Source organism: Dryobates pubescens, chromosome 9, assembly GCF_014839835.1.
Source record: "Dryobates pubescens isolate bDryPub1 chromosome 9, bDryPub1.pri, whole genome shotgun sequence".
Taxonomy (NCBI): Eukaryota; Metazoa; Chordata; class Aves; order Piciformes; family Picidae; genus Dryobates; species Dryobates pubescens.
In genome coordinates this window covers 11,186,969-11,259,057 of record NC_071620.1, presented here as the reverse complement: position 1 = coordinate 11,259,057, position 72,089 = coordinate 11,186,969, and the positions used below count along the sequence as shown (strand labels likewise).

The 72,089-nt window shown below is 39.2% G+C and overlaps 1 protein-coding gene across 1 annotated transcript; it reads left to right on the top strand.

The window, feature by feature from the left end:
- Positions 1 to 25,362: 25,362 nt before the first annotated feature.
- On the top strand, positions 25,363 to 36,990 carry GALR1 (galanin receptor 1). Its single transcript, XM_009902701.2, has 5 exons — positions 25,363 to 25,367; positions 25,485 to 25,545; positions 25,706 to 26,866; positions 33,511 to 33,576; positions 36,673 to 36,990. The coding sequence occupies exons 1-5, from the start codon at positions 25,363 to 25,365 to the stop codon at positions 36,988 to 36,990; spliced, it is 1,611 nt and encodes a 536-aa protein (XP_009901003.2).
- Positions 36,991 to 72,089: the final 35,099 nt, after the last annotated feature.

Sequence of the window (72,089 nt, the reverse complement as noted above, 5' to 3'; positions counted from 1 at the left end):
AGTAGCTTTTATAAACTAAATCATAAAAAAGCTGGATTGTAGCATCTCTCTTACCAGGAGAGGCTGAAAGACCTGGGGCTTTTCAGCCTGAAAAAGAGAAGACTGAGAGGGAATCTTATCAGTGCATATAAATACCTAAAGGGCAGGTGTGAAGAGGATGGGGCTGGGCATTTTTCAGTGATGCCTGATGCCAGTGATAAGACAAAGGGCAATGAGTACAAACTAGAATACAGAAGATTTCACATGAACTTGTCTCCATCTCTGCAGACTTTCAACACGTGTTTCTGCACAGCCTGATCTAGGAATACTTGCCTTAGCAGGAGGGTTGGACTGTATGATTTCCAGAGATGCCTTCCAACCCCTACCATTTTGTGATTCTGTGAAAGCCTTTTCTAGCACTATGGAGATGTAAAAGAAATGGATAATTATTGAAGAAGAAATGCATTAGCACTCTTTTGCTCTGGTGGCTGCACACATAATGATCCTATAACTTATACAAAACTCCTCCAAAAGCGCTGCACATCTGTTTTAATATGTTCAAGACTATTCAACTGAGTAAAATAACTAAATATTTTTATCACACCTTTTTCATGTCTCTTTAGCAACTGAAAAAAATGTGCAGAAGAACCTTAAAATTAGGGTAACAGGATATATGAGCTATTTTTGAAAGCCTTAAGTATAGAAAAAAAAATTAGTGTAATGAATCCCTGTATCACTTTGAAAAGCATAAGCAAAAAGGGCCATTTCTGGTATCTTACCTGACTCAGAGCAGAAATGAACTAGCATTTTTTAAACATCCTTATCTTAATTAGTAATTACAGATTTGGTCCTTCTTGAGGTCAGTCACACCAAGTCCTCTCCTCCCTGAGAGGGCTCAGCATGGCCAACTTTAAATGCAGCAGATGGATGCCTATGAGGTAGGTATCTATCCTTCCTTCTTTCTGCTCCATATGAATCCTTTTTATAACAGGCCCAGCAAAACCATTTTCACTATACCTCCCAAGCTCTCCTCCACAGTTCACCAGGGAAATCCAATTAAAAGATTAAGAAATCGAGGACAAAATAATTCCAGCAAACTAAAGTACTTCTAGTTGGAGTGTATTGACAATAGCTCACTGATTGACAAAATAAGTGGGAGCAGAATTCTGGGAGCAGAATTCTGATGATTTCTGTAGTGCAGCACAGTGAGGAGGGGGTAGGATGATGCTTACTTAGATAACTGACCCAAGACCAAATATATTCAGCGGGACCACTTACCTGGAGGTCAGCAGAATGTAAAAGAAACTAAGATTCTAAGGTACACACACATTTATAGATGTAATTAATATTTTCTCAATGGTTATGTCTTTTCCTTAAGCACCCACTTCAAACATTATAAAAGGTCAAGTACTTCTTTACCCTTTCCAATTTCCTGGTCCTCAAATCACTCACTACCACACGAGTGAATCAAGAGCTGTCACACAGAACAGGTATAGAGGCAAAGCAGCCACAAGTGTTTTGATTCATAAAATAGATTCATAAAACTTCAGGCACTATAGAGTGAGTTTTCAACTTTTACCGTTGGAATAAACAAAGATTGTTAGGTCTAGTTGCCAGAACCTAAGATCCTGTGTTATTAAGATCCTGGATTATTTTGTGCAAAGCAACGTGTTCCTGAAAAAACCTGTGAGCCCTCTTAGGAAAGGAGAAGCAGGAGAACAAGTTGCCCTCTCGAGGCAAGGCTGACAACTCCTGCTTACACAGCTTCTCTGTGGAATTAACTCCCTGGTAACAGCTTTCTGAAGTGGACCTGAAACACTGGGTGTGTTAGCATGAACTTTGTATTTGAATTTCAAATAAATTCCTCTTTGTCAGTCTGAGTGGAATATACTGATTTTAAGATGAATCCTGTCTGAGGAGAGAATGTAGCCCACTAAGCAGCACACAGGATCAGCATAAGCATATTAATAATGCAATTATTATAACCCAACAAACAAGACAGAGTGAGCAAAATAATTTTCAATATGATAGCAAGGTGAAATTGGTATCTTGCAGGCACAACTGCTGATGATGTTCTTGAGGACACTGCAGAGGCAATTTAAGTAAGTGCCCTAAGAAACCTTAACTCCTTGCAGGCTGATAAGAGGATGTGGTGAGGAAGAATGCCATCAAATATCACCTTGGGTGCAGTTTAGATCTCAGATGGGTAAGTGAAAGACAACTGGACTCTTTGTGCCAGAAAGCAGCACCGTTGCAAAGAGGAAATAAAGCCAGCAACCTCTGAAAACTGCTGTTAAAACCACCGGACTCTTGATTCATAATCCCACATCTCTCCATAGGGCTTTAGTGGGTGAATTGTTACCCCAGCAAACATGGGTTTTAGACCGGCATGTAGCAGTGCTCACACTTGCACAAGTGTTTTGCTTGAATAAGATAGAAAATATATAGTGCTGCTTAGTGAATGATCTCCATATTACTGCCAACAGTTGTAAACGAGACACAAGGGAAATGAAAACATTTTTTCAGCAACTATCTACTCTCTGCAAGGTGGAGACGGAGACAAATTGAGACAGTGTTCCAGTTATTCTTCCTGCTTGAAGAAATCTCACAGTTGTTCCTCTTTAGACCAGATTACAGATGGAAGTTTGTACTATTGAAAATAAATTGAAGGCTACCCATGGTTTCTTTTGCCAAGGAAACATCACTGAATTATATTGGTTTTGATATCTCTTGTCATGTCTTTATGATATTACAGATTTAATGGCTATAACTGACAGAATATGTATTCTAACCTGATAAAGAGATTTTTAGAGGTTTTAAGCCAAAAAGCTGTCACTGTTTAAGGCAGTAGGATTACAGGATTCTCAGATTATATTGTGATGTTTAAGAAAGTTCCAAGAAACCTCCAGATACTCCACAGAACTTGTTATTGTTTTTCACTTAGTCCCAGTGAGAATAAAAAGAGGAACAATAAGAATTTACAACTAGAGGGTTCTACTGTACATTTCAATATTATTTTAACTCACTTTGAATGGCTGAACTACGTGGTTAGATGAATGCCTGAAGAAAACAAAGCCAACGGTGAAGACCATTTACCAAAAGCAGTGTAGGATATAAAAGAAAATTAATCATTAACAATGCATGGCAACCTGACCTTCAAATGCAAGCAGCCTCCTAAATTATATCTAAAATCATTCAAAGATAGCTCTCTCTCTATATATATATATCTATATGCACATATATACATTATAAATTTTTACATATACAAAAACTTTGCAAAATACCTCATAAAACTGGATAAAGAGCACAGACAATCTGCTGGTTTAGCACAAACTGATTCTATCAGCCAAATAAAAGAGGTTCATATGCTGAAGTCTTTTGAATAAAAGACTAGTCTCAAATTTTCAACACCCCTCAAACAGGACATTTTCAAAACTTTGAAACAAGATTCACTGTCAGTTTTCTGGGTAGTCAGACCTGCAATACAGTCTTCCTTGGGACTGAATGCACAGCAAGGAGAAAAAGGCCTTGCACTGTAGGAAGTATCCCTTGTCACATCCACCTTCTCTTTAATATAAAGAACTTTCTTCCAGATGTTCAAACCCCGATGATTTTCTTTGCTTATGTCTGATGAGAATCAAGCTGCAAGCACAGAAAGCTCCAGCAGTTTTTCAGTGCTAGGAATAAAGATAATCTCTTGTGCATGTAAACAGCAGTTGTGCAAAGACATTTGTTACGTTTTCAGCTCTGCTACATGATCTAGTGCCCTCACTGAGTATTCATGAAGACCGTGGAGATAGGTTAACATCTATGCAAAAAAAATCTATTGGTATGGAATTCAAGAAGCTTGATTTGTCTAATTACATCAAAAGTAATAGGCTACCAATTATTTAAATGTGTTTTGGAACAAAATCAATCTAATGCATCTCTGAAGAAGAAGGTAATATTACTGCTGATTTTCATATGGGTTTACTAAATACTAATTCTTTGGCTCTAAACAGTGAAGTGTTGACTCTTCAGTGGGCTTTTTCCTCTTCTCTCAAATAATTGAACAAGTATAGCCCAGAAGTAAGTTTATAAAGTACGTTACAGTCAAACAACTGCAGTTGGTCGTTTATAGCTGTTCAAGAAATTATTTTAAGCCTTGGTTGTAGAGGTCACCCACTTCATGTGGAAACATTTTGTGGATCTAAAGATTATCATCATAATTGAAAGATGATCAGCTACTCGAATGGTGCCAGGTTTGAACACAGGCTGCCTCTTCCTACCAGGAAGGTTCCCAAGTTATGCACAATTCTGCATTCCCCAGAGTGAGCTTTCTCTCAGTCATTCCTCAGCTGTCTTTGCAAGGCAACGTGCTTGATGAGGAAAGCAACCCCTGGTTACCTATTGCTCTTTTGTGAGATATGGGCCAATGTAGCCAAGTGAAATAAAAAGATCAAAAGTAGAGGTATGTGAAACTTAGGAGTCTGTAGCCGAGTTTAATCTGATATCTATGTTAGGAGTATAAAATTACATGAACACTGTTTCTCAGACAGTGTGAAATGTAAAATGTTGTGGAAAAAACAGAAGTAATTTACAAGCAAAAATATCAATTTCCTTGTGATACCTTTGAAATAAAAAGGCAAATAACTCCCCAAACCATTAATTTCATTGGAGAAAGTCTTCTCTGCTATTTTGTTTTGTATTGATTTTTAAGTGCTCCAAACATTTTACTGGGTGTTTCATGAAACATCTTGCACTGAGAAACTGGAAAGACTTTTTTTTCCCCCTTTTTCTTATATACATCTACAGCACATAACTCAGTTCTTGCAGTTACAAAAACAAGTCATTATTTGGTTTACAGTACTTTGTAGTTACCCTCCAGAAATAAATTTTGCTGGCAAATCAAGCAAAAAGGCTCATCCAAAAGATGGCTCTGTTAATTTTCAGACATCATATTGCAGGAGGCAAGCACATGGAGAAGGGAAGCAGTCTGGAACCCATCCATGCAATACATTCTAATTATAGCTTGTGTGTCATCTTTCCAATAGACTGTGTGTTTACCAGAAACTGTCACTGACTTTTGAAGTATGTGAGAGCAATTGGGTTGAACAGTGTTTTCAACCTGTGGGAACTTGAGAGTGTCTTTTTCTATGTATGTTTTCACTCCTCAGTATGGTGCATACCATCATTTGCTGTAGAGTTCTGCCATGGGTGAGTAGTCCAGTTTTGCTTGGTAGTCAGCAGAGAGAATTGACCTTGGGAGGCCATTTTGCACTACTTAGATTCATCTTTGTCTGTTGTTTACTTATGGAGCCTAGATTCCCTAGTGAAAGCACATAAATTAGGTCATTTCCAAGCATTAAAAAAAAAGATGCTGCATCATTAAATTTTCAGTAGTGGATATTGATCTCACAAGCAAACAAGTCAGTAAAAGATTTTAAAGAGCTTTACCTTCACTGTGTTTTTAATGACTGTTTCATTTAAAATGAATAGGATGAGTGACAGAACATCGCCTTCTGCATGTGTGTGTACTTTAACAGCATACCCTCATTCACATAAATTACTGGGAAGCTCTTTTAAAATATTTTAAACATTTGTTTTTCTAAGTCATTTTACCTGTTAGATTTATTTGCATAACTAATAAGGTGATATATAAGCATGGCAACCTTTGCTGCTGATTTTGTCATTTGTTCAGTTCCACAGGATGCTTATTGGGGGTCAGGATTTAAAATCCTTAAGAAAAATCAACATGATGTAAGAATTCCTAAGAATCCCACGGAACAGCATACATTGCAAATATCAGGCTGGCTACCTGAACTGACCAAACTGGGTTCCCAAGTCTTGAATTTTCAAAACTAAAGTCATAACAATGTAGAATTGCTTTATTAATAGGAAAATTACATCGGTGATGTTTAGCTTGGTGAAGAGCTGTTGAGCAAGGTGACTACTCAGTAAAATTTTCATGATTGAGCTCTGGGTAGGAGTCTTGGCAGAGCATCCAGACTTCCATGGTCATTGATTCCTCAGATGTATTTTTTAAAGTTCTGGGTCTACATGAATTTGAATTTATAGTGTCCAGCACCTTAAACTCACTAGTGTTTCTCTGCTCTTGTGCGTACTGTGATCTGCAACATTTTTGTTTCCTGGACTGAACAATAAAGACAATAACACACACTTACAGAAGCACCTCTCCAGCCCCAAAATGCTAGTAAGGAAAATAACTACGTGAAACCAAAAGCTTCAAAGTTGATGTAGAGACTCCCAAAACTGACCTGACACATCATATTTAGCTTCTTTAAGTGTTGTTGCTTGGTTGGTTTTTTAATCAATATTCCCTGAGAACCATTGACTAAGAGAAAGGCAAACAAAGATGGATTTATCAAAGAACCAATACTTCAGTACTAGTGATTAAATTCCTACTGCTCCATCATGCTGAAATGACCTTACCTTACCTTTCCACAGTGATTTCAAGCAATACACCTTCTCAAGGAAGTCCTTTCTAGAGCTGAATTTCTTTATATAGCCGATAAAGTAATTCATTTGAATTATTGTCAATTCTGTTCATTATTTGCATGCATCTTTACATCATTTGTACAATGTATGTAAAGAGGGAAAATATTTCTCCTTTTAAAAAAACCCCAAACCCACAGTTGCAATGTTTTTTTCAGTGAAATAAGCTTACTGTGAGTCGTTATGACTTCGAAGTAAATACTGTCTGGGTTTATTGCTGTATCTATTTAATAAAGTTCAATATGAAAGGCCTTTACTTCAATAACTCACTAAACAAATGTAGTAATGCAAGAAGCCAAACATTATGTATCTCTTTAGCACAAACTCTTAAGCAAATATCAGGGTGATTAATAGCAGGACTCAGGCAAGCGCTGCTCAGATCTGTTTTTCTGATGAATTTCCTTCTAAACACCACTGGAAATCTCTGAGATTACTGTTATGAAACTGGCTTTGTTATGGAAGTCTAGAATGGGCTATGCTAACTAGTCATTATTATTTTTTACATGTCAAATTATAGCATCATCAACTGAATCAGGATGCAAGTTACAAATTATTTGTGTGCTTGTGTCTTCATTTCTTAAAATTTGATTTCACTATCTCTCATTACTCTTACTAAAGGAAAAAACAGGGCAGATCCACTGCCAAGGGTAACACTCATTACCCTGAGCAAACCCATGCAGGGGGGTTACTTGGGCTAATGAAATATCAGCTGTAAACAGCTGCTGCTTAAGTGACTCAATACTTGTTCACAACAAACACGGCAACAAAACCTGTTGCAATTATTCTGCTTAGTATAACACATACCCACGTTTATCCTAAAGGACCTAGCTTCTGCTCAAACTCAGCATATAATTTAGCCTGTGATTCAGGCTAATTACTGCTCTGAGAAGATGATTTTTCATCCTGCCTTCAGGCAAGAGTTGCATTTTGGCAGTTTCATGAGACCAAGAAGCATGGCACAAGGGAAGCTGGTCAGTTAATGCCAGAGACCCAAACTCCACATCTCACATATTTCCAGCCATCTTCCCTAACTCCACTTCATTCTGACTGGGGTACTGAATATCAATCAGACACCACAGCACACATCATGTGCTCTGGAGCATATCATATCCTCCACTCACCTTCAAATAAGAGGCAACCTCCAGGCTCACCCTGAATGGGGAGAACCAAAGGACAGGAATTGGATCAGCCAGGTCTTTGTTTCAGAAACACATTCTTGATCAGAATGAATATGTGAATGTAGATATAGCCTAAGTGAATCCCTGCTTTTTCTTGCATTCAGCCTTATTGTATGTGTTTTCTATGTCCTTCACTGCTGTCTTTAATAATAATTTAGGCAAGAATTATTGAGAGTAAATCTCCAAAGCCAAATTTACACAGCTGTAAATCCATGGCTGAACTGTACCTGTAACTTTAGGGCAAATAACCTTATCCAAAGGAGTCTGGGTGCATTACATTCCACTATTACAGGGGTTGTTCTTTGCACAGGATTCTTTATCCAGTTTCTTCTTTCACTTAAACTCACTGGTTTGCCCATCCAGGATATTAGCTCATCATTGTCACTCAAGGGAATATTAGGCTTTAAAATAAATACAAAAGACAGTGTGCTGTGTAGGGATTTAAACAATTCTGTGTGGTTCTGTACCACTAATTCTGCTCAAGTTAAATGTCTTTGGCTCAGCTGAAACTAATTTTTTCTTGCAGTCTGTGAGAGAAATTTAACTCAGCAAATTTGAATCCAAATCTCTCAGAGCAAATTACGGTTCTATAATGTGGCTGGTATGGAAAGAAGGCATATCTAGTGCTTCAAGAATACATTCAAATGGAGGAGAAACAATTTAGTTACTGCCTGCCTTTGCAGTTATGGTGTAAAATAACAGACCTTTCCCTATGTTTGTTAATAGTGATTAATTGAGCAATGTCTTTTTATTCTTCAAATATTTTTCTACTGACTTGAACCTGACAGAGTTCAGTATCATTTAGCTTTGTTTTATGAAGAAATTGAATCATGTTCTCAGATGAAAATGCACAAAATCAGGAGATGGCCAAAGGAAGAGACAATAATGGTGGACAGCTTCCCAGACTATTTTATGATAATTCAAATAACCTTTGTGATTAATATTTTTAAAAAACTTTCATCTATTCTTTTTGATAGTTTGTGATGAGAATAAATGTTTCTAACACAAATTTTAGGGCTTGGTTTGGTACTAAATTCAGTAGAATAGCATTGCTGTCAGAGTAAGATTTGACTCATTACCTACAGCTATTGGAGAGTCTGTCGAGTTTTGCATTAACTAGAGTATTGTGATTATTTCCATGGTAACTCATATTGCTGTGCACTCGGTGTCTATAGCCTTGATGAGGTACACAATGCTAAAGGGGAATGCAGGCATAAGGGTGTTACTCTGGAAATACAATAATTGTAATGAACTAGCCAACAGTCCAGAGCTGGTCTGAATCTGCTACATAGGTAGCCCACAGGCAAAGCACAGTTTAGATTGTAATTAACTTCTACTATACATCAGCCAGTCACTGATGTGGAAACAAGTAAGTTCCTCAAATGGAAAGGATCCTGCCCTGAAACCATGTGGATTTGATCCTGATCATGATGGTTTAAATAGTGTGAAGAACTCAGTGTGGATGTCACTGTGACTGCTGTTACGCTGCTTAACTCAGCTTCTCACGCCTCTAGCATTGTACCTTGTGGCCTGATTTCATCTACTGCTGTTGACAGATCTTAGTCCTGCCTGTTCATACATTACACCAAATATTTAATACTAGCAAAGTGTTTAATATTACTATAGGGTCAAATATTTCCAGCAGCTTTCCATGTGTTTTCAGAGTTCTTGTTGGATTTTGCTCAAATTTAATGTTGCTTTTGCAGTCATAATCAATGGTATTTGCTTTCCAACATAAACATTATCTCCATTGCTTTGAGTAAGCAATGATTTAAAAAACTTTATCCCACAGAAGCAGTGTAGCAGTGTCACTTGTATGAGTAAAAGAAATCCCTGCAGAAAGAGATATTTACAGAAATATTACTCTAAAATTAGAATTTGCTCAGGAAATGACATGTCTTTCTTGATCAACACGTCCTGAGTCTGAACATAAATATGGCAGCCCAAGTATTCAAATCAGTCACTACAAATCTATCAGCTTTACCAGTCCTTGAAAATATCATCCCTGTGCAGTATTATTTAGGCTTATTTGCAGAAAATGTGGACACCATGATAGACCAAAACCAGCACTTGATTCTCTTTCCAAGTAACTTGATGGAAAATTTTCTCTTTGACTTCAAGACTACAGAATCAAATTACTTCCCCCCCACAATGGCTTACACAGGCAATATATTTTTTTTCAGACCTTATAGAAAAAGTTCATGATAACTGACAAACTGGAGATCACTCCACTAAATGAAGTTCAGTCCATGTTCCCTGAAAAATTACTTTTGTGGTGATCTTTCTTTCTTTCTGGTCGTACTTTCTATTGTTTCGTGGTTCTTGAATTAAAATGTAACTGAAGTTTATTCTATCCCCATTTCATGTTCATGTTTGAAGATCTTAATGAAATGCCACAAGACTGCTTTCTTAAGGGGATTTGCAGTGGCCTAAATTTGTAAATCAACCCTAGATTTTCCCTGTATTGAAAGATTTTCAGGTAGTGGGTGCACAGCTGTCATCAGTGTCCTGTTTCCTGGGCTCTCCTGCTTCTAGTCACATTTCTAGGATTTTTTTTTTCTCTCTGACAGGTCATAATGTCAGATGCAATTTAGACAACTAATGCTCGCTGCTGTAAGAACTGATCTCAGCCCAATCTTCATCTGTGAAGTGGGTCTTAATGTTCTTGCTCTTCCAGTCATGAAAGGCAACAAGTGCTCTTTCATAAATCTTGCCAAGCAGGCAAGAATGCCAGTTCCAGCATTTTGACAGTTGTTAGTGGTAAAATGTACTGATTGAAAGGAAAAAGGAAAAAGGGTTGTAAAACCTTTTAATGTTAAGAGCTGGTTTTATATCTTTAGATATGGGAATACTTTAACAAAACCTCTTCTGAGGTTTTGGTGGTACTAACACTTAAGCACATGGCTTAGCTATTCTGTTAGTTCTACAGCACTCAGTATAATAGCCAATGATATTCCTATTTATAGGAGCTATAAAGCTAGCTACACGTACAGGTTATTTTCCACATGGCTATCTGAGAAGTGATTGAGTACTTGTATTTCCTTTACATATATAAGGTAATTAGGTATTGTTTGATCACAGACACTTGTACAAAATACAAGTAATATTAACAGTAATCTAAAATCAAAGGATATTTTTCTGATTTAGGACAAATAAAACCCAGGAAAGTGTTTACAATTGCTGGTAAGAGCCAGTTGTTTAGGAAGATCAAATAGCTGCATCTGAGTTGAAGCTCAGGATTTTGATTTTTATGATTAATTGATTCACTTTCACTTTGTGGGAATAGATGAGGAAGCTATTCTTGGTGCTCACTTGGTTTTAGAGAATTGATAATTCACATGCATGAGCAGGGAACTGATACACAATTCACTTCACCTCTTGCCATCAGGTCCAGAAAGGAAAATTGTATTGTGACTGTTTTCTGCATTATGTATTCATGGCTCCCTGGGGAGTAGAGCATCTGAGCAACTGACAGACTCCCTGGGAATTTACTAATCACAAGGGAGGGAGGAAAAAAAAAAGTAATCTGATTACTATAGCATTAAAAACTGCCATGCAAAAAAACTGAGTCTACATCTCTCAGACCTCATTTTCCCCAAGGATAGTGCTTTCTCCATCAAAGCTGGAGAACATAAATCCAGCCTGTTTAAGAAAACAATACAATATATGGTACAACAGTCTTATAGGCGATAGTGCTAATGTGGAGAATGGGCTGCCTTTTTCCCTTCTGTCCTCTAGTTTGAAACTCTAGTCAGGGACAGTGACTGCAAACAAAGACAATTCCTACTGTTTTCTCCTATTTTTAACTGAAAATGCAGAAACTCCAACCACATAAATCTTTGCTCCCTTCTGCTCCTGTGCCAATCTGCTGTTTTCCAAGAGTAGGTCTTGTCACATTGTGAAACAAGCTGTGAATCAGCATGGCTGTAGCATAACAGAGAGTAAGAGCTTCAGCAAACAGATGCTCTGTTTCTTTCCCACATTTTTTTGAGGCTTCTTCCAGTGTGTTCTCTTTATTTAGTGCCTGCTGTCACTCAGACAAATTGCCAAGGAGATGCTATCACACAGGTAACAGCACTTTTCAGGAGATAAGGTATAAACATTCAGTCAGATGTAGAGAACTGAGGATATGGTATCACGTAAAATGCCATTTTTTACCTCTGAGAGGAAACAAGAACAGTTCTCCTGATAAATTATAGTCATAATTCCCATACCATGCAATCATGGTGAGTTTTATGGAGTCCAATTATTAAGTAACAGCCAAAATGCCACCATATCCTCTCACCATTGAGGGTTCTTCTGGAATATTTTCACTGGATTAGCTACAACTACAATTAAAGTAATACTTGACCTGACGTTAAATTGGATAATACTCAAATTTTTAAAGTGATTATCTCAAATACCAATTTTGTGGCATGAGCTGGCATGCAATTAAAAGATTATTTAATGGCACATCCAGATTGCAATCCTAAGTGACTGAAACAAGAAAAAACAAACACATTTTTGTACAAGTTCTACAATTAATGATAACACAGTAAGAAAGTTAAAGAATTTTAACTGTCCTTAGAAGTACTTGTAAGTTGATGAAATAGAAAAATGATACACTTTGTATTGTATAAAAATACAGAAAAAGGCAGCATTAATTTTATGAGGGAATGTTGAAACTCAACTTGCTGGAAAGTGAAGCCATACCTGCACACAGGACAATCAGGACATGCTGCCAGTGACACTGGCAAGTTCTTTACACCATCATCTTAAGCAATCATCTCTTAACAGGAACATTAATTTCAATTATTACCCCATATGTATTCTATTGTTATGAGGAAAAAGCTAAGCAAATTATGGTGGATCACTGACATTTACATTTAGAAATGTAAATTCTCTTTTACACATGCAGATTGTAATTGTTTTCAAAACACAGACGCCCACACACACACACTACTGAACACTTAAGAATCCAGCTGCCAGATTTAGAGTAGGTGTTTGGTTTAAGTGCTTCCAAAAGCTAACTTCTTTTTCTTCTGGCAAACTTTTCAATACTAGCCGTCATTTAAAACTGTTTACCCCCAAGCTTTATACCAAATGTACGTGCCCCCAGTGAAATAAAGCAGCCTCTGCTTCTAGACTCAGGTAAATCAGTTTATCAAGTAGTAGGCTTTCTGTAACTGACTCCTTCTATTAATGTATTTTCAGCAGTTCACAAAGTGTCTGGTAAAATCAAATAATGTTTTGGTTTAGCCAAGAATTTTGGGAGAGAATTTTATTTATCTATTCCAGCATTTCCTTGCCCTTTTCATAATCACCTGTTGGCGGTCATGGTCCAGCCTAAAATCCACTCTGATCTTGAGCTCTTTTTCTACAGCACCACTAACTGCCTTGCCTGCTGTTCCTCACCTGGATGAGTGTAGATGCTATCCAGACAAAAAGGAAGTAGCATTGGTGCTCACTTTTATCTCAGATGCTTTTGAGGTCTAAGCCTGCTCTTGAATGTGTGTTGACACTAGCAATGTCTGCAAATTACTGAACACAGTCCTCATTCTACAATCCAGATAACTGCTGAAATGACTGAAAAGGACATGGCTGAACTAAAACTTTTTGTAGTTATCCCATTTGATACATTAACTGGTTGTGACATGGAAGCATTTTTAAACCAGAAAACTTATTCTGAAAGCTGTTTTCTCCTATGTATGCTGTAATCTCATTTCTTCATCCTTGCTACCTTAGTTTCTGCAGTTACTGTTGTGATATCAAAGTACCAAAAGTCAAAAGCACATTTTTGAGTTTTCAAGCTTAGTGTCTTTGTCATGCATGTTGAATTAAAGACAGCCCTTATGAGAAGCTAGGGCAATTAATCAAATTTTCGAAGGAAGCACTTTGGCCACTGCATACACAAAGCACCACTAACTATTTAATTTAAAAAAGGGGGGAAAAGCTATTGATGTGGTTTAAAGAAACGAGGATGCATCGCTTAATCTTCATTGCCCTTTTGCAGCATTTCAGTCAGGAAACTGTTCAGCCATACAGATTTCATTACCGAAATCAATGGAAACATCAGTTTGTGTAAAAGCTTCTTGCATAGGCAGCACTGTGCTTTGTCACGTCTCGGCATCGTTTTCTTTCGATAGACTCCCCAGGCTCCCTCTTGTGGTTATTGAACATTGCTTTGCTGATGGCTACCAAACCACAAATTAAAGGCTGCTTTCATTAGTATTTCTTGCTCTAATAACAACTAAGAAAATACAGATACCTTAAAATGTAAAGCTTTTCATAGCCTTATGTTGTGTACTCTAGATCATAATAATGTTTCTGGGATGGATTTTTGAAAACTCCATCAGGATTTCTTTTCCTCAAATACTCTTGGGGTTTGAAAAGCAGGAAATAGATGATGCAAGTAGCCAATACCTTAATATCCCACAATATCCATGTTAATGATCCAAATAGAACATCTAAATCCGCAGCATCAATTAAGTACTCAGGCAAGATTCTCAGATACTCCGCATGTGTCACATTCTGAGCTGACAGTCCCTCGTACCTTGGGTCTGACTCTGGATTTCTCTTGATTTCAGAGACACTGCAAACCAGCATGAGAGAATTTCTGGTTAAATCTCAGTATTTACAGTCCTCTTTTATGCTGACAGCCAGCCAATGTTAACATTACTATCATATTTAAAAGTTGTTAAAAAGTATTTCCATAATTTACTTCTAAAGAAACAGATGCTATTTTTAAGATCAGAATGTTAATGTTAGTAATTAGCATATGGTAATTCCATTTATTAAAACAGAATTACTTGGAATACCCAAAATTTTGCACAAGGCACCCCCAGATCACAGCTCATATGCTTGACAAGTCTATTTTACCTGTGTGACATTTGCATATGAACAGAATTAAGACCGAATAATTTCTCAGTGAGGTCAAGTGTCTGACATCTATTCCCTCTTCCAAACTTCTTATGGTTAAAATACCTGCATTTCATTTCCAATAGATAGCTAAGAACAGAGATAATGAAAAACAGAAATTGAGTGATAGGTACATATTTTTTAATGATCATTTTAAGTGATAAATACATTATGAATGTAATAACATTGGCACGTTTTGTTCTTCTTGTGTTTACACTTCCTATATTTTATATGGAATATCAGAAGGACTTAAATCCCTAGCCAGAAATGTGAAAAAAGTAAAAATCTTTTATTCTTGCTGGATCCAATGAACAGTTAGGGTACAGGAAAATATTCAAGATTATTCTCTACTATCTGCTCCTCACCTTTCCCACCTTTCAATAAGTATTTTTGTTTATTGTTAATAGTTTTATCAATTAAAACCCTAGGATATTCTTTCCTCAGATCACTACTTCAGGAGAAAAAACTCTTCGTAACCAGGTGCCTGTCTGCATATATAAAATCTTTTCATTAAAGTATATTTATCATAGATTAGGTAGATAGATAGACAGACAAACAGCATTCTTCTGGAGAAACTGACTGGGTAGAAAAGTGGCTAAGTTAAAAACTGGCTGGTTGCCCAGACCCAAAGAGTGATGGTGAATGGAGTTAAATCCAGCTGGTGGCTGGTCACAAGTGGTGATCCCCAGGGCTCAGTATTTGGGCAAGTTTTCTTTAATATCTTTATCAAGAATCTGGGTGATGGAATCAAGGGCACCCTCAGAGAGTTAGAGAATCCACCTTCAGTTACCTGAAGTAACTGAAAATAAAGAGAAGAGAAGAGAAGAGAAGAGAAGAGAAGAGAAGAGAAGAGAAGAGAAGAGAAGAGAAGAGAAGAGAAGAGAAGAGAAGAGAAGAGAAGAGAAGAGAAGAGAAGAGAAGAGAAGAGAAGAGAAGAGAAGAGAAGAGAAGAGAAGAGAAGAGAAGAGAAGAGAAGGGAAGGGAAGAGAAGAGAAGAGAAGAGAAGAGAAGAGAAGAGAAGAGAAGAGAAGAGAAGAGAAGAGAAGAGAAGAGAAGAGAAGAGAAGAGAAGAGAAGAGAAGAGAAGAGAAGAGAAGAGAAGAGAAGAGAAGAGAAGAGAATTAACCAGGTTGGAAAAGACCTTTGAGATCAAGTCCAACCAATCATCCAACACTATCTAATCAACTAAACCATGGCACCAAGCACCCCATCCAGGCTCTTCCTAAACACCTCCAGTGATGGTGATTCCACCACCTCCCTGGGCAGCACATTCCAACGGCCAATCACTCTTTCTATGAAGAACTTCTTCCTAACCTCCAGTCTAAACTTCCCCTGGCACAGCTTGAATCTGTGTCCTCTTGTTCTGGTGCTGGTTGCCTGGGAGAAGAGACCAACCTGTATGTCTACAACCTCCTTTCAGGTAGTTATAGACAGCAATAAGGTCTCCTCTGAGCCTCCTCTTCTCCAGGCTAAGCAACCCCAGCTCCCTCAGCCTCTCCTCACAGGGCTTGTGCTCATAGGGCTGCTTACTTCTTAGTTTCTGTGTCCATACTTTTTTCCTTCCAGTATTTTAGCTGTGGGTTCATTTTAAATAAATAATCAAACACTGGTTGCCATTAAAAAAAAGCAAAAAACCAAAAACACCAAACAAACAAACAAACAAACACCCAAAACAAGCCCTAACAAATAAACAAACAAACCCCCAAAACACCCCAACAAACAAAACTAACCAGCCAACAAACAAACAAAACAAATGAAATGAAAACAAAACAAAAAATGCTTGCATTTTAACCAATACTATTGCATTAAATTCTTCAATTAATATGTCAGTGTTGACTGGGGTTGTCTTTAATAAATTACTTGTTATAAAAAGCCAAGACTCAGGTACAAAGCTGAAACAAACTGATAAGGCTTCAGCTGAGTCAATATATCTCGATGATCGGTTTCAACCTCAGTTAACATAAGGATCAAATACTGCTAGAAAAATAGAAATAGATTCACAAGGTTGTGCAAATTCTATCATCTACTGACCTGATGCTGTGGTCGACTTTGATGTTCCTGGATATTTAGTGAGGTATTAGTGTGCATATTTAGCACTCAAAAATTGTACTTTTTATTAAAACATATCAGTTTCAAAGGCTGGCTTCCAAAATGGTTTTGAAAGGAGGAGAAAGAAAAGCAACAGCAAAAAGCCAACCAACCTAAAATTAGTTACTTTATCTGCTTTTCTGTGACAAAACCAAACTAAAACTCAAAAGAAATTCATTATTCCAAGAATACTGAAGAAAATACAGGAATAATTTATCTGACAGAAGCAGTTTGTCACTGTGTGTGGTTAATAAACTATGAAACTGCCCAGTTTCACAGGTCATGATACCTTGGGGTGAAACACTTCAAAAATAATGTCAAGGGGGGGGCTTTGGTGACTGAAAGCAGTCACAGTTTCTCTTGCTCCAGGTCAGTGCTGGCAACACAAAGGACTAGCTGTATGCAGGACTGAAAGGAAAAGTGGGACACTAGGAGACACTACTGTCAGTGCTTCTTTAGGACAGCTTGTATAATCCTCTGAATTCACCTTAAATTATCATTTTGCATCAAGTCTCATTGCTATTCCAGAACAAGCACAGACAATCTTTTCATCTTGGAACAACCTTTTTTCCTCAAGTCCCTCCACCTGCTAGTCAGAACTGCTCCCAGGAAGTGCTGTGTCTTCAATTATTAAAAAGTGTCTGCAATAGGTTACAGAATAAACTGTTTTCCTTATCCACAGATCAGAAAAGAGCATTCTTAAACTGCTGCACTAGAAATCTAAGTTAACAATAACAAAAAGCTGTCTGGTTGAGAATGACAGCTGAGCACAAGATGGTGAGGTTTCCATCAGTAGCATGTTGCAAGGACACCAGAACAAGAGGACACAGTCTCAAGCTGTGCCAGGGGAAGTTTAGGCTCGAGGTGAGGAGAACGTTCTTCACAGAGAGAGTTGTTAGCCATTGGAATGTGCTGCCCAGGGAGGTGGTGGAGTCACCGTCCCTGGAGGTGTTCAAAAAGGGACTGCACGTGGCACTTGGTGCCATGGTCTAGTAGTGATGAGGTCTGTGGTGACAGGTTGGACTTGATGATCTTTGAGGTCTCTTCCAACCTTGGTGATTCTGTGATAAGCAGGTATTTAATGAAGATTAGTCATACATAACTGATCCTTCTTCTTCCTGATTTCTGTTTGCCTTCTGAGATGCAGGGCAGTTAGATAAGGAACTCTTCAGCAGAAACCTATGTCATGGTGCTCTGAATGTACTCAGTGAGTCTTGGGAGCTGAGGGAAGACAACCTCACCTGTACTTTCAGTAAACCTCAAATAAAACCCTGAGCAACATTTCCCATAAACCCTCAGAACAACGAACAATACCACCAGTCTAATGATACAGGCTCCGAACAAAACCCTCTCCCAGAGCAAATTAAAGCACTGTACGGCCATGTCTCAATCAATAAACAGCAGCTCAGGTAGTTACCAACGCCAATAAAAAGTCTGGCTTAGAAAAAGTGAAGCTTAAGTTGCCTCCATCCACTGCAATAAAAAAGAAAAATAAAAAAAAATCAGTAGTTACCTGAAAGTAAATCCAAACTCTGTTTTATCAGAAAAAAATATGAGAGCTGGAAAAAGTATTTGTCACAATCTGGAGAGGCGGAAGCAACACTGGAAACTGGTTTCTGCAAGATCTGAAGTTAAGATCTATATCAGTGTGGAATTTTTCTGTGTGGAATTTATCTTTTTAATTTCATATTTTCCCTGAATCCTGACACAACCAAAGTCATAACGGTAGTAAAGTAAGGGGCAGCATCCAAACCTATAAAAGAAAGCTTTCTAATCTATCCCCAGAACTTTGTTAACTGAAATTAACTTTATCAGGATGTGTAACTAGAAGATAGGAAACATACTTTGTAAAGCAGTCAGCATCTGAGGGTGATTTTAGTAGTAATTCCAATGAAAAGTAATGTGTCTAAGGTTTTATGTTCCTGCCTCACAATTTATATGGTGAAAGTCTGACATATATAATTAACAGAAATAGTGAGGCAGCAGTGTTTGCCTACAAAAATCCTGGTTTTTCTCTGCTATATCTGCACAAAGCCTTTGCACAGCTATGGAAGTATAGTTGTATCACTTTCCTAGAAAATGTTAATCTCAGTTTGTATAGGCATCCTTAGAACAACTTTTCAGTATTCCAAGAGCAAACTAAATCACATGATTTGCACAATTTATGGACATGATACCTGCAGTAAAAATGACAGTCTCCTGATATTTTTATTGCATAGTTTGAAGACATATCCAGGCTCCTCAGCAATGTGGACAAATTGGATGTTACTTCACTTGAACAGTGAATACTGGGATCAAGACAAGACCAGGGTGCTATTGACACAGAAGCCCTTTGTTAGCCAACTACAGAGAGCCTGAGCAAGCCAGGGTTGCTGCTCCTGCTGCTGCCAGGATGGAGGAAGGGTAGCAGCTAGCAGCAGCCACCACTGGGAAGGGTGCCCCATCTGCTCTCTACTGGCTGCTGGCTTCCCATCCACTCTTCTCTCTTTTTCCAAAAAAACTGCCCTGGTGACCAAGGTCTCCAGGCCCAGTGAGTGAAGTCCTGGCCTTTTTACTTCCATCACCCTGTTTACTGCTTTCTTGGCCTGTATCTGGAGCTAACCTCAGACAAAGCAACCTGCAGCACACACCTGCTTCAGCAGCAATCAGGCTTTCCAGGTTGCTACATTCCACTGTGCTCTCTTTCAGCATAGACAACTTTAATGTGGCTGAGGTGTCTTCTTTAGCTTGTGTTTCTGTTTTTCCTATATGGAAACAAGAACTTAATTTCACAGAACTTAACCCTTTCTGTTCTTGCCCTACTACCTTAAGCCAGTCAGATTACCATTTTATGAAGCTGCTTGAAGGTACATCAAGTGTCCATTCAGATGACTTCTACAGATGCCATGTCCATGATCTGATGCCTGCTGCACTGCCTTGAATTTTATAAGACTTGCTCTTTTGTGCTGTATCATATTACAAGCACTCACCGAAATACTTTTGATTCTGTTGTCAAGGAAAATCCAGGTATTGTTGCTCTCTTTTTTCAAATACGATAAAGTTGTTGTTTTTACGCACAGGCAAGCTGCTTCTGCAGCCAGCGTTACAAAGCATCCCATGGGGCAATTGCAACAAACCAAGAAAAGTGAAACAAGCAACCCTTTTCAACAGCTGAAAAGTGAGAGCATGTTGCCACACCATGGTGACTAGCTTTTGTTGTTTGTACAGAGAAGGTTGCTGGGCATTGAATGAAGGATGGTATATGGGGGCACTAGTGGTGTCCCCCAGGGATCAGTGCTGGGCCCCATCCTCTTTAATATCTTCACTGATGATCTGGATGAGGGGGTTGAGTCAGTCATCAGTAAATTTGCAGATGACACCAAACTGGGGGCAGGAGTTGATCAGTTAGAGGGTAGAAGGGCTCTCCAGAGGGATCTTGACTGGCTGGACAGATGGACAGAGTCCAACATGGTGGCATTCAACAAGTCCAAGTGCCGGGTGCTGCATTTTGGTCACAACAACCCCATGCAGCGCTACAGGCTGGGGTTGGAGCGGCTGGAGAGCTGCCAAACAGAAAAGGACCAGGGGGTACTGATTGACAGCTGGCTGAACATGAGCCAGCAATGTGCCCAGGTGGCCAAGAAGGCCAATGGCATCCTGGCCTGCATCAAGAATAGTGTGTCCAGCAGGAGCAGGGAAGTCATTCTGCCCCTGTACTCAGCACTGGTTAGGCCACACCTTGAGTACTGTGTCCAGTTCTGGGCCCCTCAGTTCAAGAAGGACATTGAGACTCTTGGACATGTCCAGAGAAGGGCAACAAGGCTGGGGAGAGGCCTTGAGCACAAGCCCTATGAGGAGAGGCTGAGGGAGCTGGGATCGTTTAGCCTGGAGAAGAGGAGGCTCAGGGGAGACCTCATTGCTGTCTACAACTCCCTGAAGGGTGGTTGTGGCCAGGAGGAGGTTGGTCTCTTCTCCCAGTCAACCAGAGCCAGAACGAGAGGACATAGTCTCAAACTGTACCAGGGGAAGTTTAGGCTGGAGGTGAGGAGAAAGTTCTTCACAGAGAGAGTTGTTAGGCATTGGAATGGACTGCCCAGGGAGGTGGTGGAGTCACTGTCCCTGGAGGTGTTCAAAAAAGGATTGGATGTGGCACTTGGTGCCATGGTCTAGTAGTCTTGGGTGACAGGTTGGATTTGATGATCTTTGAGGTATTTTCCAACCTTGTTGATTCTATGATTCTATGTTTTCATACATAACTTTTAAGTTGTAGGCATAGAACACTAACTCAAAGCACTAAATCATAATAAACAATTACGGATGGGATTTTGGAAACTGTAGCTTCAAATTTAGTTCTGTGCTTTGTACTTGTAGACATTTTAAAGACTATTTTAGAAATGATTGATAAGAACTGGCATAGAGAACTAGAAGATAAAAAAAAATCAGTGGCTCTCAAATGTCTAGAGGCAGATGTTTACTTCTTCCTAAATGTCAGCACAGAGCAATAAATGTCAGTTTATTAGTGACACCTCTCCGCTATGGATATCTGAATGTAGTGACAGCTATGACCTAAGGTTTACATTATTCCCAAGAATAATGTAATGTAGATAGAAGAATCCATAGATAGAAGAATATATAGAATATAGATAGAAGGGGAGTTGATGCTCATAGATAATGGACTGATGATAACTTTACAGAAGGTGAATCAAAGATGGGTTATCAATAATAATAACCTTTTAAAAATCAGCTTTTGAATGATATTTCAAGTTCACATCTGCCTTCAAAATGTAAATTTCTACTACAGGAACTTGCCATAAAGGAAAACAACGGGGTGCAGCTGATGGGACTATTGTGCCTTATCTTATTTCATAAATAACTGAAAAGATTCAGTCTTCAAAATAAGCCTAATTTTTGTGGGTTATAAACAAAATAAATCTGGAGAATATTTCTGCAGCAAAGCAAAATGGTCAGTCAGCAAAGGGCTGAATTGTTAAGAGATTTCTAAAATTTTCAGGACTACTCATGTGCTTTAATGTAAGCACACTTTAAATTAGAATAGAATAGAATAGAATAGAATAGAATAGAATAGAATAGAATAGAATAGAATAGAATAGAATAGAATAGAATAGAATAGACCAGGTTGGAAGAGACCTTCAAGATCATCGTGTCCAACCTATCATCCAACACCACCTAATCAACTAAACCATGGCACCAAGCACCCTATCAAGTCTCCTCCTGAACACCTCCAATGATGGCGACTCCACCACCTCCCCAGGCAGCCCATTCCAATGGGCAATCACTCTCTTGCTGTGCTTGTTGCTCTGTACTGACACTGAGGTGCAGTTGACAGGCTTGAACCGCAAGTCCAGCTTTACTTTCACTACAGACCATAAAAAAGCCAAAAATAATTTATACGGCATTTTACTGAAATATTTCCCTGAAGAAGTTAGCATGCCCTATTATACACATTTTATTCCTGTATAAAGACACAGATCAATGTATATACTTCTTAAATATATCCCAAAAATGAAAACTGGGACCGTAGCTAAAAAGTGCAGGAAACCTGTAGTACCATCTGTATTCTTTATTGTTTCAGACATGCTAAGTAAATGTCATTTTTTTCAATATAAATGCATTTTACTAAAATTATTTTGATTTTGTGTTTATTATATACCCATTACATAGTAACAAAGGCTTCTGTTGTAATGAATCTTTTAAATCAATTTGTTGGATTGCTACATGATTTCTCTTACCTGAAACAAAAAAATGTACCAGTGTAAGTCAAATATTTTTATTATTGGAACCATATAAAAAATAAGGTACCCCACCACTGAAGTGAGAGAAAGGAAGGACAACCTTGTGATGCTGTTTCTCAGTAATATTTCCCAGTCTAAGTCACTGAGGAGTAGCCATGTGGTTCTAAACTTAACAGGGTACTTAACTACCCAGCTGCTTTATGGGTTTCTTCCACCATTTTCCCCATTGGTTGCTATGGAAAATTATAGAATAGAATAGAATAAACCAGGTTGGAAGAGACCTTCAAGATCATCGTGTCCAACCTATCATCCAACACTACCTAATCAACTAAACCATGGAACCAAGCATCCTGTCAAGCCTCGCCCTGAACACCCCCAGCAACGGCGACCCCACCACCTCCTCGGGCAGCCCAATCCAATGGGCAATCACTCTCTCTGTGTAAAACTTCCTCCTAACCTCCAGCCTAAACCTCCCCTGACGCAGCCTGAGACTGTGTCCTCTTGTTCTGGTACTGGTCGCCTGGGAGAAGAGACCAACCTCTGCCTCACCACAACCCCCCTTCAGGTAGTTGTAGAGAGCAATAAGGTCACCCCTGAGTCTCCTCCTCTCCAAACAAAAAATACTTTGCTGGAGGTGAAAAATATTATCAAGTAAAGATAACTGTGGATCCTGGCCACAAGCAAAAGAAGTTTAATTTCCCACTTTATGTGATGTTGATAAGCTGGTTTAGTTTTGACAAAAGTATATCTTTTCATGTAAAAAAAAAAAAGGTGTTTGGGACAAGATTTGATAAAACCAGACTCAAGGAAATATGTGAGGCTTGTGCTTGAAATACCTGTTTTCCAAAGATATCAAATGTAATTTCCTAAAGCATGATGTAAATTTTTTACTGAGTTTTTGTCTCCTACATCTCCAAGTAACTCATTACCATTATATAATTACTTGTGCTGAACTCACAACAGCTTTCCCATTGGAACCTTCTATTGCATGGAAATTTAATTCGGTTCAAATAACTAAAACTGTGGATTAAAATGTCAACACCTGTTTGTTTATGGCAGTCTTAACAGGAATCATGAGTGCTGCCAATGTGGACTTTTCCTTTGCTGATGTTAAAGCTGAAGCCTGTAGGGTTGACAGAAAAGCTACAATATAGCTGTGTTTGCTGGCTTCTCTAATACTCATGGGCAGTATTATAAGAACTATACATCTTAAAACATATATGTAAAAGAAAAGCAAATCTTGAACTCCAAAACTGTCAATTGAACATCTAAGGAAACTAGCAGAATCAATGTTCCTTTCTGGATCACAATAGTGACATTCAGGTTGCTTTCCCTTAAAACTGATGTTGTTTCTGTACTCATTTTCCTGCTTACTTGTCTGTAAAAAAAGGCCATACTCTTTGGTCACATTTCAGGCTGTACTGTTCAAAAGATAATATTTCTTAAGAAAATAGAAGCATGAGTGACAAGGACTAATGCCAAGTTTCAGTTGGCGAGTTAGGATGAATGCAATGTTAGCAACTGCACCAGGGGAGGTTTATGCTGGGTGTTAGGAAGAAATTCTTCATAGAAAGAGTGATTGCCCATTGGAATGTGCTGCCCAGGGAGGTGGTGGAGTCACCATCACTGGAGGTGTTTAGGAAGAGACTTGATGGAGTGCTTGGTGCCATGGTTTAGTTGATTAGATGGTGTTGGATGATGGGTTGGACATGATGTTCTCGAAGGTCTATTCCAACCTGGTCTATCCTATCCTATCCTATCCTATCCTATCCTATCCTATCCTATCCTATCCTATCCTACCCTATTAACTTCAGCCAGGCTGGGGTTGTGCTCCTGGCATCCTAGAAAAGAGATGTCTGGCAACAATATATGATTCAAAAGTAGAACACCAGCATTCAAAATTATTTCTTGTATGACACTATATGAAGGAATTCATAGCAACAAACCCAGGCATCAACAACACTAAGGAAATCTATAGACTTCTATCCATTTCCACAATATACTCAGAGCATTTCCAGAAAGTCCACAATATCTGATATATTCTAGAAATGTTGAATCGAAACCACATCCCTTACAGAAGTGGAGACCAGTAGGTCTGCATGGTAATCAAACATGTCAACCAAATGATAAAGTATGTCTATTAGGGGGAAAATCAACCCAACCCACAAGTCTTGCAGTAATTTTTATTTATTTTTGCTTAATATGTTTTTATCTTCTAAATTGAATTATAACAGACATAGATAACAGTTCGATCCAAATAAAAGTTTCTCAGATCTATAGAAACCGAATTGTGCTCTCCCATTATCTGTTCCTTTGGACAGAATGGACCAGACCATACATAAGTTTAATTAAAACTTTGATCTGCAAAAGTCAGTAGCTCTGCAGCCAGATGATGCGCAGCTGTTGAGATGTGTGAGCATAAGTAGCAAAAGGAAAGGTAGAAAACCCGCGCAAAACTGCTGACTGCAAAATAAGCAAAGGCTTCATTGCCATCAAGAACACATGCGAGCAGCGCTACCTGTGGTCCTGCTCCACAGGGAAACGGCTGAGAGCAGCACTGAGCCCCTGCGTTAGCAGGACGGTCTTTGCAAACGCCGTGTCACGCCCAGCCTGCACTCTCACCGCTGTGCTCTGTGTCACAAAGGGGCTTTTAACCACTAGAAGGCAAGGTCCCTAGAGGAGAGAAATAAAACACAACATAAGCAGCTGTCACTCACTGACTGGCAATATGAAAAGCGGTGTTTGAGAGCACTGAGGTAGATCTGTTCCATTCATGAGCTCTGTGTTCTGCACGAGTATTTACTTGAACTCGCATCCATGTGGTGGAGGAAGTTTTATATTTCATACAATCCTGAGAAGACTGACTTGTGGAACGACTGACTTTCCAGGGGCTCTCATATCGTCGCTTTCAGGCACTGCCTGCGGCTGCCCTCACCAGGGAGCTGCTCCTGCAGCCACGACGGACAAGCACTGGCTTGGCCATTTCAGCGTGAGATGCGGTCAGATTGGCTTGTCCTTTAGTTTTGTCTTTTTGTGGCGGGGGAATGATTAACAACGTCTGCCACCTTTCGTCCTGTGACCTACTGCATATTACTGCATGATTAATGAAAACCCAGGAACGAAGGGAAAATACTGAGTATAGTTCGGACTAACTCCCGCTGCCGGCTGCCTGTTGCTGTGGGTGCAGGCAGGAGCTTCATCTTCCGTCTTTCTAAGAGAGTTTCATTTTAATCCAGCTGGATCTCCCAGCACCGTTGGAAGACGCGACTTCTTGAGCCTCCCTGGGAGTGACGGCAAAAACCAGAAAGAAGTTTTCGGAGGTGGGGACTGAGGCCAGGGTCGGCCGGCTCCGTTCCGTACCCTGTCCGAGGATCGTCAGGCCGAGGGCGAAATAGACGAGGAGAATAAAAGAAGGGGGGAAATCTCCCACTACTCGTTTCCCAGAGGGGAGCTCCGTCTAGCGGAGAAGCAGCAGTTGCCAGCGTGGGAAGACGCGGAGGCTCCGCCGTTCCGCGGGTCGGACCCGGGCGCAGAGTGGGGTGCGCGGCCGGAGCACCTCCCCCGGTGGCGAGGGCGCCGGGCCCCGCGGCCAGGCGGGCGGAGCGCGCTGCTTGCTAAGGGCAGCTGGGGCTGCCGCGCAGCCTCCGCGCCCGCCCGCGCAGGCTGCGCCCCCGCTAGCTGCAGGGCACTGTGCGGCGGTACCGTCCCCCACCCCCGCGCCCGTCTCTGCCGCCCTTGCCTCACCGCTGTGCGGGGCAGCAGCAGCTCCGTTTTCTGCCCGCAGAAACTTTGGCAGACAGCAAAACGAAGGATGGAGACGGCGGTTTTCAACCTGTCCCGGGCTGGGACAGAGCTGCCGCGCGGGGACTTCAACCTCTCCAGGCTGCCGGACGCGGAGGGAAAGCCTCTCTTTGGCATCGGCATCGAGAACTTCATCACCTTGGTCATCTTTGGCCTGATCTTCACCCTGGGGGTGCTGGGCAACTCTCTGGTGATCACAGTGCTGGCGAGGAGCAAGCCAGGCAAGCGCCGCAGCACCACTAACATCTTCATCCTCAACCTGAGCATTGCTGACCTGGCCTACCTGCTCTTCTGCATCCCCTTCCAGTCCACGGTCTACGTGCTCCCGACCTGGGTGCTGGGTGCCTTCATCTGCAAGTTTATCCACTACTTCTTCACCGTCTCCATGCTGGTGAGCATCTTCACACTCTCGGCCATGTCTGTGGACCGCTACGTGGCCATCGTGCACTCCCGACGCTCCTCAGCCTTGCGCATTTCCCGCAATGCGCTGCTGGGTGTAGGGCTCATCTGGGCATTGTCCTTCGCCATGGCCTCACCTGTAGCTCACCACCAGCACCTCTTCCACCGCGAGGCCAGCAACCAGACCTTTTGCTGGGAACACTGGCCCAACCCACGCCACAAGAAGGTCTATGTGGTTTGCACGTTTGTCTTCGGATATCTACTCCCACTGCTACTAATCTCCTTCTGCTATGCCAAGGTGGGGCAAAGCAGGTGGTGGTAAAGGATATGTAAAACGGGGGGTGGGGTGGGACGGGACAGTGGTGACAGATGTCCATGAGCTGTGTTGCAATCCCTGGGCACGTGAAGAAACATGACAGGTCAGGAGGCAATGTGGCAGGGGTGAGTTTGTGGTGCAAAGGGAGAGGGCAGGTTTTATAGCTGAGGGAACTCGGGACATGTGTGTGTGTGTTTGTGTGTAACACAGTTTGGGACAAGGATTGCATGGGGCAGAGAGGGTGGATGTTCTGGTAATAATTGGGGTTCCTCTGCCACATCTTGTTTGTGAAGTGCTAAGAAGCATCAGTGCTTTGCTGCTTTCTCTGTCAACATAACTGCCTCATTTTCTTGCAGCGCTGTATGAGGAGTTTATCTCAAAGTCTGACACCACAACAAGTTATTTGGGCTGTGTTATTTGGGCTGCATTCTTTAAAATGCAGCACACTTAGAAATGACTCAAATTCCCCAGTTTGGTCTGGTCCAGTTAGCATGTTAAGAGCAAGAGATTCATTATGCTGCCTGGTCCTTGTGAGCCTTGTCTGCCAGGGTTGAAGTGGATGGGAAATGTGTCTCTGACTTCAGTCAGGGTAGGTGGTGCTAGGGAGCAGTGGATCTCGTCAGGAAATAAGTAGTAAGGATGCCTGAATAACTGTATTTAAAGACTTTTGTGCTCAGGCAAACTGTCATAGTTTCCTGTGAATGTTAATTGCAGCCTTCAGCGCAGGGTCCACTGCTTGCTGCTGGACAGGATCTGGAGCACTGTGTGCTGCCTGCTGAGTTAGGCAGAAATCCTCCCGTTTATGTGCCAGGATTTCTCCTTACACAGTAATTTACATTTGAGGGGATAGGTCTGCTCTTGCAAATAAGGACTTCTTAATTGTACAGAGGTCAGTTCTTTAATTGCCAAGTTCAATAGGTGCAATTTAAGTGTTTAATTTGAACGACTAGTTTTATGTTCTGTTCAGTTATACATGTATTACATCAGCTTAACTGTGATGTGCAAATTAAGGCTAGAACAGCATCCAACTCTGCTAAAGCAAAGTTACATTTTTAAATTATTGTTTGCAATAAAACAAGGCTGACCTGGCAAATGGAGAAGATATGTTCTCATATGTAAACTGAACTCCGCTTTCCCTGGGTGAATACACTGGTATTTCGTCTGCAGTAGTGAATATGACAGAACTGTGAAAAGGGGGAAACTTGCTATAGCCATAGATTATCAGAGTGTAGATTAATTCCCCTCCCCCCCCCCAAAAAAAAGCACCCAAACCCACCAAAAACAACCACCCTCCCAAAATAAGAACAAACGAAAAACCAACACCCCACCCCCCCCCACCCCGAACAACCCCTAAATAAAACTACAAAAGCCCAAACCAATCAAGCAAACCTGTGTGAGATATGTGCCCAGGACCATTTTGTAAACTGAGGGCTGCTCCAAGTTACAACTACAATCTAGTTCTTAAATTATTGCCAGGCTAGGATCTAACCCTTGCGTGATGATATGTTTTGAGCTTGTATGTACAACTTTTGTGTGCCACGGTGCCAGGCTGGAAGATCCAACCTGAGTTCTAGGAGATGCCTAGGAGATACCTGGTATTCCCACCGGTACAAGTCTATTTGAGGTACCTTGCAGTGCAAAGGCTTATTCCCACCCTCATTGGTATCCACTGGCAAATCTTCAGCTGCAATATTTTGGCACATGGAGCTGAGTGAGGGAGAGGGATTTGTCAAAGCCATTGCTACTTCTACAGGTCTCAAGCAAGGTGGTCAATGTGCTCTTACGTTGAAGTTTCTAAAGGACTATGAAGTGCAGCGAGTATTTTGGTTTCTGAATGCACACAGGGCTAGAGGATTATTGCTGAGCAATAGCCTCAGAAGTATTATAAAACTAACCACATTTGTTTCTTACGGACTTCACTGGCTTTCATCAACTGTGGATCTGCTAAATAGTGCACTCTTCTGATGCAGTAGATTAAGACAAAGGAGACTCATTCTCCATTGGAATATATTGCTTTTTTCCCAGACTCCTTTAAAGCAATTCCGTTTCTTTTATAAGCAAATTACAACTGAACTTTCAGTTTTGAAAGTTTGATATTTTAGGCACTCTAATACAGAGCTGTCTTTATCCTTCTCACTCTCAAATTATGTTGAGGGAGACTTGTATTTTCCCTGGTGTATACCAATACTGTTACAACCTACGGAAGTTCTGAAATAGTGTGGGTATTTGAAAACAGCATCCTCCCACAGAATCAGAACTGGAGATCTCATGTAATGTGTTCTTAAGGCAGAGATTTATGAGATTGTGCTCTGTGTCCTATGTGTTCAGCTGCCCATTTCTCTTCCACGAATAACTCTGGTTCAGCTTCAACCAACTTCAATAGAGGAGTGAAAATATCAGAAGGAATGATATTTCCCTAGTTTTGTGAAAAAAGAAGTCAATAAAGAAGGCAGAGAGTCTCCATATCCTTTGTCTTTTAAGGAGAGTCTGTTTGCACTCAGCTGTTTAACATCAGACCAGCTATAAGGAGAAGAGGTCTCATGTAGCATGTACTCATGAAGGAGACACAACTTACAGGGAATGCATAGTCAAGAAATCACAAATCTGCAGGAAACCAGCTATTGTTGGCTCACAGATCTACTCTTAAAATGACCTCACTACAGAGGAGCAGTGATTATGTAGATATTAGTTCAGTTACAGTGCTGCATACTTGCTTTTCATGTTACTTGCTGCATCTTTCTGATACTGGCTGCAGGTGTTTTGTAGCACTGCTGTAATGTTTACTCACTGCTGTGCTCTTAAAGGGCAAAGTAATAAATTAGTCCAAATGAGCTTCTTGCAATCGACAACTGCTGTGGTAGCATAGTTTGACAACTGAGTTGCCTTTGCTTTTGAGTACCCAATTATGATGCCTCCTTTAAACAAACCTTTATGTTGGACACCAAAAATCATTAGCAAGCTTTTCCTTTTATAGATGTATAATGTTAACGGCTTTTTAAAATGAAATATTTCTTGCCTGAAGAATGTTTCCATTGTTATCTATCATTCTGAACATTCTGAATTCGTGAAAGTCAAGTATGATTTATAGACATGTTTAAAAGTATGCCATAAAAAGTAGAAACCTCAACATAAAATACAAGCTTATATGGTTCTTGGCTTAAGACATTACATCTAAATTTTGCTGAGCAGTGAGGGAAAATGTTATTAAACTAAAACAAAAAGATAACCTAAAGAGTATGACACATTAGTGACACACTATTAAACCAAAGAGGGTGAAGGATAGGTTGTGACAATAGAAGTAGCAGTGTTACTTTAAAAAATGTATTGCAGGCAGAGGCATTTGAATTGAAATCAGGTTCATACTATAAAAGATGGTTCAGAATGTATTGCTCACATTATGGCTCTGTTAAACAAGCAGTTCATTCTTACTAGAAAATGACCTTGGGCAGGCTATCCTGCTGTGTGATTTTTAGTGGTGGATAGTGGAGGTCTAATCAGTGGAATGGTTATACACAGCCAGACAAAAAATATGCTGTGCAACAGTGTAGAATTAAAATTTTGTTTGGTAGACTTATGTGTGGGTGCAGAAAGTTTAAGCCATTTTTCCCCTTGGCTCTCAAACCATCTCGAATGTAGCTTTTGAAACAGATGCAGGGTGGGTGGGGGCGGTGAAGAAAACCAAACAGAAATGTATAGTCTGCAGACAAAATCCATGGCCTCTGTGTGCCATTGGTGGTAGTTGTGATAATGCACTCTGGACCAGACTGGAACTTCTTGTGTACTTCTGTGATGTTCCCAGTCTCCTTACACCCTCTTTCACTACAGCATAGTTTTCTTCCTGCAGCACCCCATCCTCATTTTGACAAAACAGATGAGGTCTTGGGTGACAGGTTGGACTTGATGATCTTTGAGGTCTCTTCCAACCTTATTGATTCTATGATTCCGTGATTCCTTGAGAACCAAGTAAGATGTCTGATCAACAGGTACATGGAAACCAGAACTATAAAAGTTTTGTGTAAAGAGTTAATTTTTCCTCAGAGCTGAATTTTTTTTAAAAAGATAACACTTTATGAGAACAGGCTGTGACCTAATTTTTAGCAGGGTGGGTATTCCATTGCATGAGGTAAAAATGCACACGCAAATCTATTAGTTTTAAAAGACTTTAGATACATAACCTCAGACTAATTAAGGGGCATATATTGAATTATTATTTATTCAGGCAAAGTGACTGTGGGTGTCAGAGACTGTGGGTATCATTGGCCCAGAGAACACTTGATTTGCACAGGGCAGTGAGGAGAAGTGTCTTTGATTTGCCTTGTAGTGTTTGTGCATAAACATGGCTCTTCATATTCCTCCATAGCATTCTCTGAGTGCTGTTCCACTGCTGTTGACAGTTAATAAAACTCTACCTTTTTCTCTTGCTGCTGGTTTGCATACTATCTAGTATGCTGCTGTGTAGACCCAGCACAATTTCACTGCAGAGACTTTTATATGAAATACATATATAATCTGAAAGAGGAATTTGAGAGGGATTCGTTGGAAGATTATAATCTAAAAGAGAGGAATTTGAGAGGGATTCATTGGAAGATTATAATCTAAACCTTCAAATCCCTCTCAAACTTTAATTTATTTTTTTCTGACTTAATATTTTAGTGTACTGCATCCTTCTCCCGGGAGAGATGAAATGCAAAAAATGTGCTAAAAACTTCAGTTCTGATTTCTGTTCAGAGCTTAGTTTTGAACTGTGAGGGGAAAGGGCAGTATATAACAGTCTCTGGGTGGAAGGTGATTTTCAAAGCAGCAGTAGAAACAAGCCATCACTGTAGGTTTTGTGAAGGGGCCACAACAGGTGAAGCAGCAGTGATGGGAAATGAACTTCACTGTATTTCTCCCACGCTTTCTTTTTTATTTTGCCTTTTTTTCCCACCCATGGACTAAGTAATTCAGCTGTTCTACATGGTGACATCAGACAGATAAGGAATGTGTAAACCAGAGGGCCATCAAAAGATTCTTCTGCTGGACTTCAAGGGGCATTCAGTCCTTTCCTTCTGGTCTGCTTCATCCTGGATAAAAAAGAAGGTCCAAAACATTGCCTCCTGTGAGAAAACTTGTTTATTTTCGTTTGGCTTTTCCTGAGCCCGGGTTAGCCTTGGTAACAGCCTGGATAGTGGTTCAGAACAAGGAGTACATGAAGGTCTGAGTCTTTTATGTACAAACATGCTAATGCACAGGTAAACACTTTCAATGTTAAGTGGTTACAAGTAATTATTATTTTTATCATTGTAGTTCCCTGGTAGCTAGGAGCAGATACGTTGAAAGTGGAATCACTGATGAGCTACAGTTATTCACAAATACCATCTTCTTTCTTTTAATTCATTATGTGTGTTTCTAAGAATCCAGTGCCAGAGTGGGATCAAGTAAAAGGGTTAGGTCTAGAGGTCTTCTAGTTTGGTGTCTGTCCTGGTAGTGGTTAGCTGTGTGTCTTAAAGCAGAAAAAACATCCCTGGATAATATAAGAGAATTTGAATTTCTATGCTTTTCCACAGCCCAAGAAGTCTCCTTATAAGCCTTAAAATGTATTGTTACATTCCTTAAAACCCCCTTTTTTTCTAATTCTGGATGATCTCACCTACTAATTCCAGATGATCTTACCTATGGGAACATTCTCAGTGTATTTTAGAGCTATGTAAAGTGAAACCTAACATCATCACCAGCCAACTGTGCTCTAACCTCTGACACCCTCTAAAAATTCCCTCTTGCTATTTCTAATTAAACCCTAGAGTTTAACTGAGCATCATTTTTGTTGGTGGTGGTTTGGTTTGTTTTTTAATTCTGTATGTTTTACAAATTGTTAAACATACTCAGCTGAACACCAGATTCCACTCCTCCTGTGCCTACATCATATGAATCTATTAGCTTCAGTTAATAATGACTGCAGACAGAAGCATGCCCCTCTCTGCATTCGCTATCCAACATCTTGTGTGTAAACAATTGTGTGAAAATGTGGATGATGAGCCTTTTTGAGACATTGAAAAGAATTAATTGTGAAGGGTATGTGGCCAACTATCACCAAAGTGTTAGCAAAGGTCATGCCTCATGTGAGATACATTTTAGTTTAAATTACTTTTGAAGGCCTAAGCTTCATTCAAAGATCAAATAGCACCAGTATCCTGATTATATTAACGAAACATCTAGCTGAAGAAAGCAAATTATGCAGGTGACTCAGAAAAACTCTGACTCAAAACATACACTTTTTATGTTACATGCAGTAAAGGTCATTCTAAATTAACAAGCAGTGACATTTTTATGGAAGAAGAATGGTTGCTAATTCTAAGTGCCTAATAGGTTTCCACTTGTTGTCTTGGTCATTTGTAATATGTATTTGTTATGGAATGTGTCTGCATTTTTGTATGAGCATGCAGTTGTGGTCTGCTTCATATTCGTTAAATCACATGGGTACCGATATGTAATTCCTTTGGATTTTATATTGTTCACTTCTGGAAAGCATAAAATGGATCAGCAATGTCTGTAAGCAACTCCTGCAGCACTGGAGAGCACAAGCTAAAACACACGGGATTCAGTTTTAGGATGTGATGAAATACAAGATGCAAATTAATCTTTTTCAGGTTCTTAATCATTTGCATAAGAAGTTGAGAAACATGTCAAAGAAGTCAGAAGCATCCAAGAAAAAGGTAGATTACTTTGGTTACAAGTATCTTATTTGGTTTTATTTTAGTTTTATGGTTAAGCTAATTTGTTTTTACATTTCTTATTGCCAAAAATGTAATGGAAAAAGGGAATGAAGTATTTAATGACTTGTTTGGGGTCTTTCTGAACTGAACAGGATTGGAACTTTTATTTTTTCTTCATCTGAACTTTCCACTGCAGTGCACCTAAGATCTTCATATTTTGAACTTCAAAGCATCTGAAATTTACACACAGAGAAACGACCTGTCTTTAATATTTAATGGTTTTTTTGTGTGTGTGTGTGTTTGTTTTGGTTTGTTTTTTTTCCTCACAGGTATTTTTTCCTAATATGTAAAATTTTATTTATTTATTAAGCTAGCTGATTCAAAAAACATTTAAATATTGCATTTTTCAGTTAATATAATATGGTTCTTATTTTAGGGCAGAGTTGACCATGGTATTTATTTGGCTAACTTCTCAGTTTATGAATGTGGAGTCAGAAAAACCCCTTAGGCTATAGCTCTTCATTTGATCTGATCACTATTACCATATGGGCACGCAGACTGTCTGCAGTGTAAATGAGACATACATGGGCTCAACAGGGAATAAATAATCTGCCATTCATGCACTCTCTATTTTCTGTAGTTGATTTTAATTCCTAGAATTTAAACAAAAATTGTCCTGATTCTGTAAAAAACTTACATACTTCTGCACTTAATATCTTCATGGTCAGAGTTAAGATATTCTGTATGTTGCCATCTCTACTCTCATCTAAATTATTCTCAATCTGGAAATATCTGTCCATATCCTCTAAAAATTAACTTTATTATTTTTTCCTTTTTTAATTGCAAGTTAAAGTCAGATGTGGTTAAGAAGTAGCTTTCATAGCTTCAGGGAAAAGCATTACAAATATGCTCAAGACTGCTTACACATATAAGAGCTCAGTAACATAAGGAGGGGGAAAAAAGGCAGCCCACGACTTTTTTTCACCTTAGAAAATGTGTTTCTCTGCCTTAAGGCCTAACTCATGTTTTTCAAAGCAACTTTGTTTTCTCTTAGTGTTACTGAGGTTGCAAGGCGTAGTGATGATTTTGAAAAGGTAATCTCTGAAGTTAGGCTTAGGAGGACTAATAGGATAAACCAAATGATGTGAGGGTTCCTAATGCAAAATTCCTTATCCTGCGGATACCAAATAACAGAATCACAGAATTTTAAGGGCTGGAATGGACCTTGAGAGATCATCGAGTCTAACACACTTGCCAAAGTAGAACCACCTAGGGCAGGCCACGCAGGAACCCATCCAGGCGGGTTTTGAAAGTCTCCAGAGAAGGAGACTCCATAACCTCTCTGGGCAGCCTGCTCCAGTGCTCCGTCAGCCTTAGAATAAAAAAGTGTCTCTCTGTGTTGAGGTAGAACCTGCTGTGTTCTGGCTTGTATCTGTTGTTCCTTGTCCTGTCACTGGGCACCACTGAAAATAACCTAGTCAGCCTCTGCTTTCCAGGGTATCTCTACAGGCTGTTGAAAATCAGTGTTTTTTCTCTGGTGTATTTTGGGTTTTTTTTAAATTTTAAGCAAACTGAAATATTATGCCTCTTTTGAAACAATTGTTCATGTGATACCCAGACAATCTGTTTTCAGTTGCAATATTTACACATTGAAGGCCTCATAAAAGAGCTGCTCTTAATTTATACTTCCCTCTTACCATGTATTATACTGGTGAGACCTGAACGAGATAATACTTGTGTGGCTGTTAGTGGCAACTGACTTAAATCCCATAGGGCTAAGTGGAGGAGCAGCAGTAGAGGATATTAAAAAAATACTATATTTACTACAAATATAATGTCCTTTGGTTTCTGTTGTGAGATTTTGCTAACCAACAGTTGTATCTGTCATAAGTTAATTTAACCTGTTGCTGCAGAAATTTAACTCTTTTTTTTTTTCTGCAAGTCATGTTATGATAGGGCAGGTCAGTCTGAATTGCTACTGAGTGTTGATCAGTTCAAGAAGTGTAGACTAAGGTCCATAGACTAGTAGAAAGTCTAGAAGTTCTCTGTGCTGCAGTATTCAGCATCAGCAGCCTGTGGCCTCTGGGTTAGTTTTGCCTGTGAAGAGCCTTAAGTATTAATAGAGTGTTAATATAGTAATGATAATGGGAGAGTGATTTAGTTGAAAGAGGTATTTATTAACAGAGTAGATATTAATTAGCTGAACTACTGCAAAGCACTAACTGCTGTTTCTGAAGTAAGTGAGGGATAAAGAAAACACAGTCAAAATCCACCTTCAGCACCTGAAAGGTCTGCACTGAAAGATACTGCAGCTCTCTGCTCTCTGGATGGATCTACTGAACTTGATGGCCCTTCCTCTCATTACTAATGAAAGTGGAGTCAGGAGGCAGTACTGAGGTTGTTTTGTGTTTCATTTTTCTAAATTAAGTGTTTGGTGGTAAGCTTTGATTTCCACATTTTTTTTGACGATACACAATCACCAGAAATTTCAAGCTCATTACTGTTCTCTTCTTATCCCTAGTTGTATCCCAGAACGTTGCTGTATGACTTCCCCGGGGAAGTTTTATGTTTAAAGGAGAGACTTTAAAAAACAACCAAACCTGTTCCTTTTGTAGATGCTTGACCAAAGTGTTTGTCTGGCTGTTCTAAGCTCTTCCACAAACTGTCTTCATGTACAATAGATCTCTCTTGGAATTTTGTTCAACAGTTGTTGTGCACTGTACCAAAATATAGACCATTAGAGCTGGACGAAATTTCCCGAAGGCCCATGTTATCCTCATTTTACATCCACCTCAGAAAAGGCTAGTCTCTTGGGTGGGGAATCAGGAGCATCACTCTTTAACCTTTGAGCAAGGTTACACATTTGTCTTTTATGGTGGCATTTTCACGGCTAAGGTTCTCCTTGCAGTAATTCGCTATGCAAAATAAATCCCGCGCAGGTAATGGAGTAAGATCAGTCATAAATATTCCAAATTGTGTTCTCTCTCGGTCTACCTTCCACACACACCCCCCCAAAAGAAAGTGGTTATGAAGCAAATTTAAAGCTGATTCTTTAAGTGCTCATCAGCCATCTGTGTTTTCCTTTCCCTGTCCCAGACAGCACAGACTGTGTTGGTGGTGGTGGTGGTTTTCGGCATCTCCTGGCTGCCGCATCACGTGATTCATCTCTGGGCTGAATTTGGAGTTTTCCCACTGACTCAAGCCTCCTTTCTCTTCAGAGTAACTGCACACTGCCTGGCTTACAGCAATTCTTCAGTGAACCCGATTATATATGCATTTCTCTCTGAAAATTTTAGGAAGGCCTACAAACAAGTCTTCAAATGCCAGATAGGTAACGAGTCACCTCTGAATGATGCAAAGGAAAACAAAAGTCGGATAGATACACCACCGTCTACCAACTGTACACACGTGTGAACTTTGGAAAGTCCTGTATGGTGGCTCTTCATTTGTGTGAACCAAACATCTAGAAAACAAAGCACAACGAGCTTTATCCTGGGTTTATCTTGGTAAAGCTAATTGGTATTTTGTGTACTGAGGTTGTGTTTATAGCATAAGTTTGTGAAACTGGCATGAAAGACAACTGGGCTAATCCTTTGCCTCTTAGGTAGCTTTGTCAAATGAAGCTCTTGGACCTTGGAAATGTGCTTGAGAAAAAAAAATGTTGGAGATGATATGTCTGCATTCTTACTCATTAAGCATACAGTGTGCAAACATGCAAGTATACCAGAAGGAAATGTTGGTGTGAACAAGTAACTTTCTGTTGTCTCACTCCACTGAAGTGAAGAAACAGCTAAATTTTCTGTCCTGCAGATAATAAATGCTGTAGTATGATGATTTCAGAGAGGATAACTCTATTCAGATTGTTTTGACAACGTCAACTTTTTGCCTTTTTAAAGTAAAGGTGGGCTCTGTTGTAGGGTTGAAATAACCCATGTACAACTTGAGGCAATTACTTTAGAAAGGAAATGCTAGTTTTACCTGTTTAGCTGTCTTTTTAATGTAACATGCTGAGTAATACGGGACTTTTTTCCATTTTGTATGCCTGCCATACTGTATACACAGAACTTTTGTGAGTGTTGTATAAGTTTGGTTTATGGTCTGCATGTAGTTGTTCCAAAATGAGGATCTGTGTCTGGCTGAGGGATGCTTTTCTTCAAGTGTTGCATGTATGTGTATATGTGTATGTTTTGTTAAATTTATAGACTTTGAGATGGAGATATGGTTTTAAATGTGCAATATATACACATGTTTTAAAATATTGTGTTCCATAAAGCAACTCTGGGCAACTCTAAAGTGTTTAAAATTAGCATTCCTTTAAAAAATTGTAGGAGAGGCTTGATAGTGTGTGGCTCTAAATTGGAAAAATTCAGAAGGATGCATTGAAATAAGTACAAAGTATGTAAGGTAAGGGATCCAATTCTGCAAATTCTTACATAAGATTAGTTTCAGCAATTTTATAAAAGTACTTAGTATGCCTTCAAGTGGTAAACCACTGACTAAGTATCAGAAGGCACTCAGTCCTTTGAGAACATTATTGTTAGTTGCAGTAAGATATGCTTTTATCTTTTTTGCCAGTGACTCATAAAGTTATAGAGTACGTGAAGTTGACAGGACCTCCAGACATCCTCTTGAGGCAGAGCTACCCTCAGACTTGGATTGCTTCCTTGTCTAGGCAATTTCTTAAAAGTTCTAAGCATGGCAATTCAACAATTTTTTGAGGGCAACCTGATCCAGTGCCTAATTATGTCTCTACCTTTTTTTATACCCAGTTGGGATTTCTCTTGATATATCTTGTGATTGTCGCCTTCTGTCCTTTCACTGTGTGCCTATGACTTCTCTCTGACTAATTAAAACATAACTTAAGATGGCAATTAAATTTCCTCACAGCCTTCTCCTCTGAAACAATGTTTTACTCTCACTCTCTGCTCATCTGTTTTACTCCACCAACCCTTCCAGTTTAGTGGCCTTCCACTGGCCTTCCTCCGGTGTCTCCATCCCTCTTGTAAACCTCCTTGTCCAAAACTGACCAGCATGTTTCAGATGTGGCCTCATGAGCACTGAGTAGACTAATGGCTTCCTTTGACCCGATGGCTGATTCTTAGTAACACAGCCCAGTATTACAGTGATGTATTTCTGCAAGGGCACACTGCTGACTCATATTTAATTTCTGCTTAACAAGTCCTGTTGTGTCCTTTCCTGCAGAATTGCACTGACTTCCAGTCCAAGTTTCAGGACTTTGCTTTTGGCTTTGTTGAACTCCATGGCTCCAGTAGCTGCTGCTTCCATTTTTCTAGATTTTCAGGGGCCCCTGAAAGGTAAGGTAGCCCTTCTCTCCAACATATCCACCACTCCCCTGAGTTTGGCATCATGTGCAAACTTGCTGAGAGACTCCTGCACCCTCGTCTGGTTCTTTGAAGATGCTAAACCGAATGGAACTACATCAGCCAGTGAGAGTTAGTTCATATAAAACTCTCTACATTTGTGTGTCAGTATTGTATGTTTGGATTCAGTAAAATAGTATTGAAGACATGCTGTGGTAAGACATGGTGTTTGTGTTCATTCTTTCATATGAAGAGACAGATTGATGATATCACTAGGAACACAAAATATATGGGGAAAAAAAGCTCAACTGCAGAAGAAGGGTTGATCTGTGCAGGTAACCATTTTCTGGGTTAGTATTGAGGTTAGAAAACACATCTCAGAACAGCATTGAAGTTGTTTTGAGTTTTCAAATCCTCATCACCCACTAATCATTCAGATTATTAAAGCCTGATCAGACTTCAGCTGAACTGATAACATTTTAGGAGATTCTACAGCTTTGAAAAATACTTTTTTCCCCTTTTAAAAGATTGCTTGTGATTTTGTTACTTTGAATTTAAAAAAAATTACATTGTAAATATGTAGTTGCATAAAGTTAACACACTGAGGCTTTTTGTCTCAAAAAGGCTTTTTGTTCTTAATTGTACACCGTTTGAAACCCAGAAATGGGTCTGCACCCATTTGAAATTTTAAGCACAAGGATCGGGACTGCACTAAGAACTGTTTAGAAAGGCCCTACCTGGTTCCCAGTGAGTATTAGTAACAATTCCACCTCCATTTTTAGGGAAACCTTGAGGAGGAGCTAACACTCCAAGGCTCAATGTCCTGCCTAAATCCCTCTCTTGTTGATTGGTATCTATCGCATGACTTTTGCATACTCTGCTGTTGACGCAGGTTGTGAGTGTGAGCTGTGTCTAACCCTTGAGCAGCTGGACAGTTGGCGAGGAAGCTGTTAGCTGTTAGCCACAAAAATGGCTAATTTGGGGAAAAAATTCAGAAATGGGCACTAATAATCCCTTGCACCTGAACATCCACTTCCAAGCTCCTTGGCAGCACTTATTGCTGGTGGAGGATGAAGAAAAAGTTGTTCCTCGTTAACTTGCCTAATACACATTTTTCTTTTTCTTTTTTTTTTTTTTTTTTTTTTTAAATTAGAAAGGTTAATTTTGGTCTACATGAAGGAAAGACAAAAAAAAGAAAAAAGAAGTATTTTTCTGTGTGGGGATGAGGTTTCTGCTCACAAGAAGGTGAACAATCCCTCTGAATTCCACCCTGTTGTGTGAATTTGAACATATTATTGCATAAAAAAGATACAATAGGCAACAGGAGTGATTACTCAACCTGGATGTTGAACTAAAGAAAGGTATGTTTGTGTAGTTAAGTAAATACCTTCAAAGACATCTTAAATGTCTTTGAAATTGTATTTCTCATAAATTGAGAGCATTGGAGAACCCCCACAGAAACTGCTACTCACATACTTTTTTACACACTTCCTAAAATTTTGTTGTACGTATACTGCTAAAATGCTACCTCTCAGTGCTGCTTCACAACTGTCTCCTGAAGTTCAGAATGTACATTTGCACTTCCAATATAGATGATAGAAGTAGTGTATCCCATCAGATCAAGTAGTGGGAGTTTTCTAGTCCATCCTGAATCTGTGTCTTAGTAGAGAGATGCAGAAGCCTTTCCTTTTCATAGTTTACAGTGGATGAAAGACCTGTGGAGAGGAGCTTTTGCAAACAGTCTCTCTTCATCCTTCTTGTAGGCCCCCTTCAGGTACTGTATTTAAGCACTGACAAAAACTGTATTTTCTAAACCATTTAATTTTTGCCAGGGTATGACAGTTTAATGATGTGCTTTAAGAGACAGACCTTTGAGATTTGTTTTCACTTTCACTTTGTGTGCATGCACATCTTTCCTAAAACTTCATTATTTTTGTGGTCTATTATATCTCCATTCTTCAAAAATAATGTCACTATATCCAAGAGATAAACATCTAGCTTTATGAGGCATATTTTAGTTTAAATCCCACATTATAGGGGAAGTGAAGGATCTTTTTATAACACAATGTTGTATGTGCATTATTTTGGATGGTCTCTTTGTGGTTGCTTCACAGTATGATGTGTCACTTTCAACTTGATATTTGTGGTATTTTGGGAAAGGATAAAAACAGGGAGAAGAACAGCTTCTAGCTTGCAGAGCTTGTGTAGTTTTATGCATTCAGTACACGTTTGAATGTTGAAGACCAGAAAATTAAGCTGTGTTTCAGTGCATAATAAAAGTAGAGTAACATGCAGTTGTTTTAAGATATACTGTACATGAGTTTTCAAGTGCTTTGTTCAATAAGTCTGCATCATCTCTGCTTGCCTCTATAGTGTGAAATCCAAATTACTTTTCTTACAAAATGTTTCTATAAAAACAAACAGTGCCCTCAGAAAAACTTGGAGAACACAAAAGTCAGTAGTTTGATGGCTAGATGCCATTCTAGGTCATTAATATCTGTTCAAAAACTTACCTGGTATAAAAAGTATTCTCATTTTCAAATACTTAAGTGCAGGAGGCATGGTCCTCCTTTCATTCAGGCTGTTAAAAGTCAGTTGAAATTGATGGAATTCATTGATATTTTTTATTCAAGTGCAATTTAAATCTATGTATTGCAGATGTTAAGTGACATAGAAACAGAGCAAGATCCATGTATTTGAATATGAAGAGAAACAAGGTTCTCCAATAATGTGAAATCCAAAAGCATTTTGTGAAAGCCTGTATGTGGCTCCACTTTTGGAAGAAGGCAAATCAGTGCATATCTGTGCATAGATTTGCAGTAACATTGAGCAACAGTTATTTCAATAAAGTAAAAATATCTGGATGAGCACAAAATCAAAATATGATCAGTTCTACACCTGATGAAGTAGTAGAAGTGAAGAGTACAGTATGGTTTTAAAACTATGTGCGCTTTAATGTTTGAATTTCACTGTGTGGTTCTGAAACACTCATTTGTATATGCCTGTGTACTGGACATCCGTAGATACACTGGTGCACCTTGCCCAGATGCACTTCCTGAGTGCAGACTGCGGTCTCAATTCATAGAATTATCTCCTGAAGTGTAGCTTTTCTCCAACCTTAGTGATTCTATAATTCTCCTCTTGGAAATCTTCATACCATTTGCACTGCATGGTTATTCCATTCCCTCCTAATCATCCAACTATATTTAAAATTTGCTGAGGAAAATAAAATCTCTCTGTTAGTAATAAATCATCCGAGCTACATACACATTTCTAGCAACACCTCCAGGGAATTTATCAGCTTCATCAATTTTGATACTATGATTCTGAAGGAAAATACAGATTTTTTACTGAAGTGATAATTATAGTTGCTGTGATGACATGACAGTATTGTTTTACACTGGATTTTATAATTCAGCATGAACTATTTTAGTGCAGTAACATGAAAAGTCATAATTTAAGGGTGAAGAACATGAGGTAAACATCAATAATTGATAATTACACTGTAAAATTATGATTTTGAACTTGTCAGTTTAATTAAACATAATCTTTAATTCTGCCTAACTGGAAGGACTTGCATAACCCCTGGAATCATCAGTTCAGGATGTGGGCAGTACCTGGGGGTGTGTGTCTGGAAGCACTGCTGCAACAACAGAGGCTTTTGCACAAAAAATACCAAAAACCCAGGCTGAAAAGTGTGGCAAATTCAACTTAGAGGGATATAACTAAGAAATGGTTTAATTACAAGATAGCTTTGTAGCCACACAGACAGAAATGTCTGATGCTATGATACATCAGGCATGATAAGTAGATGAGTTAACAAGGACCAGTACAGTGAAATTAGGCATTAAGAGTTAAATCTGTACATGAAGTGGAGGTCTTTTCATTAAGCCATGACTATAAATTATCCTACAATGATTAATGAACAAATGTGATATATTCATCTTGCTTCAAATCACATTTGTGCAATTAAAGCTCATAGTATTGACTAGGTGGTATCACTGCAATCAGAAAATAAGATGCAGCCTATGTTAGAGAGTGTTTAGACCTTCTCACCACAGTGACTTCTCTGGCCTTTTAGTGTGTTGACATTTTTACTCCTGTTTTGGGAGCTATGCAGACATAAAGAAAAAACATTGCCATAGTTAAAGAACGAAGTAAAATGATACTGTGTGCTTTTCATTTTGCTTAATTACTTTTTGTCATAATTACTCTAAATTAATCTCTCTGCATTTCTCTCACATAGCCATTTATCATTTTCATGAGAACTATGAGCTGACTGCTGCTGGCACATTCAAAACACCTGATGGTAATTGCGTTTCACCCCATAAGTCAATGTCAGCGCTTTTTACCAGCCTGTCATGAAACTGTATTGGAAATCTTTACAAGCTAGAGGCTTGCACAAACATGTTTTCATTTCAGCGCAACTTCAACACAAGCTCGTAAAAAGCAATGCTACACTGAACACAGATGATATGCCATGGCATTTCTGACAGAATGGTCAACATCTTGGAAAGGTTTATACAGGAGCACTGTGTGATTTTCAGGAGTAAAAGCTTCAGAATTACTCCTGTCCTGAATTCTTCACACTTGCAAGAGTTGTACAGTGCTCTCTGGTCATGGCATCCTGTTAATTTGAAGGGTTGTCCCTCTAACCTGCTGTCAGCAGTTAGGATTTGCTGACCATGCTGCATGGTTGGGTATCTCATCCCATCAATATGATGCTTCCCAGTTTGCCTGTCTGCCATGCAGGGCTTCATGCAAGGTTGTAAGGTAGGAAGGCTGCTGTGGATATAAACCCTGCTGTTTTCAAGACTTCTGTGTACTACCTGCTAATGTGTGTACAAAGCAGGGGTTTGTGTTTTGTTTAGTTTTCATTTTCAGTATGACAAGAGAGGAGTAAACAGACTGTTTTGTTGTTTGTAAGCAAGCAGTCTTACTGGGATCTTGAGCACCGAAGAAACCACTTGTGTACTTTCAGCCCTTAGATCTGTGATCTTGCAATATCACAGTGGTCACAAGGAACATCTTCTCTCTCTGCCTTAGATGAAATTAACCTTGTTCTAGCTCCCCAAGCAAATTAATTACATAGTTCTACATGTGGAGACAAAATATGTTGTAGATTCAAGGGTATCCTGATAATATGGCCTGATGGAAAAAGGTACTTCTTTATTAACATCAAAGGAAAAGAAGTAAAGGTGGGAAGAGGTGGAATAACTGTTGAAGACCATCAGTATTTGTGAATGGCTCCAAATTTCAACCCCAGCCTAGGCAATACTGAGCAGTTTGTGAGCAAATTGTCAGTGTCATGTAAGAGCAGAATCTTCTGGACTTGGGTCATTGTTTTTACATGTACCTGTCTCCCCATGTTTATAATAAGCTTTTTAGAACCCTTTGTTTTCATGCTGTCCTTCATTGCTTTACAGAGCTGTCCTGAGGTGTGTTCAGATATTCTTGCATACATATGGACAAAGATTTAGAAATCTTTTTAGGTCTTGTGATGATCTTAAAATAAAAAGGTTTATTTTATCTCCAGTTCTGCAGACACCTGATTGTAATCACAGTTTATGTTAAACATCCAGAAAAATAACCAAAATTATTCTTGGGAGAAAATGAGACATACTGAGTAGAATAGAATAGAATAGAATAGAATAGAATAGAATAGAATAGAATAGAATAGAATAGAATAGAATAGAATAGAATAGAATAGAATAGAATAGAAGTTAGCCAGGTTGGAAAAGACCTTTGAGATCATCAAGTTCCACCTATCACCCCACACCTCATGACTAACTAAACAATGACACTAAGAGCCTCATCCAGTCTTATTTTAAACACTTCCAGTGATGGTGACTCCACCAGCTCCCTGGGCAGCTCATTCCAATAGCCAATCTCTCTTTCTGGGAGGAATTTCTTCCTAGCATCCAGCCTAAACCTCCCCTGGCACAGCTTGAGATTGTGTCCTCTTGTTCTGAGTATATTCAAATACGGACTTAATTTTCTCTTGAAGTATTACAGCTCATGTTCATGGGTGAAACTTGATTGGAGAGAATATTTATACTATAATCCCATGCTGAAAAAAAAATCATAGGCTAATAGTAATGCAGAACTATGCCATGAATATGGATAGAAAATATGGTCCAGATAGAGGGCTCATGACTCTCTTGCTATGGATGGAATAACACGAAGATGTTTAGGATATTTTGTAATCCCAGAAACCTCATTAAAATATTTTTGATGTTTGTTAAATTTTGCCACATTCAGAAGCTTTCTATAATGTCAAATGAAACAGAATCTTGTATTTAAATTATATATTCAACAGTTTTCATTAATCTCTAAAGGCAAGAATTTTCTCTCTCTTATTATGCCAGCAGTATTATCAATGGTCTAGCTGAGTACCAGTAGAAGTAAATGGACTTTCCTACTTCTATTCTGAATTTTACATTATTCACTCACTCTTAAATACACTATTCAGACACATTTCCCATTCTTTGTTATTAAATATTGGTTTTAATACTGATTTTAAGTGAAACCACATCCATCAGTGTAAAGGAACATGGTAAACAAAATGGCTTCATGTCTGATTAAAGGGAAATTATATGGGGACCTATACTGTGCACATTGTTTTCAAATCTTTTCTTGACACTTGTAATTTTATTCTTATGTATGAATGATATTTGCTGTATCTAATTTTGCCTGGCTAAAAAGCATGTACATAGAACTTATTATTTGCTTGGTGACTCATGTTTCTAAAGAAGTCTGTATTAATAAAATTAAAGCTCACAGCACTGCATGTCTGTTCATGTCCTGCTTTTCCAGTCTGCAAAAAACATTACCACTGCTACTGAAAAATACACTGCTTTTAAACTACTTTTATCATTCCAACAATTAATGCACATGAGCAAGAAAGAAAAGAGAGACTAATACTTGCAGCCCAGAAAGCCAGTTGTATCCTGGGGTGCATCAAGTGTAGCCGGCAGGTCAAGGGAGGTGATTCTCATTCTGGTGAGACTGTGTCCAGTTCTGGAGCCTCTATCATAAGAAAGATATGGATGTGCTAGAACATGTCCAGAGAAAGGTCATGAGGATAATCAGAGGGCTGGAGCACCTCTCCTATGAGGACAGGCTGAGAAAGTTGGGGTTGTTCAGTCTGGAGAGGAGAAGGCTCCGAGGAGACCTTCCAGTATCTTAAGTGGGCCTGAAAGAAAGCTGATGAGAGGCTTTTTTGGGTGTCAGATAGTGATAGGACTAGGGGGAATGTACTTCACCTGAGCAAAAATCAAAGTTATGGTTAAATTGATAATATGGACTTTACTGAAGGAAAGCAAAAGATAAACTCATGAATATATTACAGTGAAAGGTATTGAAGGAAATAAGTGGGATACTGGGGATGGTAACTATTACCGGGTAGTTAGAAAGTTCTCCAACCTGGAATTTTTTGAGATGAATCACTACATAGACAGAGTGACAGAATACCAGGTTAGAAGGGACCTCAAGGATCATCTGGTCCAACTTTCTTGGCAAAAAAATGATCATATGATTTACAAGTGAGTAAGCTTTCCTACCAGCCACAGTTCTGTCATGATCTGTCACTTGGTTTTTGTATTTTTCATCTTTTTTCCTTTCTTTTTTTTTTTTTTTTTTAATCTTCCCCACATTTTTTTGTCCCTTTTTCCCCCCTTTGAATCAGATGTAGTTTCTCAGGAAAATGAGTCATTCCAGTTATTTGAGTGGAAATCAAATCTGATTCCCTATTCCCCTGTAAAATAGTGTTCAAATTGTTACTTCCGCCGTCTCTCTCCATGCTGCAGAAGAGCATTCTCATAACAGTGGAAAATAAGTTAAGCCCTAAGGGAGAGAGAAATTTCCTGATGAAGTCTACATGTCAAGAAATCTGACCTTTACATCAGGAAAGGTGTAGTGTCTGTCAGTATGAGACTTTACCTCATTTGCTATCTCTTGAACAATACAAAATTGATAGATTAAATTCATCCCTCAAATTCCATTGAATTCCTACTGACAAAATAAAAGGGAAAAGGAAAAGGTTTATCTCATTTGCAATAGGCCATGAATCTGTGGAATAATGATATATTCAGAAGTATCCAGACAAGGCTTAAACATAGTTTTACATTGTTTAATACACACTGCATATAGCATGGTTAATTATAAAAATCAGATAAAATGCTTGTTGCATGTTACCACTGGTAATTCCATTTAAAAGTTAGGAAATAATCTTTTGGAGTGGTAGCCAACATGCATGAATCAGATTTTTTTATCTACTTGCAGAAAGTTTTCTCTTCCCTCTGTTTTTCTTCTTCTCTTTTCTTTTCTTTTCTTTTCTTTTCTTTTCTTTTCTTTTCTTTTCTTTTCTTTTCTTTTCTTTTCTTTTCTTTTCTTTTCTTTTCTTTTTTCTTTTTTTCTCTTTTCTTTTCTTTCCTTTCCTTTCCTTTCCTTTTCTCTTTTCTTTTCCTTTTCATTTTGCTTTTCATTTTTCTTCTCTTCTTTTCTTCTTTCCTTTTCTCTTCTTTCTTCTCTTCTCTTCTCTTCTCTTCTCTTCTCTTCTCTTCTCTTCTCTTCTCTTCTCTTCTCTTCTCTTCTCTTCTCCTCTCTTCTCCTCTCTTCTCCTCTTCTCTTCTCCTCTCTTCTCTTCTCTTCTCTTCTCTTCTCTTCTCTTCTCTTCTCTTCTCTTCTCTTCTCTTCTCTTCTCTTCTCTTCTCTTCTCTTCTCTTCTCCTCTCTTCTCCTCTCTTCTCCTCTCTTCTCCTCTCTTCTCCTCTCTTCTCCTCTTCTCTTCTCCTCTCTTCTCCTCTCTTCTCTTCTCCTCTTTTTTTTTTTTTTTTTTTTTTATTAATAGATACCCTAATACTGCTTGAGGATTTTACTTTGTACTTTCTATATACTTTCCTTTCCTTGAACAGGTAGTATTTGTATTTCAAAAATCAAAATCACGGCTCTACAGAACTTGCAATGTACACATCTGACACATTTTTATTGTACTAGAAGTAGACTTTTCCATGTAGTAGTAGTTGTAGTAAATCAGCTACATTTGATTGCATCTAACCCTAAATCCTGCTGAAGTGGTTACCAGCTCTAACACTGCATAAGCAAGAGAAACCATCTGTTCATCCAAATGTAAGTGACCAGACTAAGTCAAATAAAGTTTCTGCAGAGACATCAAACACATGTCACCAGAACATCTCATTTTACAAGCATTATCATCTCATTAGGAGCTCTGAGACATTCTGTTCCATTAAACCAGGAACAGGCAGGCTGGGGTAGGTATCTAAACCATTATGGAGCTCTGTGTGTCTGTTTACTGTATTTAGTCATGCTTAATCCTCACTGCTTCTAACAAGGTTTTTAGTGAAGTTAATTGTGTTACAAGGTTTTGCCTGTAAGAGCTCTGTGACTGCAGTTGCAAGACTGCTTTGGTTAAATCACTGATAGCCAGTACTCACTGCATTCTGAAAGCTTGCTTTGGTATAGCTCATTTTAGATTCCTTATGTCATTGCTTTCTAGCTTTAACTGCATATGGTTTGTTAAAATATCAATATAGATCATTATTTCAATAAAGATCATATGCTTTGTAGCTGTAGATGCCCCATCCCAGGAAACATTCAAGGCCAGATTGGATGGAACTCTGAGCAACCTGATATAGTTAAAGATGTCACTGCTTACTGCAACATGGCTGGACTAAATGATCATTAAAGATTCTTTCCAACCCAAATCTTTCTATGATTCCAATTGCTTTGACTAAGAGAAAAATAGCAAGAAAATGCTGGTATAACTACTGCAATGGACCTGGACCATTGGACCAAGACCTGGATGTCCTTGGACATGATGCATTTCTTCTGACATCATCCCTCACTTGTAACTGAGATATGGTTTAGTTGTCCTCCAAGACAACTTCACAGGCTTTTAGTGACAGAGGTCTCACAGTAGAGATTGTTATTGCAGTTCTGGGCAATCTGAGTGCTGGCATCTTCCAATGCTGCAGCTATGGGGAGTACCTGTTAGTGGCTGATCTAGTCGCCATCATTGGAGGTGTTCAGGAGGAGACTTGATAGGGTGCTTGGTTGCATGGTTTAGTTGATTAAGTGGTGTTGGATGATAGGTTGGGCACAATGATCTTGAGGGTCTCTTCCAATCTGGTCTATTCTATTCTTCTATTCTATTCTATTCTATTCTATTCTATTCTATTCTATTCTATTCTATTCTATTCTATTTCTCACACTTACCTAGTGCAGGCCAGCACTTCATTGTTTCTAGTACAACTTGAAAATTTTTGAGTGCCTTGAATTATTTTTTTCTGTACAAGTTTAGCTCATAACACACCCTGAACAGTGTGTCTAATACATTTTGCTATTTTTATTGAGGTAGTGCTGAAACCCAGAACTAGGTTTTCCACAGTTCTTAATGCTGTGTTTTCAGAAGAAAAAAGCATCTTCTCCTACAATGGAGTGATAGAGTTAGAGAGGATGACTTAAAATATGCTTTGGAAGCAAATATTTTGAGGAGTTCTAAAGAGAAAACTCAAAATGAGGTAAGAATAAGGACAGAGGTCAAATTTTTGACATCTAAATATATGTGCAAGAGACCAAAACCAAAAAAGTATATTCTTTTCACAGGGTTCTTTCACTAAATATACTGAGTATTTCAATATGCCATGGTGGTTTTTAAAAAGCAATGCATAGCTTTTAATATGAGGGTTGTGAGTTAAGAGGAATAGCCTCTCATAGCATATACATTCTATGTACTTTATAAAGGTGGCAAATTAATCCACTTCTCAGATAAACAGAGGACATCAGAGAAAATGGGAAACTTTCACATTAGCCTAGAAGTAATGGATGATGAGAAAAGAAGGTTCCAGGGATACCTAATCATCACCTTCCAGTACCTGAAAGGGGCCTGCGAGAAGGCTGGAGAGGGACTGTTCACAAAAGCCTTCAGTGATAAGGCAAAGGGGCAATGGTTTGAAATTAGAGAAGAGAAGATTTAGATTGGGAAAAGTTCTTTACAATGAGGGGTTTTGAACACTGGAACCAGTTGCCCAGAGAAGTGGTTGAGGCCCCATCCCTGGAGGTATTCAAGATGAGGCTTGATGGGTCTCTGAGCAACATGATCTAGTTGAGGATGTCCCTGCTCACTGCAGGGGAGGTTGGACTAGATGACCTCTAGAAGTCCCTTTCAACCAGGGTGATGCTATGATGATTTACCTGTGCTGTAGACAGGTCAATCAAGTGGTCATGGCTTACTGACATATCTTGTTTCTAGTAACCAAATTCTAGGGGGAAAAAAAAAAGGTTTTGGTTTTGTTCTTTGCCCATTTTCCCTCTGCTCAACATAGATTCTCCCTTTCCTGACCCCTGCCTGCCAGTGGCTGCGCTCTGGAAAAACTATACACCTGAGGTTTTATTTCTCCTTTCCTATTTTATTACTACATTTGTCTGCCCACTTTTATTTGCTGCAAACAAAGAACCTCTGTCTCCCTTGTGTAAAAGACAAACATCAAAAGTGGAAACAAGGTTGTTAATTGGGCCTTCTGTTTGTTATCTCAGTATTTACCTTTTCATCTTATTAAATGCTCTACAGATGTTTATTCCTAGTTAGAAGTAAGCCATCAAAACTTTGCCAGCAATTTCATCCAGAAACACAGAGTGGTATATTAGGGCGGGCAGTTATGCCTAATTAGCTCTCTGTAATGTCAAATTTGGCCTTATGGGTAACAGCTCAAGGTTACTCTTTTTGAAAGTCATTACAATCCTTTGAGTTATTACTCAAAGGAGTTTCAGCTGGAAGATTTCATCATTCAGTGTCCTCCTGGAGAGTCAGATAGCCCGGGAGTATTCACCACATTCAGCTGAAGCCTGAAATAATGACCTGAGTATGTTTCCCATTTCCTTCATGTACATAAATTAATTTCAATGAATTAATTTTAATAAATTCTCCATGATCCAGAGTATTCTTACTTCAATTATGATAGTTTTCTTCCTCTCTTCAGTGAGTAGATGATAGGAAATGTGGTTGGTTTTTTTTTTCCAGGCATGCATTTATTAAAGGCCTGTTAGAATTAATATCTGCAACCTCAGCTCTGAATGGATTAGGTTAGGGTAGAAAGGAGAGTACTTGACAAATGAAGTATCTCTGTGGTGAAAATATCAGCTCAGTGTAGAAAATACTTTCTCAGAATTCTGTGGCCCAAAACTTTATTTTCTGAGATTTTGTCTGAAACCTTGGAAAACTTAATTAAACAGATCCTTTACTTCTTCAACCCAGTTGAAACATATCTTTTGTTTTCTCAGATATTGTGCATTTAATCTTAACTCACTGCTCCCCTCTGCCAAATAATGACCTCAAAAGGTTCTTATTAATGTAATTGTAGTAGCTCTAAAATCAGAGAAGATAATTTAGAAAGCACACTGGTAATCAAGGGAAATAAATATTAGAGCAATACTAACCAACAATGCAGTCAGATGTATTTCAAAATGTCATTTTGGTCACCCTGTCCTTTACACTCAGGTTTTTCCTTTAGGTGGATGACTTAAGAGGGCTGACTAGCACTAGAGTACAACTAATAACCTAAAAGATGAGGCTGGCATGTTATGGTCATGAATACTTAACTTTTTCCCTCTTTTGTTGGCTAGGCAATAAATTGTCATACAGAAAGGTTTAAAAAGGGTCTTGAAGAGAAAGTTGTGCTGTGTCTTGTCATGAATGATTGACACAAATCATTCATTAGGTGTGTATCAGTGAGCTCATAATTTTAATTAACATGGTAAAATCCCAACTTTAAAGGACTCAGTAGAAATTGCTGCTCATATTCCTCCTCCTAGAATGTAGTTTGGACAGGTTTGGACATTACCATTTGGTTCATTTTGGTGTAGGTTCCACCCTAAGACTAAGCTGTCCTCTGCAGTGAATCAGTGAATAAAGACAAGAGATTAAAGCTGAGATTGCACTGTGGGTAGTGGGAATGGCACAGAACAGCTCTTTGTTGCAGCTCCTCCTTGACATGTTTGAGTGCCCCAAACATTTCACTGTAGATGTGTCAGTATTAATGTGCACACTTCCTCTAGGGCAACTCTGTCACTCTGGGCACACTCAAATACACGGGGATGCAGTTGAAGGCTTTTTCCTCCTGCCAAGCTGAAGTCATGCCCTGAGGCACAGGTAAAGGGACCTCTTTCCTCTTACACAGAAAGATGCCTCTTTTACAAGGTCAGGGACAGAGAGAGACTGAGACCTGGCTGTGCCGTGAGACTGTGTCCAGTTCTGGGCCCCTCAGTTTAAGAAAGGTGCTGAGTTGCTTGAACATGTCCAGAGAAGGGCAACAAGGCTGGTGAGAAGCCTTGAGCACAAGCCCTATGAGGAGAGGCTGAGGGAGCTGAGGTTTTCTAGCCTGGAGAAGAGAAGGCTCAGGGGAGACCTTGTTGCTGTCTACAACTACCTGAAGGGAGGTTGTAGCCAGGTGGGGCTTGGTGTCTTCTCTCAAGCAACCAGCATCAGAACAAGAGGACACGGTCTCAAACTGCACCAGGGGAAGTTTATGTTGCATGTTAGGAAGAAATTCTTCACAGAAAGAGATTGGCCATTGGAATGGGCTGCCCAGAGAGGTGGTGGAGTCACCATCACTGGAAGTGTTTGAAATAAGACTGGATGAGGCTCTTAGTGCCATTGTTTAGTTAGTCATGAGGTGTGGGGTGATAGGTTGGACTGGATGATCTCTGAGGTCCAACTTTGGAGGAATGTCACATAAATTCTGTGCAATGGTGACCAGGCAGGTAAGGCTGGTGTATCCAGACATTAGAGATGACATCTATTTATTTTGTATTGCCTGTTAGGAGCTGAGAACTATTTTTTCAGGGATTTGATCGTATAAGACAAGATTGTATTTTCACAACTGTAACATACAATAGACAAATAATATATGCTGTATTGTAGGTAATACTTATGTCTGTGTAGCCCATAAATATAGGGATACTGTAAAATGATGTCTGGTTTTGCAAAATGTACCAGGCTATATCACTATCCATTAGATCAGCCTAAGGGCATGCTTCTGAGGAAAATATTTGCCTAATCGTCTTTGTAATGGTTTTGTTTGCTTCCTAGCAGGAGCATAGGAAGTAATAAACATTAAATGAAGTTAATATAAAAGGATTATGGATTATTTAACTTTTATCAGTTTTGGTGAGAAATAACAAGATTATTAATAGAGCTAGAGCTCTAGAAAGTCAATAGATTGCTGTGCATACACTTCTTCTGTTATGGTGCAGATAATTTACGTTCCATAGTGTGTTATATTTATCTTACACATCATGTGAAAACACATTTTCAGCTGTTTTTATAACAATGGTTTGAGTTTCTGTTGCTCTTAATACATGTTTTATCTTGTGAATGTTGGTTGTAACTAAAATGAGGTGTTTGGAATGTTACATGTTAATGTGAGCACAAAGCAGACATAAACAAATCCAGTTGATGAAGTAGTTGTGGGGTCTGATGACAAAATATGGTGTTAACCTCATAGTCAGAGATCAGAAAGTCCACAGCCGCATGATACAAAGCACTGATATGAAAGCTTCAGAGAAAGTTGACAGTTAACATGTTACTACAAAGCTTTTTGCTGAATAAGGTTCTGCAGACTATGTAAAACACATCAAGTATTAGCTGACATAAACTCCATACTGTGTACTGTAGCATTTCAACAGATCTGCAGTTGCATGTTTTTATCTAACAGAGAACAAACTTGTGTTGCTGAATGATTGAATGACGCCCAGAGGTAAATGACAACAGTTGAGCAGCCCAGAACAGATATATTGCCTCTTCAAAAGAGAAAAGCTCACAGCAAAAAAAGACCTTTGCAAATTCTACTGAGAGCAATGGCAACTTAAGGCAGCATAATCTAATTTAAAAAAATAACTAAGTAAAGCACTGGCTGAGGGTCACATGCTTTGCTAATCAAAACTGCTGGAACTTAGTGCTTCTGGCTGATCCAACAACACAACAATTAACAACAACAACAAAAAAGATTTCAAATGATGTGAGAGTCCAATCTTTTATAGACTGCATAATTAAGGCCTGATGATACCTTAAGCTTGTCTAGTGTTTTATGTTTGCCTAATGTTAATGCCAGTTCTAGTGACTTCAAGGGCTGTGTGGGTAATCTATGAAGGGCCTAAATGTTCCATCCTCAATTAGGTAGCCAGCTTGCCTACTGTGCTTTTTTACATTGCACATTTGCATGCCTCTATCCAAAATTACAGATATTACCTTGCCAAACAACAGTTCACAATAGAGGGGGAAAAAAAACCAAAACCCCAACATAAGACACCTCTACAGGACTATTTTAAAAATAGTAAATTCTAACTAGACAAGTCAGTTTATTTAACCAATTTACTGAAAAAAATCGGAGTATGTGGTTCATTCCTAAGCCCTTAATGAGAAAGAAAGTTTTGATATTGGAAACTGTGTTTGTTGTACCAGAACTCTTTGTTTTCCTTGCCAGGATGCCATTACAATCAAATATTCTTTATTATTCTATTGTTTGGTATGAATGGTTCTTGCAAAGAAATGAGCAGCTTGCTTTATTATTAGACTCTTAATATCAATCCACAGTTATTAACAGGTAGAAGGAGAGTACCAGGCTTTTAATAATGACTGAAGTTGTGCATTTGGTATTAGAGACAACATATAATACTGTTTTGATTGAATGTTAGTTTCAGTATACAGTTAGCAAATTAATGCTAATTTTGCATTAATACATTTTAAGATCAGAGAGGAACTATATTTTTCTTTTGAGAGTTCTCCTTTATGACACCTGTCCTAGATTTTAATCCACCTCAGCTACAGGTTTCTCAAGGAAAGGGCAGTAATGGGAGAAGAAAAAAAATTGCATGTTTTCAGTGATGGGTGTAGTTATGCTCCCAGGTGGTGTGAGGTGGTTCAGATGCATGCTGGTGTTTTAAATTGGGATTGCATCTATGTGTTTTTCTGTTGGTGTCAATAACTTTGCATCTGAGTGAAAAAAATCTTCAAGAAAGGGCACGCAACACTGATCAGCCAAAAAAGTGGGGTTTGTATGATTGTCAATGTATTATGGAACAAGATGATTTACTTTTCATAACTTGCCATAGATGCATATACATTTCATTTTACAGAATACAGAATTAACCAGGTTGGAAAAGACCTTCAAGATCATGAAGTCCAACCTATCACCCCACACCATCTAATCAACTAAATTACGGCACTAAGTGCCTCATCCAGTCTTATTTTAAACACCTCTAGTGATGGTGACTCCACCACCTCCCTGGGCAGCACATTCCAATAGCCAATCACTCTTTCTGTGAAGAACGTCTTCCTGACATCCAGCCTAAACTTCCCCTGGTGCAGTTTGAGACTGTGTCCTCTTGTTCTGGTACTGGCTGCCTGGGAGATGTGACCAACCCCCACCTGGTTACAACCTTCCTTCAGGTAGTTGTAGACAGCAATAAGGTCTCACCTGAGCCTCCTCTTCTCCAGGCTAAACAACCCCAGCTCCCTCAGCCTCTCCTCATAGGGCTTGTGCTCCAGACCCCTCACCAGCTTTGTTGCCCTTCTCTGGACGTGTTCAAGCAACTCAACATCTTTCTTAAACTGAGGAGCCCAGAACTGGACACAGGACTCGAGGTGTGACCTAACCTGTGCTGAGTACAGGGGCAGAATGACTTCCCTGCTCCTGCTGGCCACACACATTTTAGTGTTTGCTGGTCAGGTTCTCTCTCAGTCAAATCTGTAATGGAAGTTTCATTGCCACCTTAAACTGGTGTATTCAGACCCTCCATGAGCTTTGTCAGATAGCTGGGTTCAACTTGTGCCAGTAGAAGCACAAGGTAACAACTATGCAGAGAATGAGCACTTGCAGGCAGGAGATACTGACTGGGTTTTTTTGATGGCTGTGCCTGCTTTATGTCACTGTAAAGTGGTTGTGAAATTATAGCTTTTCACTAGATTTCAGAGATGTCTTAGAAATGTCCACTAGCAAGGGCAATGATTAATAGTAAATCTTCCTAACTCGTGATGCCCCCTTTTTTTTTGAACATTCATTTTCTGCATTAAATATGAAATATGTCTATCTCTCATTCAACCCAAGGGAGTACTTCACTTCTATCCTTAAAGCTCAAAATTCTGAAAGAAAATAACCCATCTCATTCCCATTTAACTCCAGCAACAATCACTTCTATGCCGTATCACTGCCCTGTCCTCAAGGATACAGAAAGAGCAATTTCCATGCATTTTCAATTCATTTCCATCTAGGCAATGAAGAGCCTTTTGCTGTGTTCAGACCAAGGGTTCCTTATCATTCAGTAAGAGTGTCTTCAGCCTGGTTGTGCATTTACCTGTGGCTGCAAAAGGGTGTGAAGATCTAACACAATCTTTCTTCTTGCCTGGGGGCAAGCTGTCAGTATACCAGTGATCATAATCTGTAGATTCATTTGTCAGGTTGCTCTGAAAGACTGCAAATACTCATAGCTCACTCCTAGATCAGATGAGAAAAAAAATACTGGCATCAAGTGTACTGCAGATGCAATAACTAGGATGTTGCTTATGTGGATGTTTATGATAAGGTAATCACAGCTGATGGGAAATGATTCATGCAGGTATGCTTTTTGATAATGGGGATGGAGTATTTCTCCATCATTCCTTATTCTGTTGGAAAAGGCCCTATTTTCCTTATCTTTCCCCCCTGCTGCTTATTTGGTCTTTGAACAACAAAGTAGCCTGGGAATTGAGTGATTTGAGTAGAGGAAGTGCTAACTTGGATAAACGTGGACAGAAAAACAGTACAGGATGTTTTTGATATAGACTTCAAAAGGGCAAGTCTGAAACATCAAAATCTTTCTGAAAATGTGGGCAGGTGCAAAGTTGGAGTATACTTTGTGTCTGGCATTGTTGAAGAGACTTTTTAGGGATACCTCCTTGCTACCTGGTGGAGTGCAATTTGCCTTCTGCAAAGTCTTGCCTCAGGGTACATCAGGAATGTTTAACCACTTTTTCACTCACCATGGAAAATCCACTAAAATAATTTCATGTTGCTCTCAAATCTAGCTGAGATGTTGTCAAAGTCCAGGTCACAAAACCAAACAAAAATATAGGTACCATGAATTAAGTAGAGTGGAATGGAATGGAATGGAATGGAATGGAATGGAATGGAATGGAATGGAATGGAACAGAACAGGTTAGAAGAGACCTTGTCTCATAACTTCAGACACCTTCCAGAGAATGTTAGGAAAAAACAATTAACCAAGTGCCTTGACTTTACTTTCTCATATTCTCAAAGAAACACAACCAGGATTCTTCACCACTCCATCCCAGTCTTAATTCTGAGCAATCTGCATACAACGAAATGAAGAAATTATATTCATTTATGCTGGAAATTAAAGATGTTTTCAGAGTCTATTAAAAGTTAAAGTCAAGATAGCAATTTATTAATTTTAAGTGTTTTTGCAATTCAATTAAGTTCAAATAAGCTGAATTTCCTGGTAATTTTAAAGCCAGTAAAAAACAAAACAGACGCTTAATGCTGAAGTTTTAAAGAGAGTCAAAACACTGAATCTCAGCCTGTCTCTGGTCAGACTGCTGAAATAAAATTGTATTGATGTTTTGAAGTATTTTTGAGTAGCAGCTAGGACTAGATGTGAAAAATCCCTAGCTCAGTATTAGTTATGCTTAATCTGAATGGAATGTAATTAGATTAAAATGCATACTATTGATAGTTTATATTTTCCTGGTGTGTGTCATATATTTAAGATCATTTTATAGTGCTAATGAAGAATCCTGAAATATTATTATGAACTTCAATGGATTTCCAATTCTGAAAAAAATTATCAAATATCAAATTATCAATTATCAAATACTCCTATTTAAAATAGGAGTAATAGTGTCTAAAAAATATTGCTATAATTAATATAGTTTAAATGTGCATAATTATTTCAGACCTTTAAATATCTGGTATTTCAACAGAGGGATTGTTCAAACTGGGCCCCTCAGTTTAAGAAGGACATCGAGACACTTGAACGTGTCCAGAGAAGGGCAACGAGGCTGGGGAGAGGCCTTGAGCACAAGCCCTATGAGGAGAGGCTGAGGGAGCTGGGATTGTTTAGCCTGGAGAAGAGAAGGATCAGGGGTGACCTCATTGCCCTCTACAACTACCTGAAAGGTGGTTGTAGCCAGGAAGGGGTTGGTCTCTTCTCCCAGGCAACCATCACCAGAACAAGGGGACACAGTCTCAAGCTGTGCCAGGGGAGGTTTAGACTCGAGGTGAGGAAGAAGTTCTTCACTGAGCGAGTCATTCGCCATTGGAATGTGCTGCCCAGGGAGGTGGTGGAGTCGCCGTCCCTGGAGGTGTTCAAGGGGAGATTGGATGTGGCACTTGGTGCCATGGTCTAGTTGTGAGGTCTGTTGGGACAGGTTGGACTTGATGATCCTTGGGGTCTCTTCCAACCTTGGTTATACTGTGATACTGTGATAATTTTCTATAATCTCATGAGGTTCAACAACTTCAAGTACAAGGTCCTGCAGCTGGGTTGGTGCAACAACTGCCTGAAGGGAGGTTGTAGCCAGGTGGGGGTTGGTCTCTTCTCCCAGGCAACCAGCACCGGAGCAAGAGGACACAGTCTCGAGCTGTGCCAGGAGAGGTTTAGGTTTGAGGTGAGGCAGAAGTTCTTCCCAGAGAGTTGTTAGGCATTGGAATGTGCTGCCCAGGGAGGTGGTGGAGTCACCATCACTGGAGGTGTTCAAAAAGGGATTGGATGTGGCACCTGGTGCCATGGTTTAGTTAGTCATGAGGTGTTGGGTGACAGGTTGGACTTGATGATCTCTGAGGTCTTTTCCAACCTTATTGATTCTATGAATGAATACCCCATATCAATACAGTCTGGGGGAAGCTGTGATAGAGAGCAGCTCTGCAAAGAATAACTTGGGGATATCAGTGGATGAACACTTGGACTTGAGGCAGCAATGTGTGCCCTTACAGGTTGGAAAGCTCACAACTGCTGGGTTGCATCAAAAGTAGCGTGGCCAGCAGGTCAAGAGAGGGGATTCTGCCCCTCTGCCCTGGTGAGACTCTACCTGGGGTAGTGTGCTCAGCTGTGGAGTCCTCAGCACAGGAAGGACATGGACCTGTTGGAGCATATCCAGAGGAGGGTCATGACAATGATCAGAGGGCTGGAACACCTTTCCTATGAAGAAAGGATGAGAATGATGGAGTTTTCCAACCTGGAGAAGAGAATGCTCCAGGGACAATTTATTGCAATTTTCCAGTACTTAAACAGGGACTTCTAAGAAAAATGGAGAGAGAACTTTTAGCAGTTAGTAGCAACAGAGGAAGGGGCAACTGCTTAAAACTAAAAGAGAATAGATTTACCTCACATAAAAGGAAGAAATTTTTTTCAGTAAGGGTGGTGAGACACTGGAACAGTGAAGTGCCATGGTAGTTACAGAACTGGTACAAGAAGCAAAGGGATACTCAAAGTAGTTAACAAACACTCAAGGCCAATACCTTGTAATGATCAAGCTCTGCTTTTATCTGAGTTTGAAAAACAACTGGGGATAAATAAATTACATAAATGTATTCAGGAGCACAAACCCTGTAGAGTAAATGTCACAGCAATTGTAAACCACAGCTTCTTTAAAATTAACAACTGGCACAGAAAAACATGTGTTGATTGCTCTCCCCAGATCTGGGGAGAAGAAAGTGAATCTTTAAATGTCACTTGGGGAGAATTAGAATGGGAAAGAGGAACTGAGAAACATCGCACATGAAGCAGGAGAGATCTTCACTGTATTTTGAGATCTTGACAGATGTACTTATGATTAAGCCTGGCTGTGAAAAATACAGATGTTGTTGCTGTATTACTAGTATGAGGCAATAAAATGTCATTAACTCAGAAGTAACTGCATTTCTTATCAGATAGCCCAGAGGATGATATAATCTTGCTAAGTTCCACTAGTGATTATGTATGAAAAGGCAGCAGTTTTAACTTGCTTCTGTGGAATGCAATACAAAATAAACCTGAAGTTCATTCCTGTAAATTTAATGACATTAAATGTCTGCTCATAAAACATTTATTAGGAATTAAATATGTGTTTAAATAGTTTGTTGCATAGTGACAGACCTGTATTGAAATGCATCCAGCACATCTGCACTACAAATTGCAAAGCTCTGGAATATCATCAGAATGGGTCCTACAAAATGCAGGCTGCAAAGCTGTATGGGCTATTTCCATGGCTTGGCCAAGGCTGAGGAATATACTGTTCTATATTGTTTTAGCTAAACTGGGAATCTAAAATAATGCTTTGCTGGATAGTGCAGATATGAACCATGGTTTTTTATTGCCAACATGGTAAGCACTGGACTCCGCAGTACTAACAGATGTCTTCATTAATTCAGGAAGGCTAAACAAAATGTGGGGACCTAGTAATAGGTGTTTGCAAGCTCAACACTTCCTGAAAGTGGGATATCTCTGTAGGAGTATGTATTGCCTATTAGTTTGAACATGCAAATAGATTTAGAGTATCTGAATAGAAAATAATAAAAAAATAGGGGTCCTGCCATGCAGAGATAAGTTGGAATCTGTCTATTTCCTGTCTTCCTATAAAGTCATAGATTCATAGAATCACCTGGATTGGAAGGGACCTCTAAAGGTCACCCAGTCCAATCCCTCTACAGTGAACAGGGGCATCCTCAATTAGGTCAGGTCTCCAAGATCCCTGTTGAGCCTCACCTTGAATATCTCCAGGGATGGGACCTCAACCACCTCTCTGGGCAACCAGTTCCAGTGCTCAACCACCTCATTGTAAAGAACTTTTTCCTAGCATCCAATCTAAGTGTACTCTTCTCTAATTTGAAACCATTACCCCTCATCTTATCACCGCAGGCCTTCATAAACAGTCTCCTTCCACCCTTCTTGTAGGCACCCTTCAGGTACTGGAAGGTGGGAATTAAGTTTCCCTAGAGCCTTTTCTTCTCCAGGCTGAACAATCCCAACCCAGCCACATAGCAGAGGTGCTCCAGCTCCCTGTTCATTTTCCCTCCACTGGACCCACTCCATCAGGTCCATGTCCTTCCTGTATTGAGGACTCCAGAGCTGGACGCAGTACTCCAGGTGAGGTCTCACCAGAGCAAAGTGGCAGAATCACCTCTCTGGATCTGCTGGCAACGCATCTTTTGATGCAGCCCAGGATGTGATTTGCCTTCTGGGCTGCAAGCTCACATTCTTTGCTCATGTCCAGATTCTTGTCCTCCAGCACCCCCAAGGCCTTTCCCTTAGGGCTGCTATCACCTCCTCCCCCAACCTGTAGTGATAGTGAGGGTTGTTCCAATCCAGGTGCAGGACGCTGCATTTGATCTTAGTTATATAAGATGGATTTGAAGAGGATCTTGTCCACAGAGATCAATGTTGCCTTTATGGTAGCAAAGAGGGCAGAAAAGGTACAAAGTTTATCATCTTTCTTAACATCCATGATAATGCAAACCTAGAAAATACAAGAAGGAAGTAAAGTATGTGCTGTTGGCTCAGTCATATTTCACAGGTAAGGAAAAAATACACTTTTTAGAGATGCAAATACTTAGATTTTGGATAGTGATTAATTCAAGCAAAAGATCTAGGCAATGCTCAATTTTATATGTGAAGAAATGGGAGTTGCAAAAACTAACATTTAGTTAAATTGTTTATTGTAGATTTCTTTTCCTGGTGGTGTGCTGTGGAAAGCAGCCTGAATTTGTAGAAACTGTAGGAGCTTGGGTGAAGCTTACAAAATTTCCTGAGCTCTATCTGACCATCCATAAGCTTTTTAGTTAGCCAAAGCAATTGTGAACCTGTTCCTTGTCAGAGAGGTTGAAAGATTTCCTTAGTAGCTCTCTTACTCTCCAAAACACTAAGGAAAACAGAAGTCTCAACAGTCACTGTGGCAGTGCAGAGCTGATAAAGTTCAAGAGGTACTCAAAAGCTGCAAAAGCAGTCCTGTGTCATGGATCTGTATGCTGCTGCAGGCTTTTTCCATCTTCAACTAATACAGCACCTGACCAGGGATGACAAATAAAGCAGCAAGCCCTTGGTTTAGTTTACTTTAAAGAGGAAATCCTAAAAGCTACTGTCAGTGAGATCTGGTCTGAGTGTTGGTGAGAAGAAGCTGTCCTTATTTCAGAGGTCTTTGGGATTGGAGCTGCTTGAATATATTGTACTTTGTCTAAGGAAAAGACAATAACCTTTACTGAAAAATATCTTGGAGAAAATCGTGTTTGCAGTCCCTAGGATCCTCCCCTCCTTTTCTATGCACTTCTGAATTGTAATAAATATTGCTGTTATGTAAAACTCCCAATGTGTCAGTTTGCTGATATTTCTAACCATGAAGATCTCCCTAAGCTCCCCTCCTTTCCTGAGTCATTTCCTCTGCATCTTCTGACCACTGCTACATCCTTCTCAAATAACTCTTCCATATTTTCCATCCAATCCACCCCACAGGGAGTCACAGGGATGTTTTTAAGAGTTTTTTACTAAAAGACTGACTGAAGTGTAGTTCCAGCTGATGTAAGAAAAAGTGTATTTGTTAATTGTTCAGTTTCCATGGCACCAAAGACCAGGCTTTTTCTTTCTTGTTTTGACAAGCCATCTTTGTGCTGAGAGACCATAGTGATCGTAAGTGGGTTTTATGCTGAGTGCTTTTGTGATATCAGCTCCTTTGTAATCAGGAAATGGCAAATACACAGCTAGTAGGATTGCCAGATGCAAGGGTCTAACAGTCTATCACCCTTTTCCATACAAGAGAAGTGAGCTAAGAGAGATTTTGACTGTATGAATGGCAGGAAGATGCAGAGCTGAAGACAGGTCAGTAATTTCTCTCTGTGAGATTTTTCCCATTGAACAAGCTGTCCATCTGTGCGACCTTGAAGCAAGTACTGCATTAAGAATGATGATAAAAGTACTGTAAGGTAAAAACTTATACTAGTCATTAGAAAGGGTTTCCCTGAAGCTTTGTGGCGTATATAGGTGTCTGTGCCATATGGACCAAGATGGCTCAATTAGATATGAATTATTTTATATCTCCTGCCAAGGTACAGAAGAAGCTACTGTGTGTTTCATGTAGACTAAATAACTCTTGGGACTAGCACTGTCCTCTCTCTCTCCCTGACCTTAGTATCTGCACTGTCATGTGTATCTAAACTATTCCATTGACTGCTGAAAGGTGAAGTTTTAGACAGGGAAAAAAAAATGATAGATTGAACTCTTAATGATTTTTTTATTATTATTTTTTTACTATTGAATTACTGAATGTTGCAGAATACAGGTTCATCAGTAAATCTACTTCACGGAGTTAGGTAGCATTAGTACAATAAAAACTTGTTCAGATTCTGAGACAGGTAATTTAGATTATATGTATTACCAAAATAGTGAGGTTTTATCTGAGTCTGAGCTTGTTTCTTTGAAGAGCTGATGGCATAACTAGATTGCTTTGGTTAATGATCATGATGAAGCTGGAAAGAGACATTAAAGAAGAAACCCTTGTGATATATGATAAATCCATGACCTTCCAGTTTGTCAAATATTGCTTACATTCATCCTCCTCAGCACAAGATGAGGATGGGGCCATCAGTTTTGGGTAGCCATGAGACAACCAGATGGTAGCTGTCTGGAGACAAAGATGTGAATTTTCACAGTAGCAGTGAGACTGTCTCCCTTTTCCCAGCCCCTTTGTACTGTTAGTTTCTGGAGGACCTGGGTTAGGATCCTTACAGCTGACCAATATAGAAGCACGCAGTGGGCACTGAAAAGAGAGATATGTGCTGCTCAATATAGCAGAGCTTATAGTAAAAGCAAAAGTATTCCAGACCACAGCCTCCTCAGTCATGTCTTCTCCATGCTGCAAGTTGTCAGGTGCACATCAGCCTCTGTATTCTGTCTGTGGAAACAGTCTCACTATTTGTCTCAGTGATCTGTCTGTCTCTGTCTCTTTGGGAAATTTCACTTGGAGAAAGATTTCTCTGCACTTGTTTTTCATCGGAAAACAGGAGCATTTTTCAGGATCTGTTTAAAGACAGCATTTCAAAGGATGGGCAACCAGTTTTATTTCTGCTGCTTCTAATCAAATTTGAAAAGGAAAACACAGCTATCAATTTAATGGAATGCTTGCTTTTCTGAAACTGATCTTTGCCTCAGCAAATGACGGAAGGATACTATTACCCTGGGTATTTATGGATGTATTTCCTCAGTTGTAAATATATTTCCTCATAAATCAGACAAGGTATTTTATCATGGAAGCAGATACCTTTTCTATTTCTATATTGCTGCACATTCTGACATGGCATTTTATTTCTTAGGCTGGTTACATAAAAAAATGAAGACGAGGAAATTAGAAGCTTGCTTCACCCAGGGTATTATTATTTAATTCACACTTGATTTTTTAAATTTCCATTTATGGTCTGGAAGTTGATCTGTCATGGGAAGATGCAAAACTAAAATAAACACAATTGTAAGACAGCTTTTTTTGGGCATCTGCGGATTATCTGAAACTTCAATAGCATCATTACTTTGTTTCTGATCTGTTCTTGTGATAGTTTCCTTTTCCCTTGCCTTGCCTTGCCTTGCCCTGCCCTGCCCTGCCCTGCCCTGTCCTACCCTGCCCTGCCCTGCCCTGCCCTGCCCTGCCCTGTCCTACCCTGCCCTGCCCTGCCCTGCCCTTTTTCCATTGTACACTACTCTGCACTTTCTTTCCTTTTAACTTTCAAGTGGAACTTTCAATGAAACTATATTGAAATCTAAGCAAATGAAGCAATTCAAACTCTTTCCTCTGCTCAAGCTGTGTCCACAGGAGATTGTGGTGTTTTGTTTTGCTTTGTTTTGTTTTTCAGTAGCTTTCAGTTCAGGAATGAATTGTAGTTGTAAGCATTACCTATTAGAATGAAATTAACTGTGTACTAATTGAAGTGATTATTTGAGGGGGCTGTTAATGTACAGCTTAGGTGTGAACAGTTATGTGTGATGCCTTCTATTCATTACTGCTGCTGATTTTTGCTCAAGGTGTCAATTATATTAAAACTTACCTCTTTTCAGCAGCTGGAATAATTTTTGCCAGTTTATTTCTGTGTTTGAATATTATAGGACATTATCCCATGTTTAGTTCTCCACACACGCTCTTCCATTTGAGTAAGAATCAGGTAAAAAATCAATTATAAAATAATAATACTATTATAGTGCTAATTATGATAATTTGCCACAGTGGATCAGTGGAAATAAGATATGAGGCTGTTGCCAAAAAGCTCATAGCCATGTATTACCACAGTATCACAGTATCACAGTATCACCAAGGTTGGAAGAGGCCTCAGTCATCAAGTCCAACCTGTCACTACAGAACTCATGACTAGACCATGGCACCAAGTGTCACATCCAATCCCTTCTTGAACACCTCCAGGGACGGTGACTCCCCCACCTCCCTGGGCAGCCCATTCCAATGGCGAACGACTTGCTTGGTGAAGAACTTTCTCCTCACCTTGAGCCTAAACTTCCCCTGGTGCAGCTTGAGACTGTGTCCCCTTGTTCTGGTGCTGGTTGCTTGAGAGAAGAGACCAACTCCCTCCTGGCTACAACCCCCCCCTTCAGGTAGTTGTAGAGAGCAATGAGGTTTCCCCTGAGCCTCCTCTTCTCCAGGCTAAACAATCCCAGCTCCCTCAGCCTCTCCTCATAGGGCTTGTGCTCAAGGCTTCTCCCCAGCCTTGTTGCCCTTCTTTGGACATGCTCAAGTGTCTTGATGTCCTTCTTGAACTGAGGGGCCCAGAACTGGACACAGGACTCAAGGTGTGGCCTAACCAGTGCAGAGTACAGGGGCATAATGACTTCCCTGCTCCTGCTGGCCATACTATTCTTGATGCAGGCGAGGATGCCATTTGCTCTTGGCCGCCTGGGCACACTCATGTTTAGGCGGCTGTCAATTAGCACCCCCAGGTCCTTTTCTGTTTGGCAGCTCTCCAGCCACTCCGACCCCAGCCTGTAGCTCTGCATGGGGTTGTTGTGGCCAAAGTGCAGCACCCGGCACTTGGATTTGTTGGATGTTGGACTCTGCCCCTCTGTCTGTCCAGTAGATCGAGGTCCCTCTGCAGAGCCCTTCTGCCCTCTAACAGATCAACATCTGCTCCCAACTTGGTGTCATCTGCAAATTTGCTGATGACTGACTCAATCCCCTCATCCAGATCATCAGTGAAGATATTAAAGAGGATGTGGCACAGCACTGATCCCTGGGGCCCCAGCACTGATCCTGATCCAACTGATCCAGTTGTTGCTTCCTGATCTTGTCCCTGAGACAGCATCTTTCTACTCCACCAGAAGTACTGGGGTTTGCTTATAATGGCACAATTAATTTCTGATGCCTACTTTTTTTTTTTTACTTAAAAAAAAAAGATTTTTTTATTATGATGTCACAATTCTCTCTCTACTCTCTCCTACTTACTTATTGATACATTTCTCAGGAGAATGCATTTGATTTGAACAATGTGTTGTGTCCATAAGTGTATGGTACATCCACTCAAAAGGCTCAAATTTTATGTCACCTCTAAGTATTTCTTACGTGTTTACTGTATTTTACAATAGTACAAAACATATTTCTGGTTAGTTTTGATTTGTTATACTGCTTAGATACCATGGGGCCTTAAAATAACTTAATTTTGGTAACTGAAAGGCCCTTTCTAAAGCCTAGCCAGAAAAAATGCATCTGGATTTTTTTCAGGCACAAAATCTCAATGATGTGACCTTTACAATATTATTTGAATGACAAGAACACGAGAACCTCATTGGGAAAGTGACATTTAATTTCAAATATTTACATTTATCCAGCCAGTGTAGGTTTTATGGGATTATGCTTTAAAGTTTGGTCTTTTATTAGGTTTCCTTTATATTTCTGATTAAATTTGTGCATTTATTTGAGTTTGCTGTAGGTATACCAATGGAGTTTCCAATGAAAGCTAGCTCATAAGATGGGTGTGCCTGTACAGCCTGGAAAATTGAGCTTGTAACATTTCAGTTTTCTTCACAGCCAAGCTTTTTTAACTTTGCTCAGTATCTTAACTTCTGATATCTCTGGAAGGAAATAAGAGAACAAACAAATCATGGGAAACAACTATATTGTGGAAAGAATTGTATGAGCTAGATCTCATGGTATTTTCCCAGCCCTAGAGGTCTTGAAGTTTCCTTCTACGCATCTGACTGCATGAGCTTATTTTACTAACGGGTTTATAAAACATTTATCTTGTTAAGTACTAATGTACGGGGTTTTCTTCTCCTGTGACATTTCAAACTTGGGCAATTTCTATGTTGATATTTTTGCTATCACATGTCAGGTTAAACAATATGAAATTTTTGATTTGCAGAGCTGTAAAATGAGTATAACCCTGTAGAAAGTTTATTCCCCGGAGTACTTTAGGACTGCTTTTTTGACCCTGACTTGCGACTCCCAAAGAAAACCTGCAGCAAGCACTTTGTGTCTCCAGGTGGGAATGGACACTGAAGAAGTGGTCTTGGGAATCTAACGAACTCTGTCCTAGAATAGGGCCTGGGAAATCCTTGATGCACCTAATTGATAGTGATATTGCAGCATTTAATGGTTATGTGATAGATGATTGATATCCTTGAAAAATTGGGTCAAGACGTGAGAAAATGTGCTGGCAGTGAATCCTCTGGATTGTTAGTTGCTGTTGCTAAGCTGTCCTCTCTTTAAAAAATACAGCAATATATTGGATGCCTAACAGAGGAATGACTCAGCAAACAGCACTTTTTCCTTTGAAATGCAAAAAATTATTTTATTCACTCTTGCACTCCTTGGAAATCTCTATAATTGTTCTTTATTTGCTCTCACATTTTGTTCTCACTAGGTCATTCTTGGCTACAAAAAAAATAGACATTTTTGTTGTAAAGGTGGACAACATTTTCCCTTGCTCCATGAAAATGGGGTTTGTATTCTTTGTTTGCCTTGCTTAAGAAATGCAAGTTGTCTAGGGCTGGAGGTATCTCTCTCTGTGTGTTTACACAGTGACTACCACTAGACTACTGTTTGAAGCTGTTAGACCCTACAACAACAATAATAAACCATCTGTGAAGCTGAAGTTGACACCAGAAATTGAAGGTAAATAGTATGAAAGGTTATGAGGATTACCAGTGTTATTCTTTTGAAATCAGAATTCCTAAAGGACTTCATGTTTCAAAAAAACCAGAACTGTGGGTTTCCAGAAAGAATCTTCAGATGACTAAATGAGATCATCAACTGTGGAGAAAATAACATATTTGAAAGATATGATATTGCCCTTATGGAAACAATGGTATACAAGGTGAGATATTAAAACTGCAACAAAGGCAAAACAATATCAGTGGAATAACAGATCCCTGTGTGCTGTTACAAATTTGAACACTGGAATGCACAGAATTTTATCTTTTCTGGTTTAGATGAACATTATTACAAGTACCAGTACCCAGGGTGCTAGTAGCTACCATAAATTCTATTTCCTAAGTATGTGACTGTTCCATCCATCAAGGTAAATGTCTTTTTCAGTCTGTAAAAAAAAAACCTCTCTAATTATTTACTTAACTAACCTGCTGCTTAACTAAAATGGACTGATGGCACAATTAGAATAGAAGAGTGCTCTAATTATTATGAACAACACCAAAAGTTGGATAATTTGAATTACTTACTAAAGAGATGTTCTCCTCTATACTGATAAAATGGACAGCAAGCATGGAGCTTTCATGCATACGGCCATATGGATCAAACACCTCCTATAATTATCCTCTGACATCAGAAATGTGAAAGTATTTGGACATTTAAATTTTGCAGTATTGAAAGTCTAAGTTATTAATAAGGTGTATTACTTTTATTGTACAATGTGAATATCCCTTTCCATGTGTTTTAGGAAACTAATTTGAATTGAAGCTTTTTCATATGACAATACATTACAACATTCTGCTGTATTACTTGATTATCCTATCCCGCTTCACCTGTTATTCTGTTTCAGTCTTTTGTCTTCACATTAGTTTGCTTTTTCAGCTTTTGTTAAAAGCCAATTAAATATAATTTTCTATTCACTTTTCCACCTTACATCCTACTTTGGTTCAATATGCCCCGTGCAAAATTGAAAATCTTTCAAACCACTGAGCTAGAATTGTTCTTCGTATCTTCTTATTAAGACATTAGATCAAATTATGCTTTATACCTACTTCTTTTTTAAAGCATTATATCCTTTTATGGCTTCCCAAATACAGGAAGTCTGTGTGAATGTAGAAACTGCAGTTCATGAGCCACTCTTACTGCTGTTTACTAACTCAAAGCAGAATCCAGCCACAAGTACTTACTGCAGTTGAAAAAAAAAAACCAAATCCCTCTGTCAAAAAAGTATTTGATTTCAATTAAAGTAGCCATGATCATTATATAAAACTTGAGAGAATGATATATTCTCATAGAGACTGTACAGAAAAATATTAAACTCATTTAAAGTTTCAGATTTTCAAGATGTAAGCAGACTTTTGTACAATGAATTCATTATCTCTGATCCGAATGTTCAGATGATCATAGGTGACATTTTATTCAAAGCTATCTCCTCAATCACATTACAGTGGGAATAAGTTTGCCTTGGTATGATTTATCTCATCCACACAGTAGGGCCTATGTCTTGCACCTCAGGGATGTTCTCAGAATGTGCAGCACAGCACTACCCTTCTGATCTGTTCCAAACTTTGATAAAGCATCACTTGATAGAACATGTAAACATGAGGAAAAATCTTTTCACTGTGAGGGTGACACGCTGCCCAGGGTGAGTGTGGAGTCTCCCTCTCTGGAAATGTTCAAAACCTGTCCAGATGCATTCCTGTGTGATCTGGTATAGATGATCCTGCTCTGGCAGGGGGGTTGGACTGGATGATCTTTCAAGGTCTCTTCTAGCCCCTAACATTCCATGGTTCTGTGAAATTCATTATCGCTTCATCCCATAGCGTCCCAAGAGGTAGCCCTGACACATCTCTTTTCAGTCTAACATTCTGTTCTTTATTAACAGCAATCACCTTTTTAATTTAAATAGTTTTGGTTGTAGACAAAATTCTTCTTAGCTGAAGTCATCACTATTCCTAAGATAGTGTTTATATGACACATAAAACATCAGTACAAAACATATAAATTACTCTCCCCTCTATATAGCTTCACTATGTAGCAAAACTTCAAGCCATTGAAGGAAACCATATTCAAATGAAACTAATATTTTGTCCCAGATGTTTTGTCTTTCATTGGACATAGGGAAAAATGTGTCAAGCTAGAGATGAGAGAAATCTTTTAGCCACAAGAACTGAAAAGTTTTAATGTCACAGGTCTTAAAATGTTTAAATATTAATTGAATTAATGAGATTAAAATAGTCAAACGTGAAATAATTCAAATTGCTTTCAGAATAATGTGTGTAGTTAAGAAAGAGACTACTTGGATTTATGTTTGATTTCATACAGAAATTTGCTCACACTAACTGGGAAAGTTTATTGATTTCAACTTCATTTCATGTGTGACTTTTCAAGACAATTCCATAAAATATTTACTAAAAATTATTCCTTCCAGTTGAAAAGGTCACTCAAGGTTTGTTTGTTTGTTTGTTTGCCTAGAAAAGCAGTTTAGGATGTGGTTTAAATTTTCATTACCCTAAATTATGCCTGTTTATAAGTGGGCACATGTATTCTGCTTTCTTTGCTATAATTGCTGCATAACTACCATACATATTTTTCCTCAGTAAATTAGAATGACAAATTTTGGCAGACACTCCCTGGATTTTCTAAGAAATTTCGTATTTCTTCCCTTTGCACAGCATGATTCAGTTCAATAGATTTAGAAGACATTTAAGAATCTGTTATAGGAACATACGTTTGGGAAAGGGCACAGCCACTTAAATGTTTGCAAAATGTAAGGGGTTTAAGTATTTCAGATGCCATCATTACAGCACAAACTATGATAAATATTTTATCCTGAAGCTGGATCTTTTGACAAATTCATTGATAGAGTACAACCTAAAGAAAAATCCCAGGTCACCCTTGCTAATAATATTGGCATGGAACTGTTGATGTACCAGGACAAGAGGACACAGTCTCAGGCTGCGCCAGGGGAGGTTCAGGCTAGATGTTAGGAAAAAGTTCTATACAGAGAGAGTGATTGCCCATTGGAATGGGCTGCCTGGGGAGGTGGTGGAGTCGCCATCACTGGAGGTTTTCAGGAGAAGACTTGATGGGGTGCTTGGTGCCGTGGGTTGGTTGTTTGGGTGGTGTTGGATTGGTTGATGGGTTGGACGCGATGATCTTGAAGGTCTCTTCCAACCTGGTTTATTATTCTATGTATTCTATGTATGTATTTTTCATACCTTATTTGACTGTTTAGAAATCAGTGTCTTGCACACAACTACAGATTTTTAATCAGTTTTAGATGTCCTACACAGTATTTTTCTTAAATAAATTATTTTATGACAGACTCAAGTCTCAAACCTAAGGACCAGAGGCTGTATCAGTGATTGTGAATTCACTGACTTCCAAGGGAGTTTTCTTTTGATTACAAATGGAATAATCTTTCCTAATACAATGCTACTTCTGTTTGAATAGGAATAGATTAAAATCTGTGTAAAAGCCTGATGACTGCTGCCTAAATTTTCATAAAACAACCATGATTTCGATGCCCCCATTATACTATGTGCTCAAGCCAAGACAATCCAATGAAGTGTTGTGCTTAGTATTGCAACTCAGTGTTTGGTAAAGATGTGCTGCTGAAACATTTTTGCACCTTTGTGGCAATATAAGGCAATATTTGCAGTACTTCCTACACCAATAAAGTTAATTTTGGAAAAAACCCTGTGTGACAAGGTGGTAAATAGAACCATATGTGCAAAACTACAATGAAAACATCTTTTGCTACCCTTTTACTACTGTAAATATCAAATACCACAACAGAGGGAACTTGATGTCCTCAGATTACATAAGTAGTTGGCTTCCCAAATCATGTTTATGAGTATGATCATTGTTCTGTGTACTTTGTACTACTGTATCTAATTCTGTCAGTCTGCAGCAATATGCCTGCAGAGTCCTGGACTCTTTCTGAGCGAGCATATTAAAATGGCCTAATGAAACCTGCTTTCTCTGTTTCCAGAAATAAGACTGTGAAACTGACTA

What these genes read in the sequence shown, in the direction of transcription:
- GALR1 (XM_009902701.2), top strand. An exon ending in GCTGCCGGCTGCCTGTTGCT is followed by an intron (nt 25,546 to 25,705) that starts GTGGGTGCAGGC and finishes GACTGAGGCCAG; the next exon opens with GGTCGGCCGGCTCCGTTCCG. An exon ending in CAGAAGCATCCAAGAAAAAG is followed by an intron (nt 33,577 to 36,672) that starts GTAGATTACTTT and finishes TCCCTGTCCCAG; the next exon opens with ACAGCACAGACTGTGTTGGT.